The sequence below is a fragment of the Elephas maximus genome, chromosome 7 (genome assembly GCF_024166365.1).
Source record: "Elephas maximus indicus isolate mEleMax1 chromosome 7, mEleMax1 primary haplotype, whole genome shotgun sequence".
Lineage (NCBI taxonomy): Eukaryota > Metazoa > Chordata > Mammalia > Proboscidea > Elephantidae > Elephas > Elephas maximus.
This window is the reverse complement of record NC_064825.1, coordinates 55,597,571-55,667,887: the sequence shown is the minus strand read 5'-3', so window position 1 is coordinate 55,667,887 and position 70,317 is coordinate 55,597,571. Positions and strand designations below refer to the sequence as shown.

The window sequence follows — 70,317 nt, the reverse complement described above, 5'->3', positions numbered from 1 at the left end:
CTTTTTCCTATGTCACTGATATCTTTGAAGGCAGAGCAAATTTTATATTTATCTAGTTATTCCTTGATACTTTAGCACATTTGTCACTCAATAAATATTGGTTAGACCTAGACTATCTTTGTTAACTAGAGGCTAAAGGGACTCAGGACAAGAGTGAAAAAAATAAGAGTTACTGCTGGCACATGGATGATGGCCTCATTACTGGCACTGATGCTGTACTCCAAACCTCGGCTTGTTATGAAGTCGGTATTAGTGAGTGAATTATCGATCCTGGAGGGTTGATGTTTACAACTGGAAAAATACAAGAAATAAATGGGAGCAATTAAATTAAGATGCTTACATTTTAATATAACCAGTTCCTGGCTGCTGTTTTGTGTTAGCACAAAAGCATTTTTTTGGAGAAATTTTAATCATGTGATTTAAACAAACAATTAATATCCCAGTGTTAAATGATACTCTACAAATAAATATAAATTTAATATTTTGCTTTCACATCAAACTCTGATCACTTTGTTGTTGTTGTTAGTTATCCTCAAGTTGACCCCCAGCCCATGGGGACCCACATAAACTGAAAGAACCACAACTAAAGATTGGCCAATGTTATGTTGTGATCCGTAGGGTTTTCATTGACTGATATTCAGACATAGAATGCCAGGTTTACTTTATTTATTTATTTTTGCCAGTCCATCTTAGAACTGAAAGGTCCGCTGAAACCTGTTTAGTATCATAGCACCAGGCATGCTGCTACTAACAGACGGATGGTGGCTTTGCCTGAGTTGCATTGAATGGGAATCATACCCTGATCTCCCCCATGAGAGACAAGAATTCTACCACTGAATCACTAGGTAATTGTTATTCTTGCAGGAGGTTGCATCTAAGTAAATTTTTTCTGTACTACCTGGTTGTCTTTTCTTGCTCTCTCTTGTCCTCTAATATGTTACAAGCATCTTATAGAATCCATTTGTGTATAATTAGCACAAAGATTTTCTCTTATTGATGCTCTCTCTGTTCTAAGCATTCTTACACTCTCAAAATGCCTTTCTCTTTCTTCCTTTTTCCTGCACATATTTTTGTCTACATTCTCTCTCCCCTGTAACATTTACTCATTAAATGTGGCATAAGCCTGCTATGTTTCTGAGCTGCTGCTCCTTTAGTCATTTTTCTTGTTCTTTTGAGCTGCTTTCTCTGGGTTGAACTCCATCTCCATGAGTTGAATTCCTTGCTTAATGTGATTTCTGTTTTTAGGTTGCCTACAGTTTAGTGATAATCATATCCACAGCAAATAAATATTTGAAATAGATGGACAGGAAATAAGAATATAACTAGTGAAGAACACAGGGGATTTTCTGGATGCATTTAACAAACAAAAATAAAATCCTTACAAGCAATTGACTGAGTGGCTATTACATTACAGTTTGGATGGCACTAACCACAATATCAAAAGAGTTCATATGTGGGTACAGTTTTTAGGAAAAGCAATTATGCCAGGGGACAGATTTGTCTCTCCGTAATGTTTGTTTTATTATTTTGCCTTCTTTAAGAATTCTCAGAAAACTCCTCCACTGTCAAACAGGTGGACTGACATGCAAACCCCTGTCCTTCTTGTGTCAGGCTATATGTACCTCTAGCCTCTCAAATAGACTTACTGGCTTACTTAAGTCCTCTGTTTCTGCCAATAGTCTATTAGCCCATAAACAAACACCATAAAGCTTTCTGCTTCTACGCTATTGCTTCAGAGGGTAACAGAAAATGAATGGTTTCAGGATTAATGGAAAGTATTAATAGTATTTTTAACCAGTAACCCATTGCTGTCAAGTCAATTCCAACTCATAGTGACCCTAGAGGATAGAGTAGAACTCCCCCATAGGGCTTCCAAGGAACAGTGGGTGTATTCAAACTGCCAACCTTTTTGTTAGCTGCCGAGCTCTTAATTACATTTTAAGAATATATAATGCATAATGCTATAATATTGTACATAATATTATAAATTATTATCCTTTAAAATAGTGGAAGCTAGCACAGGAAATGACATTTCTAATACTATAAAACTTGAGCAACATATGTTGTTCCTGCTACTCGGGATTTATTTTTTGTTTTGTTTGTTTCCCCCACCAATCTCATGAACACAAATGAATCCTCAAATTCTTGTGCAAGGATTAACAATTCAGTGCATAGTGCATTCCCATTGATAATTTACCATGTTGCTTCCTCTGTCTAGCTTCATAATTTCCCATATATGCAAACATTATTTCAAAATACATTGACATACATTTGAAGGGTTGAAAAGTCATACCACCAACTTGGGGGCCACCATATTTACATTTAATGAAATACGTACAAATCCAACTCCTGCAAGATTTCTTAAAAACTACAAACTTAGACATGACTTTTTCTTATTTATCAAGAGAGGGAAGATGCAAAGCAACAATTTACATCTAAGCAGTGACATGCTGAGTTAGGACAGATCATATTGAGAGAACTATCTATCTACTGGGCACCACTTGTTTTGTCACAAATGCCCACTGGAAGCTTAGTGGTCTTCCATATGATCATCTCAAAATAACTTATACTATTACATAAGGCAATAACTCTACAACTCAGAAGACATTCCACCCATTATCCTGGTCTAACCTCCTGGCTTTGGAATTCTTTCTGTGATTGGCCTGTGATTCTAGCACCTAGTTGATTTTTATGGGTTGGAAGACCATGGGCTTCCACCCTTGCATTTACAGATATTATTGAACATTTTATTGGGTTGAGTAATGGGTCTACTTCCTAATTGCTGTGCACCCACAGTCAAAAGAAATTATTTCTTGTATGAGTTGATAAAAAGGCAAGGTTCATCTGTGAACATCAGGAAACTTACCAGTAAGTGGATGGGTCTTTAGGCTCACACCTCAGAGGAAGGAGGTCATGGAGGTGGTATACAGTCACCAGAGTTTTGCTGATATGTAGCCCACCAATATATCCTGACATAGAGTCTACTCCTATCTCCCTGATGCTTTCCCAGTGGCCCAGAAAACTCTGGGGATTTTGGTTCATCAGACTGCAATCAGGGGAAATTAAAAATTCTGCAGGTAAACCCTCAAAGGAAAATGGAGTCAAAGAGAGTCATCCAATATCCTATAAAGGGTAGGAATTAACCATTTCTGGAGAACACGCCTTAAGCCTCCCTTGTTCTCTCGGCAGAATTGTGATTGTCACCTGCAAGGTCCCAGAAGAGCATGTGAATAATCTCAGAGCACTCTGATAGTGAATGACAACTTTGCCATTAACTGTCTGTCTCTGCCAGAGGTTAGGGTGCTGAAGCTCCCCAGGTTCTTGCAGCATTTATTTCACATCTGTAAGCCATTATAATATCCTACCTATAAATGTTATATTTAATTAAATTAATATGTTTAGTTTTATGTCACTAAAATGCAGGGTCTATCTTATTGATACAGTATTTTTTCCCCCCAGAGGTGAGAGTGAATTAAAGATATTACTACTCATTATTGTTGCTAGGTGCCATGGAGTTGGTTTCGAATCATAGCAATCTTATGTACAATGGAATGAAACAGTACCAGGTCCTGCCTCACACTCCAATCATTGCTATGTTTGAGCCCGTTGTTGCAGCCACTATGTCAGTCCATCTCATTGAGGATCATCCTTTTTTTTTCTCCCGAGTGATTAGTTTATAGAACAAGTGAGCTTTCTATGAATGGGTCTTCCAGACATCATCTAATGAGTGCTTTTACTTTCTTACATAGGTTTTATTTAGATACTCAGTATTTCTTAACATCACAATGTTTTAAACTAACATACGATAAAAAACTGTTATGTTCAAGGCACTTTGCTAGGCACTGACAATGATAGAAATTAAAAACAACATCTTAAATCATATACATGTTGGCACAGGAGGGAGACAACAAAGAAATAATACTGTCCTTTAGGGTTCTAACAGTTGCAAAAAGAGACTGTAGTAAAGACTTAGATAAGTAGCAGCTAACCCATTATCTACACCAAAGAAGGCAATTACTGAAGTGTATTGCGGATGATAGAAAAGATAAATAGATAACATACTTGCTTGTCTATGGGTTTTCAATTCAATTTTCATTGTTTTATGTATGTGAGCCTCATATTTCCAAACATGTTTCACAGTACTTGAGGACAGAGGTCTTTTTAATGCCTTATTGGAAATATTGACATCCATGCACACACACACAAACATACACACAGAAGCTGTTTAAGAGATGCTGACTCTGTGTGCATGTGTATGTTTAATATTGCATCACACCCCAGTCACCGCATCATGGCTAAGTTCATTAGAGCCATTATGGCTTTTTCCTGATTAAAAAGATACTGTTTCTTTTATTTCTTCCCTCTTGTTTTCAGAATGATGCATTAGAAATTTCTCTAATGATAATTAGAATTGTGCTGCTGTGGCTGATTTTGATGTATTTATAGAACTGGCTGTGTAGAGAGGTAAAACTAAGAAAGGAAGTGGGAAACGAGTATATTAGCCACCAGTCTACTTCCCAAGGTATCTAATATATCATGGTAGTTCTGCTTAGTTAAATCAATAACTCAAAATTTGATAGGCATTCTATCATATGCAATATATTTTGGTGTTCAACCTCTATTCGTTCACTGTCCATCTTAGATCTCTATATTTGTTCAGAAATTGCCAAGTGAATCTGGCTGTCATTGCTGCTGAAATTTCTCATCATACCTGTTTCTTGCATAGTTTACCCAGGATCACATTTCTAAACTGCTGGCTCTTCACAGCATATACAATGGGATTCATTAGAGGTGGAACCAGAAGGAAGACATCAGCTATAATGATTCTAATAACTGGGGAATTTTTTTTGCCAAACCGATGAAGAACAGCTAAGGTGATGATAGGCACATAGAAGAAAAGCACAGCACAGACATGGGAAATGCAAGTGTTAAGAACCTTGAGGCGACCCTTGTGCGAGGCAGTGCCCAGAACAATTTTCAGGATCAGCATGTAAGACACAGAAATGCATGTCAACTCTAACATAGCCATAAGAGCCATGAAAAAAACATAAATGATATTGACCTTGTTGTCAGAACAGGCCAGCTTCATGACATCCTGGTGGAGGCAGTAAGAGTGGGAAAGAACACTTTTCTTACAGAACATCAGCCACTTTAAAGGGGAAAGGAAGAATAAGGACAATACATAATACAGCAATCACAAGGCCAATTTTAATGACCCTGGCACCTGTAAGTATAGAGGTGTATCTCAAAGGGTTATCTATAGCTATAAAGCGGTCAACAGACATGACGAAAAGTACAGGTGACTCCGTAGCTGAGAATCCATGAATGAAAAACTCTTGGGCAATGCAAGAATTTATGGAAATCCCTGTGGCATTGAACAAGAATATTCTCAGCATAGTTGGGTTGGAGGAGATGGACAGTCCTAGGTCAGAAAATGCCAGCATGGAAAGGAAATAATACATAGGTTCATGCAGAGAGGTCTCTGTCTTTATGTAAAAGAGGATGATGCAGTTCCCCAGGATGGCAAAGAGGTAAATGAGGCAAATGGGGAAAGCGACCCAAATGTGGGCTTGTTCCATTCCTGGGATCCCAATCAGGAAGAATGTAGAGATTTCTACTTCAGAGGTGTTGAAGACTGACATGTCAGAAATGTGAGGGAATCAGGGTGGAGACCTCTGAAGACACTTCCTGCAATGGCAAAAATGCATTGTCTTAAATAAGTATGTTTTAGCGATTTGGTTTTTGGAAATATTGAGATTCCAGCTATAATCCTTAATAATTCTTAAGAGTAAAATAAAATGCTTTATAAATTTTGGTCAGGAGTAATATCATGACCTATATAAATAGGAAAACAGGATACAAAGAAAAACATGAGAATATATTAATTTCCACATGTAAAAAACAACACACAGATATAAACACTGCAGATCCTTTACTTGCTCACAGCATATAGAAAGGAAGGAGCAAATTTCTCAGCTTCTATTTTTGATAGCATTTCTTTTTAAAGATAGAAATGGTACATAAATTTGTAAATTGTATGGATTAGTATGAAATCAAATTAAGATCATCACTTATTACAATACTGTTGTAGTTATTGAAGAATTTTAAACTTTACAAAACTGCATTCTTTTCAAAAACTGGTGCTGGCTTAACTGAATATTCACATGCAAAAGAATGAAGTTGGACCTCTTCCTCATACCGTATACAAAAATCACCTCAAAATACACCGTCGGGCTAATGTAAGAGCTAAACAGTAGAGCTTTGAGAAGAAAATGTGATTAAATATTCATGATATAGAATTAAACAATGTATTTTTAGATATGGCACCAAATACTCAAGCAAGAGAAGAAAAAATATATAAACTGTTCTTCATCAAAATTAAAAACTTGTATTTCAAAAGAACACCATCAAGAAAGTAAAAGGTCAACATATTGAATGAGAGAAAAATATTCACAAATCAGATATCTGAATTTGCATTCAAAATATATAAAGAGCTTTAAAAGTCAACAATGCACATAAAGAGATTTTGAACATCGTTAGTCATTACGGAAATGCAGGTAATGAAAAGTCATTTCACAATATAAACCTGTTGACCTTCAGTTGATTCCAACTCATAGCAACCTTATAGGACAGAGTAGAAATGCCCATAGGATTCGAACAGCTGACCGTTTGGTTAGCAGGCAAGTTCTTAACCACTGTGCCATTAGGGTCCCATTTCACAGTATAGGATAGGCTGAAATTAAAGCAAAAAAACGGGGAAATTAACAATAAAGACAGACAAAAACAAATATTGGTAAACATGGGTAGAAATTTGAAGACTCCTTCATCGGTGGTGGAACTGTAAAATGGTGCAGCCAATTTGGAAAACAGCTTGGCACTTCCTGTATATGTTAAATGTAGAGTTAACATGTTGTTGTTAGGTGATGCCAAGTCGGTTTTAACCCATAGCAACCTCACGTACAAAAAAACAAAATACTGCCCAGTCCGGCACCACTCTCACAATCTTTGCTGTGCTTGATCCCATTGTAGCAGCCATTGTGTCAATCCATCTCATTAAGGGCCTTCCTCTTTTTCACTGACCCCCTATATTACCAAGCATGATGTCCTTCTCCAGGGACTGGTCTCTCCTGATAACCTGCCCAAAGTATGTGAGATGAAGTCACACCATTCTCACTTTGAAGGCATATTCTGGCTGTACTTCTTCCAAGACCGATTTGATCATTCTACTGACACTTCATGGTATATTCAACATTATTCACCAACACCATAATCCAAAGGCATCAGTTCCTCTTCGGTCTTCCTTATTCATTGAATAGCCTTCAAATGCACACGAGGTGATTGAAAATAAAATTACTTGGGTTAGGGACATGTTAGTCCTCAAAGTTACACCTTTGCTTTTTAACACATTAAAGAGGTCTGTTGCAGCAGATTTGCCCATACAACATGTCATTTAATTTCTTGACTGCTTCGTCCATAGGCATTGATTGTGGATCAAAACCAAAAAAAAAAAAAAAACCAAACCCAGTGCCCTCAAGTCCATTCCGACTCATAGTGACCCTGTAGGACAGAGTAGAACTGCCCCATAGAGTTTCCAAGGAGCGCCTGGCGGATTCGAACTGCCGATCCTTTGGCTAGCAGCCGTAGCACTTAACGACTACGCCACCAGGGCTTCTGATTGTGGATCAAAGTAAAATGAAATTCTTGACAATTTCAGTATTTTCTCCACTTATCACGATGTTTGTTACTTATTGGTCCATTTGTGAGGATTTTTTGTTTTCTGCATGTTGAGGTGTAATCCATACTGAAGGCTGTAGTCCTTGATTTTCAGCAGTAAGTTCTTCAAGTCATCTTCACTATCAGCAAGTAAGGTTATGTCATCTGTATCACAGATTTTTAATGAGTCTTCCTACAATCCTGATGCTGCTTTCTTCTTCATGTTGCACAGCTTCTCAGGTTATTTGATCAGGATACAGATTGAATAAGTGTGGTGAAAGGGTACAGTTCCGATGCCTACCTTTCCCGATTTTAAACCACCCAATATCCGCTTGTTCTGTTAGAAAAACTGCATCTTGCTTTACGTACAGGTTCCTCAGGAACGCAATTAACTGTTCTGGAATTCCCATTCTTAGCAATGTTATCCATAATTTATTATGATCCACAGAGTCAGTCTTTGCATTGTTGATAAAACACAAGTAAACACCTTTCTGGTATTCTGTGCTTTTAGCCAAGATCCATCTGACAGCAGTAATGACGTCCCCTGTTCCATGTCCTCTTCTGAATCTGGCTTAAATTTTCTGGCAGTTCCCTCTCTATTGTACCGTTACAACTGTTTTTAATTAGCTTCAGCAAAACTTCGCTTGCATGTGATATTAATGATATTGTTAATGTCCACATTCTGTTGGATCATCTTAGTTGGGAATGGGCACAAATATGGATTTCTTCCAGTCAATTGGCCAGGTAGCTGTCTCTAAATTTCTTGGCGTAGATGAGCGAGCACTTCCACCTTTGCACCTGTTTGTTGAAACATCTCCACTGGTATTCTGTCAATTCCTGGAGCCTCGTTTTTTGCCAATGACTTCAGTGCAGCTTGGACTTTTTCCTTCAATACCATTGGTTCTTGATCTTTTTCTACCTCCTAAAATGGTTTAACATCAACCAATTCTTTTTGGTACAGTATATCTGTATATTGCTTCTATATTTCTTTTATGCTTCCTGCACCGTTCAATATCTTACCCATACAATCCTTCAAAATTGCAACTCAAAGTTTGATTTTTTTCTTTCAGCTGGAGAAATTCTGAACATGTTCTTCTCTTTTGGTTTTCTAACTCTAGGTTGTTGGGCATTTCATTATAATACTATACTTCATCTACTTGAGCTGCCCTTTGAAGTCTTCTGTTCAGCTCTTTTACTTCATCATTTTTCCATTCACTACAGATACTCAAAGTTTAAGAGCAAGTTTCAGAGTCTCTTCTGACATCCATTTTGGTATTTTCTTTCTTTCTTGTCTTTTTAATGGCATTTTGCTTTCTTCATGGATGATGTCCTTGATGTCATTCCACAATTTGTCTGGTCTTTGGTCATTAGTGTTCAGTACATCAGATCTATTCTTGAGATAGTCTCTTAATTCAGGCAGTGTATACTCAAGGCCATCCTTTGGATAACATGGACTTGTTTTAATTTTCTTCAGTTTCAGCTTAAATTTGCATATGAGCAATTGATGGTATGTTTCACAGTCAGCCACTGACCTTTTTGTGATGGATGATATTGAACTTCTCCATTGTCTCTTTCCACAGATGTAGTCGATTTTATTCCTGTATATTCCATAGGCAAGGTCCATGTGTATAATCATCATTTATATTGTTGAAAAAAGGTATTTGCAATGAATAAGTCATTGGTCTTTCAAAATTCTCTCATGGTATCTCCTGTGTCATTTCCATTATCAAGGTCACGTTTTGCAACTACACATCCTTCTTTGTTTCAAATTTTCACATCCCAATCAGTAGTAATTATCAATGCATTTTGATTCATGTTTGATCAATTTCAGACTGTAGAATTCGGTAAAAATCTTCAGTTTCATCTTTGGCATTTGTGGTTGGTGCATGAGTTTGATTAATAGCCATATTAACTGGTCTTCCTTGTAAGCATATGGATATTATCCTATCACAGGTAGTGCTGTGCTTCAGGATAGATTTTGAGATGTTATTTTTGATGATGAATGCAACCTTTTTCCTCCTCAATTTTCATTCCCAGTGTAGTAGACTGTATGGTTGTCTAATTCAAAATGATCAGTATCATTTTCAAACAATATCATTAATATTACATACAAGTAAAATTTTGTAGAAGTTCATTCAAAAGTGATTGCAGCATTACATTGACAGGGAACTGTCAGAAATTCAAGCCAGACTCAGAAGAAGATGTGGAACAAGGGATATCATTGCTGAGAGCAACGAGAGCAGAGACTACCAGAAAGGTGTTTACCTGTGCATTATGGACTATGTAAAGGCATTGCACAGTGTGGATCATAACAAATTATGGACAATATTATGAAGAATGGAGATTCCAAAACACTTAATTGTGCTAATGCTGAGCCTGTACATAGACCAAGAGGCAATCTTTTGAACAGAGCAAGGAGATACTGCGTGATTTAAAATCCAGAAAGGCAGAAGTCAGAATTTCGTCCTTTCACCATACTTATTCAATCTGTATGCTGAGCAAATAATCTGAGAAGCTGGACTGTATGAAGAAGAACCCAACATCAGGATTGAAAGGAAACTTTCTAACAACCTGTGATATGCAGATAACACAACCTGACTTGCTGAAAGTGAAGAGGATTTGAAGCACTTATGGAAGAAGATCAAGGACTACATCCTTCAGGTAGGCAGGGCCAAGATGGAGGAGTAGTCAGATGCTTCCTGTGGTCCTTCTCACAATGAAGACCCCCCAAAAAACAAGTGAATGTATTATATATGACAATCTAGGAGTCCTGAACATCAAAGACAAAGTTGAAGAGTGGGACCAAGCAGCAGGGAGAGGAAGAGACAGTTCAGAAGCAGCAAGTATTTGCCAGACCAAACCTGGCCAGCAACCTGCATACAGGGTCAGACGACACTCACCAGTTGAGGCAAGCACTAGCACTTGGCACACATTTTCAACACCAGGAGAAACCAAGTGGTGGAGAGTCTGCACAAGCCTGTGGAACCATGAGAAAGTGGTGCTAGATTTGCAAAACTCAAGTACAAGGGTCTAACCTACCGCTCAGGATCAAAAAAACCCTTTCCTCTCTGGGAAGTACCTCTCTCCCATTCACCCACTCCCTCCCTGCTTTGCTCCTGTCCCAGGCTGGCTTAAGGGATTCCTGTGCTATGGAGCCAAAAGTGGGTTTGGCTACTGAGCCAAAAGTGTACTCCCAAGCTGTTCTCCAAGGTTTGGGAAGGGAACAAATTAACAAACAACAAACAGGAAAAAATAATCTGAATGATCTCCTAAGCCTATAACTTGGGGCAGGTGCAGCCCCTTTGCCTAGGCACAGGAATAAGGGATCTATGGATTTTGAAATTATATCACTCCTGCCTAGAAGTATATGGGGCCATTTCAACAGTGTAAGCCCTCATTAGCACAGAACAACAGGGTATATATCTGAAGCTTATATACCCTGTAAGGGGGAGTGACAGATTCCTGACATTTGACACTGCCCAGCCAATTAAGCAGGATCCTCACCTACCCTCATTAGGGACCTTAAGACTGGTGGCTCCAACCACTCCATCTAGCCACCCATGACAAGGGTCAGAGAATAAGTAGTGCCTCCCAGTCCTTATAACCAACAGCACTGGTGGCATAGTGGTTAAGTGCTATGGCTGCTATCCTAAAGGTCAGCAGTTCAAATCTATCCGGTGCTCCTTGGAAACCCTGTGGGGCAGTTCTACTCTGCCCTATAGGGTTGCTATGAGTTGGAGTTAACTTGACTCCAGCTGGTTTGGCTTTTTTTTTTTTTTCCCCCAAGAGGAATAATCTATGAATGATTGGAGTACCAGAATGGGGTTGGGGGGGGATAAGAGAAAATTGTTGAAGCTTTATTGGCAGAAAACGTCCCTGATATCATGAAAGACAAGAAGATATCTATACAAGAAGCTCATTGAACCCCACACAGGGTAGGTACCAAAAGGAAATCACCAAGACATATTATAATCACACTTGTCAAAACCAAAGATAAAGAGAGAATTTTAAGAGTGGCTAGAGATAAACGAAAAGTCAGCTACAAAGGAGAGTCAACAAGACTAAGCTCTGACTACTCAGGATAAACCATGCAGGCAAGAAAACAATGAGATGACATTGATGCCCTGAAGGAAAATAAATTGCCAACCAGGAATTATATATCCAGCAAAACTGCCTCTCCAATATGAAGGTGAAATCGGGACATTTCCAGATAAACGTAAGTTAAGGGAATTTGTAAAAACCAAACCAAAATTACAAGAAATACTGAAGGGAGTCTTCCAATTGGAAAATCAATAACATCAGATAACAACCCAACACTAGAACACAGGACAGAACAACCAGATATCAACCCAGATAGGGAAGTCGCAAAAATAAATCAAAGCTGAAAAACTGAAAATAGGGAAACAGACACCAATATATAAGAGAAAACAACACTAGAACAAAAAAGAGGGACTAAAAAAGGTAGTCATAGATCTTGTATATGGAGAGGAAACCAAGGCGATATCAAGAAATAAAAGATTGGTTTAAACTTAGAAAAATAGAACTAAATATTAAGGTAACCACAAGGAAACTAACAATAGTACACACCAAAATATATATATACACACACACACACATATATATATCAAGAAAAACATGAAGACTCAGAAAATACAAAATTAACAACAGTGAAAAAGATGAAAAGAAAATACATAAAGAAAACTCAGCACAGAACATTAAGTGGTGCAAAGAAACTGTCAACAACACACACTCAAAAATAAAATACATCAAATGACAGCACTAAAGTCATAAAAAAAGTCATACCTTTCAATAATTACACTCAATGTAAATGGACTAAATGCACCAATAAACAGAAAGTGGCAGAATAGATAAAAAAAAAAATGCTCCACCTATATGCTGCCTATGAGGGACACACCTTAGACTCAAAGACACAAACAAACTAAAACTCAAAGGATAGAAATAAATATATCAAACAAACAACAATCAAAAAAGAGCAGGAGTGGCAATATTAATCTCTGACAAAATAGACTTTAAAGCAAAATCCATCACAAAGGATAAGGAAGGACACTATATAATGATTAAAGTGTCAATACACCAGGAGGACGTAACCATAATGCATGTTTATGTACCCAATGATAGGGCTTCAAAATACATAAACTCTAACAGCATGGAAAAGAGCTCCACAATTATAGTAGGAGACTTCAACACACCACTTTCGGTGAAGGACAGAACATCCAGAAAGAAGCTCAGTAAAGACAGGAAAGATCTAAAAGCTACAATCAACAAACTCGATCTTATAGATATATTCAGAACACTCTAACCAATGGCAGCCAAGTATACTTTCTTTTCCAATGCACATGGAACATTCTCCAGAACAGACCACATGTTATGTCACTAAGCAAGTCTTAAAAGAATCCAAAACATCAAGATATTACAAAGCATCTTCTCTGACTGTAAAGCCATAAAAGCAGAAATCAATAACAGAAAAAGCAAAGAAAAAAAATCAAACCAATGGAAACTGACCAACACCTTGCTCAAAAACTACTGGGTTATAGAAGAAATTGAGGATGGGATAAAGAAATTCACAGAATCAAATGAGAATGAAAACACATCCTACCAGAATTTTGGGGACAAAGCAGAAGCAGTGCTCAGAGGTCAATTTATAAAATTAAATGCACATATCCAAAAAGAAGAAAGGGCCAAAAGCAAAACATTAAACCCACAACTCGAACAAATGGAAATAGAGCAGCAAAAGAAGCCCTCGGAAACCAGAAGAAAGCAGATAATAAAAATTAGAGTAGAATTAAATTAAACGGAGAATATAAAAATGATTGAAAGTGTTAACAAGACCAAAAGCATTCTTTGAAAAGATCAACAAAATTGATAAACCATTGACCAAACTGACAAAAGAAAAACAGGAGAGGAAGCAAATAACCTGAATAAGAAAGGGGATGGGCAATATCACACAGACCCAACTGAAATTAAAAGAATAATAACAGAATACTATGAAAAATTATACTCTAACAACTTTGAAAATCTAAAGGAAATGGACAAATTTCTAGAAACACACTACGTACCTAAACTAACACAAACCAAAATAGAAAAACTAAATAATCCTGTAACAAAAGAAGAGATTGAAGAGGTAATTAAAAAACTCCCAGCAACAACAACAACAACAAAAGCCCTGGACCTGACAGCTTCACTGGAGGATTCTACCAAACTTTCAGAGAAGAGTTAACACCACCACTACTAAAGGTATTTCAGGGCATAGAAAAGGATGAAATATTCCTGAACTCATTCTATGAACACAGCATAACCCTGATACCAAAACCAGGTAAAGACACGACAAAAAAAAGAAAAAGAAAAAATTATAGAACAATATCCCTCATGAACATAGACATGAAAATCCTCCACAAAATTCTAGCCAATAGAATCCAACAACATACCAAAAAAATAAATCACCATGACCAAGTGGAATTCATACCACATATACAGGCATGGTTCAACATTAGAAAAACAATCAATGTAATAAACATCACATAAAACAAAAGACAAGAACTACATGAACTTATCAATTGATGCAGAAAAGGCATTTGACAAAATTCAACACCAATTCATGATAAAAACTCTCAGCAAAATAATAAAAGAAGGGAAATTCCTCAACAAGATAAAGGACATTTGTACAAAGCCAACAGCCATCCTCAGCCTAAACAGAAAGAGTCTGAAAGCATTCCCCTTGATAACAGGAACCAAACAAGGATGCCTTTTATCACCATGCTTGTTCAACATTGTGCTGGAGGTCCTAGCCAGAACAATTTGGCTAGAAAAATAAATAAAGGGCAACCAAGTTGGTAAGGATGAAGTAAAAGTATCTCTATTTGCAGATAATACAATCTCATACACAGAAAACCCCAAAGAAATCCACAAAACTATTTGAATTAATAGAAGAGTTCAGCAAAGTATCAGGATACGAGATAAACATACAAAAATCAGTAGGATTCCTCTACACCAATGAAGAGAACTTCAAAGAGGAAATCACCAAATCAATATCATATACAATAGTCCCCAAGAAGATAAAATACTTAGGAAAAAATCTAACCAGAGACATAAAAGACCTATCTATACAAAGAAAACTATAAGACACTATTGCAAGAAACCAAAAGAGTCAACATTGTGAAAATGTCTATTCTACCCAAAGCAATCTATAGATACAACACAATTCCAATCCAAATTCCAACAACATTTTTTAAGGAGATGGAGAAACAAATCACTAACTTCATATGGAAAGGGAAGAGGTCCAGGATAAGTAAAGCATTACCGAAAAAGAACAAACTGGGAGGCCTCTCACTGCCTGATTTTAGAACCTGTTATACCACCACAGTAGTCAAACAGCTTGGTAGTGATACAACAGCAGGTACATAGGCCAAGGGAACAGACTTGAGAATCCAGATGTAAATTCATCCACCTGTGAGCAGCTCATATTTGACAAAGGCCCAAAGTCAATTATATGGGGAAAAGAAAGTCTCTTTAATAAATGGTGCTGGCGTAAATGGGTATCCATTTGCAAAAAAAAGAAACAAGGCACATACCTCATACCATGCACAAAAACTAATACAAATGGATCAAATATTTAAATATAAAACCTAAAATGATACAGATCTGGAAGAAAAAAATAGGGACAACGCTAGGAGACCTAATACATGGCATAAACACTACACAAAACCTTACTAACAATGTACAAACACCAGGAGAGAAACTAGATAACTGGGAGCTTCTAAAAATCAAACACGAATGCTCAGCAAAAGACTTCACCAGAAGAGTGAAAAGACAATACAGACTCGGAAAAAAAATTTGGCTATGACATATCCAATCAGGGTTTAACCTCAATCACAAGAAGACAAATAAGCCAATTAAAAAATGGCGAAGTGTATGAACAGGCACTTCACCAAAGAAGACATTCAGGTGCTAACAGATACATGAGAAATGCTCAAGATCATCAGCCATTAGAGAAATGCAAATGAAAACTACAATGAGATGCCATCTCACCCCAACAAGGCTAGAATTAATCCAAAAAATACAAAATAATAAATGCTGGAGAGGTTGTGGGGAGATGGGAACACTTATACACTGCTGGTGGGAACATAAAACGGTACAACCACTTTGGAAATTGATTTGGCATTTCCTCAAAGAGCTAGAAATAGAAGTACCATATGATTCAGTGATCCCAGTCTTTGGAATATATCCTAGAGAAATAAGAGCCATCACACGAATAGACGTACGCACACCCATGTTCATTGCAGTACTATTCATATGAGCAAAAAGATGGTAACAACCTAGGTGCCCTTCAACAGACAAATGGATAAACAAACTATGGTATATAACAAACCAAAAACCAAACCCACTGTCGTCGAGTTGATTCCGACTCATAGAGATCCTATAGGACAGAGTAGAACTACTCTGTAGAGTTTCTAAGGTGCGCCTGGCTGACTCAACTGCTGACCTTTTGCTTAGCAGCCGCAGCACTTAACCACTACGCCACCAGGGTTTCCATGGTATATACACACAATGAAACACTATGCAACAATAAAGAATAATAAGGAATCTGAGAAACATCTCACAGCGTGGGTAAATCTGGAAGGCTTTATGATGAGTGAAATTAGTCAGTCACAAAAGGATAAATATTGTGTAAGACCACTATTAAAAGAACTCACAAAAAAGCTTAAACGGAAGAAAACATTCTTTGATGCTTACAAGGGCGGGGAGGGAGAGAGATGGGAACTCACCAACTAGATAGTAGACAAGAATTATCTTAGGTGAAGGGAAGAACAACACACAATACAGGGGAAGTCAGCACAAATGGACTAAACCAAAAGCTAGGAAGTTTTCTGAACACAACAAAACACTTGAAGAGACAGAGTGGGAGGGGGTATCCAGGGACCATGGTTTCAGGGGACATCTAGGTCAATTGGGATGAAAAAATTTTTTAAGAAAATGTTCTGCATCCCATTTTGGTGAGTGGCATCTCGGGTCTTAAGAGCTTACGAGAGCCATCTAAGATGCATCAACTGGTCGCAACTCCTCTGGAGCAAAGGAGAATGAAGAACACCAAAGACACAAAGGAAGTATTAGCCCAAGAAACAAAAGGGCCACATAAACCAGAGACTTCATCAGCCTGAGACCAGAAGAACTAAATGGTGCTCAGCTACCTCCAATGACCATCCAGAGAGGGAACATGACAGAGAATCCCTGATGAGTAGGAAAAAATTGTGCAGAACTCAAATTCACGTAAAAGACCAGACTGAATGATCTGACTGAGGTTAGACGAATCCCAGAAGACATGGCTCCCGGACTTCTGTTAACCCAGAACTAAAACCATTCCCAAAGCCAACTCTTCAGGCAAAGATTAGACTGGACTATAAAACATAAAATAATACTCGTGAAGAGTGTGCGTCTTAGTTCAAGTAGATACACGAGACTAAACGGGCAGTTCCTGTCCAGAGCAGGCTGAAAATGCAGAAAGGGATAGGAGCTGGTTGAGTGGACAGGGAAAACCCAGAGCAGAAAGGAGGAGTATGCTGTCACGTTATGGGGATTGCAACTAGGGTCACACAACGATATGTGTATAAATGTTTGTGTGAGAAATTAACTTGAGCTGGAAACTTTCAAGTAAAATACAATTAAAAAAAAAGTGAGCCCTGTGAGAGCAGGAAAAAAAAAAAAGACTCCAGCCTTCAGTATGGATTACAGGGGCGGATTGCAGAAGAGACCCTCTTTAAAGGATACACATTTTTATATAATAGTATATATATATATCATTTTCTTTTAAAATGGGTAAACTTATCTTAAATAGTTTTAAATGACACAGTTAATATGACTGAATTTGACATTTGCAGGATTATATTACAAGCAGTTTCTGTTATTTCTGCTGCTTGCCTTTTTTGTTTGTTTAATCCCTGCCTACCGAATGAATGGTAATTAATACTCAAATCCTGGGTTCAGGAGTAGCTGGGTTGAAAGAGTAACAGTTGCTTAGTGTTTACTGTGCTCTCCTTGGTAATATTGCTAATTTGCCATCTCCCTTTAGCTCCCAAGTAAGCAAATACCATTTTGAAATACACTGGATGAACAAAAAGTTATACACCCATTTGATGGCCTCTATCTTTAAATTGGAAACCATGGTGGCGTAGTGGTTAAGTGCTACAGCTGCTAACCTAAAGGTCGGCAGTTCGAACCCACCAGGCGCCCCTTGGAAACTCTATGAGGCAGTTCTACCCTGTCCTGTAGGGTTGCTATGAGTAGGAATTGACTCGACGGCAATGGGTTTGGTTTTTTGGATCTTTAAATTAAGTGATTACATGGAATTAGTGCAAAACCACTACAAGATTTCTTAAAGGCTATGAACTAAAGGATATTTTTTTTTGTTTTTTTTTTTTAATCAAAAGGTTGCTTTCTTGTTTTTCAAAAGAGTTAAAATGTAAAGCAAAGATTGTAAACTTTATAAGAAATTTCTACTGGTCATCATTGTTTTCTCAGGTATGCCTATTGAAAGAAAGTTCAGTGGCCTTGCATATCAGTACCCAGAAACGTCTTATACTGACAAGCAAGGCAATAAGTTTACCACTGAGCAAGCCAAGTGGTCCACAATCCAGATCTGGGCTCCCGGCTTTGAGTTGCTTTCTGTGCTCAGCCTGTGATTATAGACTGGCACCTAGTTCTTTTCCAGGGGGTTTGCAGGACCATGAACTTTCATGAACTCTTTAGGGTAGGACTATTGATAACTATCGGAAGGGCTGTGCAACCACAGTCAAAAGAAACTATGTGAATTTCTTGTTTGAGATGATGAAACGATAAATAAGTGCCGTGAACATCAGGAAACTTACCAGGAAGTGGATAGGTCTTGGACCCATACGTCAGAGTAAGGTGGTAATGGAAGTGGCCTGCAATAAGCGGAGTTTCACTGGTGTATAGGTCCGCCTATTTATCCTGATCTGCTAAGTCTAGTGCTACCTCCCTAATGCTTTCTCAGTGGCTCAGAAATCTCTGGAGATTTCACCTCACTAGGCTGTAATCAGAGGGAAAAATATAGCCCTGCAGGTGAACCCTCAAATGGGATTGGAGACAGAGTCATCTAACTCACTATAAGGTTTAAGAATTAACTATTTATGGAGAACACACCCTGACCCCTCTTGCACAATTATGGTTATCACCTACATGATCCCAGAGCACCATGTCAATAATCCTAGAGCTCTTTGTCAGTTTGTAATAACTTTTTTAATAACTATCGCTATGAGTCGGAATCGACTGGATGGCAATGGGTTATACCTTAACGTAACTGTCTCTTCTGCTGGATTAAACTTCTTTAAAGTTACAGGTTTTTCCTTTTACAAACTGAGAAGGTTTTGAAAATTTAATCTAACATCTTCTAGGCCAGTGGTTTTCAACCAGGGAAGCACATCAGACTTTACTATGGGGTTTTATTAAAATACTGATGTCTAGGACCTACACCTGAAGCACTTAATTCCTTTATTTGATATTCTTGGTATACTCTTGGTATATTCCAGATATATTATGCATATTATTTATTAGTTTTATATGTTATATATGAAGATATTTCCTTTGTAAAGATTATGTTTATCCCTTTTTATATTTCAGAAGTAATATTCACTGTCCTTGAAAATAGACTTTATCATTATCCTTAGAGACACTGTTTTCTGAAACTTTTTTTAAACAGCTTTATCCATTTTTTGACTTAGAAAAATCCTTGTCAGTTACATTATTCCTGTTATGAATTTCCATTAGAACTTTAATATTTGAAAATATTAGTAATAAATTGTTGTAAGTTGCCATTGAGTCTGTCCCCAACTCATGATAACCTCATTCAAATTATGCACAATGGGATCAGACTGCTGTGATCTGTAGGGTGTTCACTGGCTGATTTTCAGAAGTAGGTTGCCAAACCTCTTTTCCTAGTCTTAGCCTGGGAACGCCACTGAAACCTGTTCAGCATCAGGTAACACGCAAACTACCACTGATACACAGATGGTGGCTATGCTTTGAGGTGCATTTGCTGGGAATCGAACCCTGGTCTTCTGCATGAAACTGAGAGTTCAACCACTGAACCAGTAATAAATTCATCATAACTACTTTAAGACAGGTTGAACTATCTTAGGATAGTTTAACTATCTTAAAACCATATGTGGTTTTTTATTTTACTCTGACGTTTGCCTGAAAGCTCCGAAATCAGTAATAGGACAGAGTTGCATGTTTTCAATGAAAAAGGACCCTTGCATGCACCAGGTACTTCAAAACTCAAAGCGTCAATTCTTGAGTAACTTCCAGACCTTTGCAGTGGCCTGAGCGAGAACTTTCAGGACATTTTTTAGTCAAGATGCAGATAGCTTCATGGACTGCTAGCACATGTCTGTTTTAACAACAATGAATCACACAGGGCTGAATGAATTCTGAGAGACATTTAATTCTGTGTGTTTGAATACTCTTGATGTCGTTTTAATGTTCTATTTCCTGTATCTATAAGCAGGCTCTTTCTCTTTCTTCTTCACCTACGAACAACCCATAATAATGCAGTAGACTGCTGTAAACTGAAATACAACATTTTGAAATGATATCTGATTTTCACTGACTCCTTAAACTTCAGAAACTCTTACTGAGTATCTTTGCTTTTTATGACATTGTAGTTATTTGCATAAGGAGCCCTGGTGGCACAGTGGCTAAGTGCTCAGATGCTCACCAAAATGTCCATGGTTCCAACCTACCATGCGCTCCACAGGGGAAAGATGGGGCTGTCTGATCCTGTAAAGATTTACAGCTTTAGAAGCCCTATGGGACAGTTTCACTCTGTCCTATGAGTCAGAGTCAACTTGACAGTAACAGGTTTGGTTCAGTTTTGGTATAGGGTTGCTGGAGCACTGATGATGCAGTGGTTAAGAGCTATGGTTGCTAACCAAAAGGTCGGCAGTTCAAATCCATCAGACACTTGTTGGAAACCCTTTGGTCAATTCTGCTCTGTCCTATAGGGTCACTACTGAAACGAATATGGTATGGTTTTGTTTTTTTACAGGGTTGCTATGAGTCGAATTGACTCTATGGCAGAGGTTTTTTTGGCTTAGTTATTTGCAAAGGGGAAACCATGGTGGCATAGTGGTTAAGTGCTATGGCTGCTAACCAAGAGGTCAGCAGTTCAAATCTGCCAAGCACCCCTTGGAAACTTTGTAGGGCAGTTCTACACTGTCATATAGGGTCACTATGAGTTGGAAATAGACTCGATGGCAGTGGGTTGGTTTTTCCTTTCTTTTTTTTTTTTTTGGTTATTTGCAAAGGTGCCGTAAGAATCTATCCTTCTTTTACCAGAATATAATTGGAAGAATGGATTATGCTCCAAGAGCTCAGAATGTCATATTTAAGAATGGTACTCATTGTATGTTCAATGTTGCTCATATGTATGCCACTTTTAAGAAATTAAAGTTGACTTTGTAGAGCCAATGCTGGCAAAGACCTCCCAGGAAAACCAAACCAGTACCTAACTTATACAGTCCAGCCTTGCAGTTAGTAAAGAAGGTCACTTCTATTGCTGCCCAGGGGCCTTGGAATATTTGGAGATCTCAAAGAAAAAAAAAATTCCAAATGTATATGTATGACAGAAGAAATCTAATGAAGAGGGTTTCTTGGGCTGGGCTTCCGAGCCTTCATGTAGGTAATACCAGTTGTCTAAAGTTGATTCAGGCTCATGAAGACTCTATGGGTGGCAGAACAGAACTGCTCCTTATAGTTTTTCATGACTGTGACATTTTGGAAGCAGATTGCAGTCCTCTCTTCCGAGGCACTTCTAGTAGTGGAACACTGAACTCTTTGCACCACACACTGGCCTCATACAAATAATAGAAGCTTTTTAAAAGTTTAACCTGAGATTTTCTTATGAAAACATTCAGTTTCACAAACTTAGGAATGTTTCTACATTAAATTAGCATTCTTGCTGTACTTACGTAAATAATCAGGCCAAATCTAACAAGGCCAGGCATATTTTATGATAACCTAGTGCCGTCCAGCCGATTCCAACTCATAGTGACCCTATAGGACAGAGTAGAACTGCCCCATAGAGTTTCCGATAGAGTTTTGTGGCAAAGAATAATATTCCTTTGAGACTATTTTTTATTAAAAGTTGGAAGACTAGTGAAAAATGCTTATTTCAATGCAAAGCTATGCCTCGTTTACAGCACAACCTTCTGTGTCTTTGTGACTGTATGGGGACTTTTTTGCATGTCGTTGACTTTGAGCTGTTTTATAACTCTGTAAATTGAACATACTAAGAGCAGTAAATATAATTCAGTTAGTAGAAGTGCAAATAAATTCTGTGTGATAGTTTCAATTGCCTTCCTTTTCCCCACTGGAGAAGACATACCTATACTCATTCACAAATTTATTTCAATATTTTCGATCTACAAATGTCTGTTCTCTGAACTCTCCTTTGAATCAGTTGTAACATTTGCCTTGTTCCTGCATTAAAAATTAATAAACAAACTTTTAAATTTATGTTTATCTTGTGAGAGCCATGGTTTAATTTTTTTTTTTTGAAAATTTGTGAGAGCCACGGTTTTATTTTTTTTTAATTATTCTTTAACATGACTTACATTCTTCTATGAGAGAGAGACAAATAAACTAAGTACAGTATGATGAAGTATGTCAGTATATCCTAAAGAAACCTGGAAGACAGGAAGCTGGCTTACCCTACATAGCTTAGTAGATTGTATTTGAACGTTCCAGAATAAAACATTGAAACAAAGGAATGAATAACATGCTTCTTAATTTTTGTAGCCTCTTCATGTTTTATTTCATTTTTATTGCTACTTGTGTGTTTATGACATTTCCCCAACTCTTTTTCAGCCTCTCAGCATGGAGGCATATCTTGTATAGGTCAAAACTATGTGCTGAAGATGGATATTTTAAACTAAGAGGCAATCTTCAGTTACTTCCGATCACTACTACATTTTTCAGATAAATGCATATTGTTAAGTTTCAAATGAACACAGAGAATTTTCCTTTAAACGTGATGAAAATGGTAAGCATATCTTGTGTTTCTGAGGCTAGTAAAGAAAACTGGGTAAAAGTGGAAACTGGGAATGTATTTTATGTTTACATCAGTCCTTATGCCTAAATCCTAACCAACAAATTAGCAAGGCTGATTCTCCCATTGTCATAAGCCTACTGAGAGAAAATATTATGAAGCAGTTCATACAACTTATGGTTCTTTACCTCTTAATTCTCTCCTTGTTCTGCTGTCATTTACTAACTGGGTTTTGATTGTGGTTAAGCATGCCTGTCAACTTTGCTTCTGACACAGTTTCCCTAAGACCAGATTTCTTATCTGCTGGCTCTTCACACAGTATACAATGGGGTTCATCAATGGAGGCATGAGGAGGAAAACATCAGCCATAAGGATCCTAATGATTGGGGAACTACGTTTGGCAAAGCGATAGATAACAGCTAGAGAAAGAATGGGCACGTAGAAGATGAGCACAGCACAGATGTGGGAAACACAGGTATTGAGGACCTTGACCCTTTCCCTTTGTGATGCTATGCTCAGCACTGTTTTCAGTATCAGCATGTAGGACGTGAAAATAAATATTAAGTCTAGGATTCCTGTGAAGGCCACAAATAAGCCATAAATGACATTGACCTTGTTGTCAGAGCAGGCCAGCTTCATGACATCCTGATGGAGGCAGTAGGAATGGGACAGGAGATTCTTCTTACAGTATCTTAGATGTTTTAGAGTGAAAGGGAAAGGGAGGACCAATAGCACATTTTTGAGAGAGAAAGCAAACCCAATTTTGGTGACTCTGGTACTGGTAAGGATAGTGGTATATCTGAGAGGGTTGTAGATGGCAAGAAAACGGTCAAAAGACATGATGAGAAGTACCGATGACTCCATAGCAGAGAAGCCGTGGATGAAGAATTCTTGGGCAATACAGGCATCAGGGGAAATGCCTGGGGCATTGAACAAGAAAATCCTTAGCATGGTAGGAAGAGAGGAAACAGATAGTCCGAGGTCAGAAATTGCCAGCATGGAGAGAAAATAGTACATGGGTTCATGTAGAGAAGGCTCTGTTTTCATGAAAAAGAGGATGATGCAGTTCCCCACGATGGCAACAAAGTACATAAGGCATATGGGGATGGAGATCAAAATGTGGACAGTCTCCATCCCTGGGAAGCCAACCAAGAAGAAGGTAGCGATTTCAATTTCAGAGGTGTTGACGATGGACATGTCAGGTATGCGAGGACATCAAGAAGAGTAGCTCAATAGAGGCTCCGTGAAATGATTGAAATAGGTTGGCTTGAATGCCTGATTCAATCCCATTAAATTCATTGAGATCTTATGAATCCAAGTATTTTAGACGTACTTTATAGAAACTAAGCTAAATAGGGGAAAATAGATAAATAGACATCAATATCCAACTAAAACAAGTATGGAAAGATAAGGAAAACGATTGATATCCAAATCTTAGATACAAGTTACATACCACAGATAAAAGACTGATAGGTCAACTAAGATCAATATACAGGTGCCTATTTTCTAATTTAAAAAAACATATATTTTTGCTTTTTATGTAAATATTAGAAGATAAGCCTTAAGAATTTGCTTAAAATCTCTATGAGTTTACATAAAATCTGAAGAAATACGACTTATTTTTATGCTGATTCTTTTAATTTAAATATGGATTTTATTTACTTTTATGTCTGGTTGGTGCAACCAGTGTGTGCTGGACTGGTGAAACCCACCCAACGGTGTTATGGAAGAAAACCCTAGCAACATGCTTCTGTTAAAATTGTAGCCAAGAAAACCAGTCTAGGCAGTTTTACTCTGTATCACAGAGTCACCGTGAGTTGTAATCGACTCAAAGGCAATGTTGGTTTTTCGTTTCCTTTTGTTTTTAATTTATCTGTCTTTCTTCAGATCTTTTGTATGCCTCGCAAAAATGTTTTATTATTTTCTTCATAGAAAATTTTACATCTTTTTTTGTAAGATTTGTTTTTACAACCCTTTTTTGGTAGAATTGTTTATTCTCAATTATATTTTTAAATGATTACTAATTATGTAGAGAAGCACTATAGATTTTTGTTGTCAAAATCTGCTATCACTCTTCTGTGCTGACCATTCTCTGCAACTCTGTCTGTTTAACCTTGTCTACACCTCTATATAAGGAGGCTTGATGGCACAATGGTTAAAGCACTCTGCTGCTAATCAGAAGATCAGCTATTTGAACCCATCAGCTACTCCATGGGAGAAACATGTGGCACTCTGCTTGCAGAAAGATTCCCGTTGTCATGGAATAGATTCTGACTCATCACGATGATATAGGACAGAGTAGAACTGCCTCCATAGAGTTTCCAGGGAGCAGCTGGTGGATTCCTTGGTTAGCAGTCGAGTTCTTAACCACTGTGCCACCAGGGCTTCTCCATACAGATTACAGCCTTGGAAACCCTATAGGGCAGTTCTACTCTGCTTTATAGGGTCACTGTGAATTACAGTAGATTCGATAGCAATAGGTTTTTTGTTTTGTTTTGTTTTTTTGACACTTCTGTATAGAGATCCTTCAATAAACACTCCACAATTGACTTTTATTGTGCATTTTCTTGCTTGTACCCTGATTGATATATGGTCTATCATTCCTTTTAGTTAAGGCTTTCTTTTACTCTGTTAGCCTTTAAGATGTTCTCTTTATCACTGATGTTCTGCATTTCAAAATGTAGCATTCAGTGGGGATTTATTATTGATTTATTTTGTTTGGCACTGTGAGCATTTCCAGTCTGACCAGTCATTTCTTCAAATTTGGATATTATCAGTCATTATTGTGTTTAATATTGACTATCTGTGTGAAAAAGTTGAAGCTTCTCAACTTAATTTTCTAGTTAGATTGCTTATGTTCAAACTCTTCATTTCTTTGTGTTGTGTTTCAGGTGCATCCCTTAGTACTATCTTCTAATTTACTAACTCTGTATGCAGTTGTGTCTGGTCTCAAATTTATTTTAATTATTGAGTTTTATTTCAATTGTATTTTTCTTTTTTAATGAAGTATATTTTAAATGGTTATGAATTTCAGTTTATATACCAATTCCATCATGTCTCTACATTCCTTTTATTATTATGTTTTCTTTAATAGTTGAGGATCTTATGCATGGCTATTTCAAAATTCATTTTTGGTTGCTTTATTTTTTTTACCTTTTACTCATGAGTAAATACTGTTATTATTGAAATTGTAGCCTCTTTATTGGTGTTAGTGTCTGTTTTGAATTGTATTTTTAATATCTTGATTGGAAATGTCCTTGTTTATTTGATGGTTTTGTTCACACCCCCATGATTACACGTGGTGATTGGCTCTTTCTCATTTCTTGAAGTTGACCATCAGCACTAGGTCTTTCATAATGGTTTAAGGACCTTGTTTCAAAAGGAAGCTGAGTACAGTTCCGCCAAATTTTTCTTTCAGCTACTCCAATTCCTAGCTTTGTACAGGAGGTAAACTAGAGCTTTGACAATAGTTATTTTCAATGGAGTGGAATGTCTACATGTCCCAAGCAGGGTATCGTAGACTTGTTCCATGTCAAACATGGAGCATTATCAAGTCCAGTCCCATGCCAGTGTAGACCTTCAAATTACCAAAGTGTTTCTAGACTCAGAGGCAAGTGGGTCTGTGAATTCAAAGCCAACATATGGTTATGTATTCTTACATTACATCTCATCATATCTACTGATCATCTCTACTTCTATTTATTTGTCTAAATAGTATGACAATGTCTTTTGTCACATTTTATGTTTTATCTATTACTGCTACATATTTGGCGTGGAGTATTGATAGATATATCTGACTTGGCTCACTACAACATATTGAATAAATCCTTCACCTAAAATTTAGATATACCTTTAGAAATGCAACCAGTTAGATCTTATGTTCAGGAAATCAATTTTGTTGAGAATTATTTGATCATGTTCTCTTTCTAAAGTATTGAAATAATTTATTAATTTACACTAGAGCTAATTACAGGTTTCATCAGGAACCTTTGTCATGATGGATTTGATACTATTTCTCAGACCTGAAGTAATGAGGACAGTTTCTTAGTACTTCTATTCTTGACTTATTAAATTATTCTGTTACTACGGTTTGTTACCATAACTTCAGAATTCTTAAAAAGCTCGTTTCCCTTTTTTCTGATGTGTCTTAAGTATTTCCTTTCTCTAGCTTTATTTTCCTGCAATCTCAAACTCCAATGACTGCATTCCTGCCTCAGTTGTGTTCTCAAATGCTGCTGCTGCTTCCTGAACTTTCATTGCCTTCTGAATTGATTAGTCTGAGATAAAACTAGTAAACAAAGTGAAATGTTTGGGAAGAATATGCAGCTTTTCTGCCCTGAGGCTCTCTTTTGCTTGACTTACCTGTTGAATTCACAAGTTCAGGTTTCTCTTCTTCAGCCTTCTTGAACCTGTGTCTACCCTGCTCAGTGCCAGTCACTTCTCTTCAAGCATTGCCTCCCTTGAATTTACAGAGACTCTGATGCATCTTTTGATTTCCTCCCAGATAGTCTCTAGGAAATATTCTTCCAAGAAGTTGATATTGTTTTTGATATATAGCAAACTGTTCAACAGGTCAGAATCTTTTACATCGATGTACAGTCTGAGATCTGAGTTCTAAATTCCTCCCTACAGACTATTAGTAATAACAAGGAGTTCATTCCAGGTCTCTTAATAGAATAAAACTTCACTTGTGTACTGACCAGTTAAGAAGTGTGGGATAATTGGAACATTTTGAACGTGCACATTACGTACTTATTGTTGTCAACCACTACTTCTCCTGAACTACAGAAAACATGCAAAATTTTTCTTTAGAAAATGCTATATGTCTGGAGACATCTAATTTATTTTGAATTAAAGGACAGCATTTTTAGACAGTTTAGAGGAAAGCAAAATAATGCACAGAAGGTTTTCCAGTAACCTGTTCGTCTGTTTCCAGCTTACAAGGGCATTCCCAAGTAAATTCTCAAAATTTAAAAAGAAAAAAATTCAGTTTAACCAACAGATACAGAGTGTATGGGTTATTGGAAGATGGTGCCAGGATAAAATACACTACTTATACGGAAGTTGTTAAATGAGGTAGTTTATCATCTTTAATTTATGTTAATGAAGCTATGCTGCTTTGTTGTCAGGGCAGTATGGTCAAGATTATTTCATGTCCTGATCATATCCGGAGAATGAGTCAGGTATTAAACAGTAAAATCATAACTACTTATTGAGGACAGCAATACTCATTTAATGTTCTTGATTAATGGAATCCATAATTGGAACATCAGGATTCAGGTACTTACCAAGGTTAGGGACACTGGGTTTACACTTCAGACTCAAAAGGAGATGAACCCAGGATGAAGTCACCCCAACCCCTGCTGTTACACATATGGTTGATCATAACATTTTGATTCTAGTCCTTCCACTCTGATGACTTTTTAGTGAAAAAAAAAAAGTCCTCTAGGAATGACAATGCAGGAGTTTGTACCCAGAAGAAATAAAAGGCCCGCAGGTAAATTCTTAAATGTGATTGGATTCGAGGAGAGTCAACTAAATTCCCATAATGCATATGAATTAGCCATTTGTGGAGAAAGCCCTCTGAGGCCTCCTCTGTTTCAATAAGTTGAATTAATTGCTCTCTCACCTGTGATTTCACAGTACCTTGTATTTCACTCTTCTTCAACAGTTGCCAAACGTTTTCTATGTCATTGTATTTGTGGTCGTACAATTGCATTTTCAAATTCTTGAAGGAACTGTTTATTTCTTTTAATAATGAGGAGATAGTATTTATTTGAAAGATTAATAAAAACTGCTCATTTAAAATAAATAAATAATAATGACATGTTTAACTTAAAAAGTGAATGTCCATTCCTTTTTTATTTGTATAGTCATGACCAAGCATAATCGCTACTGACCATTTGCAGTGACTCATCCCATAGTCAGCTCTCTCTGTCTCTCTCTCTCTATTGCCCTCAACTCTATTCCAGCTCACAGTGAACCTATAGGACAGAGTAAAACTGCCTCATAGGGTTTCCAAGGCTATAAAATCTTTACAGAAGCAGACTGACATATCTTTCTCCCTTGGAGCCACTGGGTGCGTTCGAAATGCTGATCATTTGTTTAGCAGCTGAAAGCTTAACCACTGTGCCACCAGGGTTCCTTTTTAAAATTTTATCTTCTGAATGTTAAAAAGCAAAGATGTCACTTTGATGACTAATATGCGCCTGATCCAAGCCATGGTTTTTTCCATCACCTCACATGTGTGCAAAAGTTGAACAGTGAAAAAGGAAGACAGAAAAAGAATTGGTGCATTTGAATTATGGTGTTGATGAAGAATATCAAATAAACCATGGACTGCCAGAAGAATAAACAAATCTGTCTTTGAAGAAGTACAGCCAGAATGCTCCTTAGGAGCAAGGACAGAGAGACTTTGTCTTACTTAATTTGGACACATTATCAGGAGGGACCAATCTCTGGAGAAGGACATCATTCTTGGTAAAGTAGAGGGTAAGTGAAAAAGAGGAAGACCCTCAATTTGGTAGATTGTGAGGGTGGCACAGAACTGGGCAATGTTTTCTTCTGTTATATATGAGGCTGCTATGAGTCAGAACTGAGTCGACAGCACCTAATAACAATATATATACATACATACACCACACACATATATATGTATGTACATATATATACACACACTATGTATGTATATGTGTATATGCACACATTTTTGCAGAAAATAAATTATTCTATATGTACTGCTCTCAATGAATATAGAGTATTTTTACTATATATGCATATACATTATTCTCTTCAATTTTATGATATGTATTCCATAATATATTTAACTTTTAAGTGTTGATCTCATACACTGACAAACACAGAACTGATGTTTCCAATCACTTATCAATCTATCCTGACCTTTATTCATCCATTCATTCTTCTGATATTGTTTCATTAAAACTTACTGATTGAGTGCCCATCTCCTGTCAAACCACAGAGAACACTTTTGCTACTTGCTGATAAATGTAATTTATAATTTCTGAAATGAGTGATGTTAATTCGAGGACATTTGTTTTTTTTTTTGTTTTTTTGAGATTAGTCTAGGAACACCCTTTGTCCATTTTTCTTTTATTTATTAGCTTATGGAAAGGCTTTCTATATTAAAGAAATTAGCCCTTTTCATGATGTGGCTTGCAAATAATTTTCCTTCTTGTGTTGTTTCTATTTGTCCTTGTTAATGGTGGTGTCCAAGTTGGATTCCCTTTGAATCAAACTGTGAGTTGGAAATTCGTGTGTAGGAAGTTGATTGGAACAGTACTTTCAAGTTCAATACTTGGGGGAAGGAAAGAATTAGAACTAGTGAAAGAAGATAAATTCGATGCAGTTGTAACAAAGGCTACATTCAATCCTGCAGAGATCTCTGGGGCTAGGATAATGCTTCAGAATTGTCCCAAATTGAAGGAAAAGCCTAGTCTTTCAACCACCAATGAGTGTTCATTGGATGTCGTCTGCCCATAAGGAGGGGAAATGACATTGGGGGACTTGGTTCCCTTCAGCTGAGGGCAATTCCCAAGAAGGACTCAAAGAATCTGTCAGATGCTGAAATTCTGAATGGGTACTTCAAGCATGGCAGAAGCAGGTATCTGGGGACACACCATAACTTCCACAACCGTTCACCCCTTGCACAGTAATAAACACTGAAGATGTTTTCTCAAGGATTAGGTGATCCTCTTTTCATTAGTAAATACAAGAGAAAAGTTAGTGAGATGATCCACAGCCCCTTACACTGGAACTGGTCTCAAGGATGCAACTGCTATGTTGTTAGGTGTCATTGAGTCAGTTCCAACTCATAGGGACTCCATGTACTACAAAACAAAACACTGGCCAGTCCTGTACCATCTTTGCAACCTTGCTATGCTTGAGCCCATTGTTTCAGCCACTGTGCCGATCCATCTCATTCAGGGTTTTCCTCTTTTTCACTGACCCTCTATTTTACCAAGCATGATGTTCTCCTCCAGGGACTGGTCCCTCCTGATAAAAAGTCCACAGTAAGTGAGACAAAGTTTCACCATCCTTGCTTCCAAGGATCATTCTGGCTGTATTTCTTCCAGGACAGATTTATTCTTTCTTCTGTCAGTCCATGATGTATTCAGTATTCTTTGCCAAAGCCATAATTCAAAGGTTTCAATTCTTCTTTGGTCTTTCTTATTCATCACCCAAATTTCACAATCCTATGAGGTGATTGAAAATAGCATGACTTGGGTAAGGCACACCTTAGTCCTCGAAGTGACATATTTGTGTTTTTTTTTTTAACACTTTAAAGAGGTCTTTTGCACAAGATTTGCCCAGTGCAATATGTCATGTGATTTTTTGACTGCTGCTTTCATGGACTTTGACTGTGGATCTAACTAAAATGAAATCCTTGGCAACCTCAGTATTTTCTCCATTTATCATGATGTTGCTTATTGGTCCAGTTGTGAGGATTTTTGCTTTCGTTATGTTGAGGTGTAATCCACACTGAAGGCTGTAGTCTTTGATCATCTGTAAGTGCTTCAAGTCCTCTTAGCTTTCAACAAGGAAGATTGTGTCATTTGAATATCACAGGTTGTTAATGAGTCTTCCTCCAATCCTGATGCTGCATTCATTTTCATGTGGTCCAGCTTCTCAGATTATTTTGCAGAATCACCTTGTTATGTTTGAACAAGTGCCTCTTGGTCTACGTACAGCTTCCTCATGAGTACAATTAACTGTTCCAGAATTCCCATTCTTCTCAATGTTGTCCATAATTTCTTATGATCCACACAGTCAAATGCCTTTGCATAGTGAATAAAACACATCTTTCTGGTATCCTTTGCTTTCAGCTAAGATCTGTCTGATATCAGCAATGATATCCCTCATTCTACATCCTCTCCTGAATCCAGTTTAAATTTCCGACAGTTCCTTAACAGTGTACTGCTGTAATCACTTTTGAATGATCTTCTACAAAATTTTACGTGTGTGTGATATTAATGATATTGTTCAATAATGTCCACTTCCATTGGATCACCTTTCTTTGGAATGAGCACAAATATGGATCTCTTCCTGTTGCTTGACCAGACAGCTGTTCTCCAAATTTCTTGACATAGGCAAGTGAGCACCTCCAATGCTGCATCCTTTTTTTGAAACATCTCAATTGTTATTCAGTCAATTCCTGGAGTCTTGTTTTTTGCCAATGCTTTCATTCCAGCTTGGTCTTCTTCCTTCATAAGCATCAGTTCTTGATCATATGCTGTCACCTGAAATGATTATACACCAACTTATTTTATATTTCTGTCACCCTGGGCTAACACTTATCCTTGATCAGTATTAACTTCTCAGACAGATTTTTCATTTGTCTATGTGCCATCAAAACTTGGCAGGAGTGCCCATCAATGGATGAATGAATAAACAAATTTTGCTATATACGTAAAATGGAATAGCATGCAACCATAAAGAAAAATGAGTTCTCAAATTATCTTGCAACGTGGATCAACCTGGAGGGCTTTATGGTCTCACAGGGGGAAAAAAAAAGTTAAATATGTATCTCTAGGACATTTTAGATTATAAATGAAATAAAACTTGATTTAACTGATTTAAACATTAAAGGAAATTATGTTTCAAATTAAAATAAGATAATCATTGGTCTGAGTTTCTTGTCTTCAAGAAGTTGGTCTGATTCTTCGTCACCAAGGAAGTTCAGTATTTCAGAGTTGACATTCTGTGACTCGTCTTGATCCTAAGGCTGGCTCCTATCATGATTCCAAGATTTATCTCAGCAGCTCTCAGGTATAGATTGTTCATAATTCCCAACCAGCTGAAAAAGGGATAAAGTTTACCTAATATTTCTTCACACTCATAATATTTCTTAGCCCATATCCTAAAATTAACTGACTGAACTTCTCATTTATATGTCCAAAATCTCTAAGAAAATGGCATCTACAGATAGAGATGTGTATGAAAGTATGATTTTTTTTTCTACATCCCAGTTTAAGATTTGTGTGATATAACTGGAAAGACAGAGGAATCAGAACAAGGATTTAACTTCATGATTTATATTTCATGCTTTATATATTAAGCCTGATGATGACTTTACTTCAGTGTTGTCTAAGATGTCTGCTCAAGTGTGTAGTAAAAAGATTTCATTATTTCACTCAAAATGATTTTATTCTAGGAAGAGTCAGAAATATGTGTGACTATGACTCAAGCATGAGGACATAATGTTTAAGATAAATGAAGGTCTGGGCCAAATGTTATTGAATTGGTAATATGAGACATTTTTCAATCTGGTTTTATAGGTCCAAGGTACATGAAGATGGTGTTGTCAGATGAAGTCTATGATAATAAAAAGTAATAAATACTAATTATAATTGGCCATTTAAAATGTGCCAGGTGTTGTACTAAATGCCTTGTATTTGATAGGTAATGGGTGCCTCACAACAACCCTATTCTGGTTGTACTATTGTTATACCTAGCTTTCTAGTTGAGGAGATTTAGGCATAGAGGTGATTAGTAAACCACTTAAAGTGACATAGGTAGAAATCCAATATTTGAAATGAGGCTTCAGTAACATAAATCTATGAAAAAAGGTGAGTAATGAGATGTAAGAGTAAATATGGAGCTTCTTATACCTGGTTAATATGTGTGAACTTTGATATTTAAACTGGTTCCAGTAATGTTTTATCTAGAAAACAACAACCCATAGAATTTGACTGCAACATTTTACTGAGATGGAGAAGAAATTTATCGGTCTTTTTTTTATATGTGCTATATTTAAATGGTGAGATGTGTGTTTTAGTCCCCACATTTTTACTTTTCTATAAATTTTTATCCATGTCACTTTTCCCTGGGCTCTGTTTCCCTAGAGTCTAAATTTTTCTCCACAGTCTCAGGAGAATTAATCTCAGGTCTCCGTTTAGGGCAAAAAATGAAATTGACACAATTTTTTTCAGCTGGTTCTAAACATCTAGAACCTTAATATAAAACTCCTCTCCTTAGACTCTATTAAAAAAAAGGACACAAAGCTGTGTTGCTTGGTATTTCCCTTGTGTCTCCATTCCTGTGGAAAAATGAACATCACAGGTGAATTTTCTCTCGATTCAGGTATGTATTAAAGTCAAATGAAAGAGAGAGAAGCAGAGGTGGCTGAGGACTGCTGGACTTGATACACATCGTAGTACAATTTTTTAATCTAACAAAATTTTTAAAACCTGCATCTATCAAATGGAGATGGGACATTCTTAAAAACATACAAAAGATTCAAATCTTTTGAAATACATCTGCAAAATGATTATATGATTGGCTAGCTGATAAAGTATTATATCTGCTTCTGCTATGGAATATAGGAAATGAAAGCGGAAGGTTAGCAGGGACATAATATTGATAGTACCCTTTCAACTGGTGACCCCAAAGTTGATATCACGGTGTGTAAGGCCTTATTCTTGGCCAACATCCTGCCACTGGGCTAGGGGCCCTTACCTGGATATTTCCATTATTAAAAAACATAAATAAGTGAGTCATTGTGCAGAATAGCATTCTCTCTTTCTTCTCTCTCTGGCCTAATGTCAGAAGGAAAATAATATTTAATTTCCTCACCTTGATGTGCTTCCTGTCTGGACATATTGTCAGATACACAGAACTATGTTAAATACAAAAGTCTATGCTTACTTCTTCTTGGTCTTGAACCACTCTTCCCCAAGTTGGCAATTCAGAAAACATCTCTTTATTTCATTGCTTGAGCTTATGAGCGCCTTGGTTTCCTCTGCATCATTTTGAAGACATTGTAAAAGTCCCGTCTCTATTTTCTTTAGACAGTTAAAGAAGTCAGTTGCCCCTCCAGTTAGACTGCTATTCCAGACAGCTTTGTGCCACTCAAAAATGTCATTCCTAAGTCTAGAACCTCCAGAAACTGTCTATGTTGTCTTCTACCCACATTTCCAGCGACTTAATCAAGAATGAAGAGAGCCCAGTAAGTTTTAGATTTCCAGTAGTGAGAAAATGAGCAGGTGTTTGCAGAGAAATTGATGTTGTGAAGAGTGAATGAAATGCTCAAATTCCATTAGAAACTACCACCACCATATCATTATTGTTGTTCTTAGGTGCCATCGAGTAGATTCCAACTCTTAGGAATTCTATGTACAACAGAATGGAACACTTCCTGGTCCTGCACTATCTTCACAATAATTGCTATGTTTGAACCCATTGTTGCAGCCACTGTGTCAATCCATTTGGTTGAGGGTCTTCCTCTTTTTCACCCAGCCTCTATTTTACCATGTGTGAGATCTTTCTCCAGGGACTGGTCCATCCTGATAAAATGCCCAAAATATGTAAGACGAAGTCTTTACCACCCTCACTGATAAGGAGCATCCTTGCTAACTTCCAAGACACATTTTCCATACTTCTGTAAAATAAGCCCCCATGAAGTGGTCATAGGACAATAGAACATTTGGTGAAAATGGGCTAGAAGGTTTATTATTGTATTTATTTTTGGCCTCTTGCAAGTATAAATATACATGTTATATACAAGTATAAATAAATATGTCATACACATAAAAGTATATGACTTATCTTGTCTACTCCAAGTATCTCAGCTTGGCTTTTGTTTGTGACAATCTGTGTATTTGATATTCTGTTTCTATCCTTGTGACAGTATTTTAGGCTTGGTCTTCTGTTTCGATAGTGTATCTTTGTCAATAACGACAAAAGAATCAGAAAAAATGCTTCAGTTTCTAATTATGAAAGAGTCTTAAACATCTGGTCATGTGAATTAACTTTCTTCATTATGAACCTCCTTTTTTTATATTTCTGCACATCCCTCTGTTTGTATCCTTGATTTTTCATGTGTCGCTACCAGTCACAGAATTCACAGAGGGTACGGAACATACAATGTTCTTTTACTACAGTATTAAAAAGTTAATATCAACTTCTATTCCTTAGAATTGTAGTGGGGCTTGTTGATCAGTCATATATGTTTAAAATTACAATTAAATCAATGTAAGGAGTTTATATTGAACAAGCTCTTTGATTTTGGCCTATTCAAATGACTATGGCTCAGGCTTAGTGTAAGTATAAATTGGCAGGTCTCTCCACATCGGTAACATTTTCATTTTCATTCTGTGTTGAATACCAATCCCTTATTCAAGCTTTTTTCTTCATTTATTTTTCCTTCTTTTAAGAGTTGCAATTTCTCCTATTCCACCATTTGGAGAGGTGTTTTCTTACAACAGCAGCATTTTCCACCCAACCACATTTTTCCTCATTGGGATTCCAGGTCTGGAAAAGGCCCATGTCTGGATTTCCCTGTCATTTTTCACTGTTTACCTTGTGGCTTTGTTGGGCAATGCCACCATTCTCCTAGTAATCAAGACGGAGCAGACACTCCAGGAGCCCATGTTCTACTTTCTGGCCATTCTTTCAGCAATTGATTTGGCACTTTCTACAGCCTCTGTGCCCCGTATCCTGGGTATCTTCTGGTTTGATGCTCATGAGATTAACTTTGGAGTGTGTGTGGCCCAGATGTTTTTGATCCACGGCTTCACTGGCATGGTAGCTGAGGTCCTGATGGCCATGGCCTTTGACTGTTATGTAGCCATCTGTGCTCCACTCCACTACACCACCATCTTGACAGCCCGTGTGCTGGTGGGCATCACTATATGGGTTGTATTTCTTTCAGTTTTATTTACACTTCCTGTTGTCTATCTTATCTACTGCCTACCCTTTTGTCAGGCTAATACAGTAGCCCATTCCTACTGTGAGCACATGGGCATTGCAAAATTGTCTTGTGGAAACATACATGTCAATGGTATCTATGGGCTTTTTATGGTCTCCCTCTTTCTTCTGAACCTAGTTCTTATTGGCATCTCCTATGTTTACATTCTCTGTGTCGTCTTCTGCCTCCCATCTCATGATGCACGAATAAAAGCCCTAAGTACCTGTGGCTCCCACATTGGGGTCCTCTGTGTTTTCTATATCCCTTCAGTCTTCTCTTTTCTTACTCACCGATTTGGACAAAACATACCACACTATGTTCATATTCTTATTGCCAACATCTATGTGGTTATCTCACCCTCACTTGATCCCATCATTTATGGTGTGAGGACCAAACAGATACGAGAGCGAGTGCTCCGTGTCTTTATTACAAAATAAGAAACTCCTACCTCCTTCGTTTACTGGTCGTTTGGATCCAACAAGGAAAACTGTTGTGTTCTTGCCAGAAAAACTGTTTTCTTTGTCTAAATATTATGCGCCAAGTTATATACCAGGGGATTTTATTCTGATGCTTATTTAATCTATGATTTGAATAACCTTTATAATATTTCAGGTTCTAAGACTAGTTACTATCATGGAAGAGATATATGTGGACTCTGTTTACATCAATTCCCTAGGAGTAACTGGGAATAATTCAAGCAATAACCTTTGTTATTATTATATTTGTTAACACTTTTTTCCCCAAAATTATGATTCTATACTTTCCCTCATAAAAGAAAGGTGAGATAAGGAAACATATAACAAATACCTTTGTTCTCACAACATGGAATTAACATCTATTATTACTATGATAACCCAGTGCCATCGAGTTGATTCTGGCTCATAGCAACCCTATAGGACAGAGTAGAACTGCCCTGTAGAGTTTCCAAGCAGTGCCTGGCGGATTTGAACCTACTTTTAGTTAGCAGTTAAATGTAATTAAGGCTCCCAATCATAGTAATGATATCACAGTAACTGCTAACTAAAAGTCAGTTTGTTCGAACCCACCAGTTGCTCTATGGGAGGAAGATGAGGCAGTTTGCTTCTGTAAAGATTTACAGCCTTGGAAATGCTCTGGGGAAGTTCTACCCTCTCCTATAGGGTCTCTGTGATTGGGAATCAACTGGACAGCAGTGGGTAACAGTAACGGGTGTTACTATGATATCTTTATATTAAATGTTATTTTTAATCAAACACAGAGATTTAAGTTGAAATGACATATGGTCACTACCCTAATCCTAGTTTCCGTTATTTTCCTGTTTTCAAAGATAGTGATTATGAACACATGATTTTTTTTTTTATTTCTTAGAGTCTAATTTTATAGTTTTAAGTTAATCTTGAGGGGGGTGAAGTAGAAAATTTTAATTTATGTAAGTGGTAGCTGAGGTCCTGATGTCCATGGCCTTTGGCTGTTATGTAGCAATCTGTGCTCCACTCCACTACAGGACCATCTTGACAGTCTGTGTGCTGGTGGGCGTCACTATATGGGTTGTATTTCGTCCAATTTTACTTACACTTCCCACTGTCTATCTCATCTACCACCTACCCTTTTGTCAGGCTCGTATAATAAATAGCCCATTCCTACTGTGAGTACATGGCCATTGCAAAATTGTCTTGTGGAAACATCTGTGTCAATGATATCTATGGGTTCTTTGTGGTCTCCTTCTTTCTTCTGAAAAAAAAAAAAAAAAAACTAGTCCTTATTGGCATCTCCTATGTTTACATTCTCTGTGCTGTCTTCCACCTCCCATCCCATGATGCATAGAAAAAAGCCCTAAGTACTTGTGGCTCCAACGTTGGGGTCCTCTGTGTTTTCTATATCCCTTCAGTCTTCTCTTTTCTTACTCACCGGTTTGGACAAAACATACCAAGCTATATTCACATTCTTATTGCCAACCTCTATTTCATTATCCCATCCTCACTTAACCCCATCATTTGTGGTGTGAGGACGAAACAGACAGGATAGCAAGTGCTCTGTGTCTTCATTAAAAAATAAGAAACTACTACCACCTTCCTTTACTGGTCATTTGGATCCAGCAAGGAAAACTGTTGTGTTCTTGCCAGAAAACCTGTTTCTGTGTCTAAAGTTTTTGCTGCCAAGTTACATAATGTCAGATTTATCCTGTCTGCTTTTTTATTCTTCTATTTGAAAAACCTTTACAATATTTCAAGTTCAAAGACTAGTTACTATTGTAGAAGGGAAATGTGTGGCCTCTGTTTGCATCAATTCCCTAGGAGTGAGAGTGAATTATCCAAGCAATACCATTGCTATTATTATTTTTGTTAACATTTATTTTTCCAAAATTTTGATTCTATACTTTGCCTCATGAAACAAAAGTGAGACAAAGAAACATATAACAAAGACCTTTGCTGTCACAACATGGAATTAACATCTATTATTACTATGATGGGAGACCTGGGGACGCAATGGTTAAGAGCTCGGCCGCTAACTGAAAAGTTGGTGGTTCAAACCCACCAGTTGCTCCATGAGAGAAAGATGTGGCAGTCAGTTTCTGTAAAGATTTACAGGCTTGGAAACCCTATAGAGCAGTTCTACCCTCTCCTATAGGGTCACCATGAATGGAAATCAACTGGACCACAGTGGGTAACGGTAACGGATATCACTATATCTTTATATTAAATGTTATTTTCAATCAAACATAGATATTTAAGTTGAAATGACCTATGGTTACTACCCTAATCCAGTTTTAGCTCTTTTCCTATCTTCAGAGAGAGTGATTACGATCATGTGATTTTTTTTTCCTTTCTTTAAGTCTAAATTTATAGTTTTAAATTAAATAATCTTGAAAGGGTTGAAGTTGAAAATTTTAATTTATGTAAAATCATGCTGTGTATGATTTTACAGCCAGTTTTTGTACTTAATATTAAAATTGGAGACCTACAATGATGGGGTATAGTTATTTCTTTTTTAAAATGCAGTAAAATCTTCCTTCTTTTTTATTTTATTAACCCATCTTCTTGTTGTTATTGTTGGTGCTGCTGTCGAATCGAGTCTAATTCATGGTAACCCCATGTGTGCAAAATATTCTATAGGGTCACCATGAGTCAGAACTGACTCGATGGTAACAAGTTTGGGTTTTTTGGTATAGGGTTTTCAAGACTGTGACCTTTCAGACGCATATTGCCAAGCCTGTCTTCCAAAGATCCTCTGGTTCAAAGCACCAACCTTTAAGCCGGTATTTGACTGCTTAATCATTTGCATCACCCAGGGACTCTTACCCTTTAATCTATTGAGGATATTTACGTTTTTTCTCTTCTCCTAATTCAGAAACAGTGTTTAACATCCTGTGAATATTTTTGGTGCGTATTTGAAAAATGTATCAAGGTTCAGCACTTACAGATAGAATTGTTAAGTAGTGGGTTGCCAATTGATTAGCTTACATTCATGCTTTTTTGTGCTGTTTCTTATTTACTAAAATTCTGCCCCATCCACGAATTTCCTGTCTAAATTCTTAAAAATCACTTTGCATGAGTTATTTCAGTATACCTGAAATACTAATACTCTCCTATAAACCCTTTATATTTAAACATGTATTTTCAGATGGAAGATTAATGTTTTAAATATATTAAATACTGATTATATTATCTATGGTAAAGCTTTCTGTCACATTTATACTTAACACTTCTGTGTAGCTTTATTGTACACTAACATTTATTTTATTATTGGTGTGTATGTGTTTATTTTTACATTTAACTGATTTTGGTATACAATGTGAAATAACAAAATTACACACTTTTTTGTTTTTATTTCTAACCTATTTTTCTAACATAATAGATGCAATAACTTATCTATTCAAAACTAATTTTTTAATTCTTTTTTTACATATTAAAATTCAGTATGTACAAGATTCTGTTTTTTCATTTATATGCTCTGCTTTTCTGTTTATTCTTGCACCAGTATCACAATGCTTTAATAATTACAAGTGTGTAATATATTTAATTGTAATTTTAATGTATTACAATTATACTTTACAGAATTATACTACATAATTAGATATACATATATGAATATATAAATACATGCATATATATACTTGTATTTGTATATATGTATATAAAAAAATTTTTTTTATATTTACACCTATATATAGATAAATTTAAGTGAAAGAAGCTATATGCTACATGCTTCCAATTATATGATAATCGGAAAAGGCAAAACTATAGAGACACCTAAAGATTAGTGGCTACCTGGAGCTCAAACAGAGGCAGAGGTGGTTGACTACGTGAAGTAAAGGAGAACTTTAGGGTCATGAAACGTTTGCTTACGGGACTGTAATTTTGAATACATGACACTACGCATTTATCAAACCCATTGAAATTTACAGCACAAAATGTGAATCCTAACGGACTGCCAAAAGAACAAACAAATCTGCCTTGGAAGAAGTACAACCAGAACGCTCCTTAGAAGCAAGGATGGTGAGACTGTGTCTTACATACTTTGGATATGTTGTCATGAGGGATCAGTCCCTGGAGAAGGATATCATGCTTGGCAAAGTACAGGGTCAGCGGAGAAGTGGAAGACCCTCAATGAGGTGGATTGACACAGTGGCTATAACAATGGGGTCAAGCATAACAATGGTTGTGAACATGGCGCCAGACTGGGCAGTGTTTCATTCTGTGGTACCTAGGGTCACTATGAGTCAGAACCAACTTGACGGCCCTAAGGACAACAACAACAATGCATGCAAATTTAAAAATTCATTTAGGAAACTGGAGGAATTTCAGGATAGAATGTGGAATGTGATAAAAAACAATGTAAATGCATTTAAAAATGTATGAAACAACATCGCTGAATGGAGTGAGTAAAAGAGATGCTGACTTAAAAAAACTTTGAAAGCGAGTGGAGTCTGTAAAACTAAAGGCAAAAGAAACTGTATAAAAGACTATACACTAGTTGATAAAGTTTTCCAGAGGGCTATGAGTTAACAATCTGATATTGCTATATGTATCTATATAGATATACACTGGGATTGGCCAATTAAGCAAATGGGTGATGACTGGTGGAAACAGGTTTCTCACTTTTGAATGAGAGTTTACAGATAAACAAGGGGAGGAGGTTAGAATGATCCATGTGGTGATAGGTTAGAATTGGAGACATCATATGAACTCATGTTTAGCTTCAGACAGATGTAGATGGTTACATATAGAAAGTTATAGGTATGTATATATACATATATATATATATGTATATATACACTGACTTATTTACACACATATATTCTCTTTCTCTGTCATATGAGAGGGCCTAGTGCCAAGGATACCCCATAAGCAAGGAGAACACAAACCACCCAGATCTTGATTTCCGATAGCATTTCTCATTAAAAGGAAAAAAGACTCCCTGTAGAAATGGATAAGTCCAGGACTGAGGTAGCAAATATACAAGATAAGCCTGGATAATACTATAGAGCCATGTATTATCTATGACATGGATCATTCTAGCCTCCTCCCCTTGCTTATTGGTAAAGAAGCATCCCCCTTCCAAACCACACATACACATACAATGTTGGGGGTATGTCAAAGAGACATAGGAGTCAACTGAAAAAGCTCCCAATAGCCAAAGATGGAACAATTTGAACATCAAAATAAATAAAATGGATTGGATTATAATCAAAAGTATAAAATAAATCCATACTGATATAAATACAGTAAATAAATGACGGAGGACAGACAAATCTCCCGTGCAGAACAATTAGAATTGTTTATATAGAAACCACCCTTAGTGAGGGGAAGTGTGATTTCCCACTCTTTCATGTGGGCTGCACATACTGATTTCCTTCCAAAAAGTACAGTATGGAAAGAGGGATTAAAAAAAGATTAACTTGAACTGTGGACAAATATTACCTCTGGAAAGTGATCAAGGTCAACATAAACAGTGATAAGTCATGTTGTTAGTATGTATTCTTAATATGGTATAATGAAAATAAGACTCTGTGGTCTTTCTCCCCAAAACACACGACCCTAGTTTTATCACCAGACAGATCCCAATAAAGGCACATTATAGAGAATACCTAACTGGTATTCTTCAAAATTGTCATGGTTATCAAAAATGACAGAGGTCAGAAACTTTCACAGTTAAGAAAAACCTAAAACACATGATGACTACTATAAAGTAGTATTCTGGAGCAGAAAGAAGACATTAAGTGAAAATTAAAGAAATCTGAATAACGTATAACTTCAGTTAACATTTTTTTTTTAGTTAACAATAATGTATCAGTATTGGTGTATTAATTGTAATAAATGTGCTATACTAATGTAAGATGTAATCAATACAGGACATTTTGTGCAGGGTATATGGGAACTCTTTGTACTATAATTTTTTTTTCTGTAAATCTAAAACAATTAAATATAAAGTGTATTTTTAAATAATGAAATTTATTTCTAAAATAATTCAAATAAAATACATCAGTGTACATTAAAGCACTTTTTTAAAAAATGAGCTTGCTTTTGATGTTAATTATCTGAACATTAAAAAATAATATGTGCACCCTAGCAGTGCTTGCTCACACACATCTTGCTGGAGTTTCTGGCCACAGCCACCTCCATCTGTCACTAGCATTAAGTACAGTGTATTTTTAAATATTGTCTTACAATTATTTTAAGAGACTTTATATTTTAGAGTGGTTTTTAGGCTTAAGAAAATTTGTGCAGAAATTAAGTGTATTTTCAAAAGAAGTGGTTCATAATGTTAAACGATGTACAGGGTTAAAGCGAGAAGTGAATGTGAAATTTCATAAAAAGTAGGTCACTAGAAATATTTGGAAGACAGCCACCTGGCCAACTGACTGGAAGAGGTCCATATTTGTGCCCATTCCAAAAGTGACCCAACAGAGTGTGGAAGTTATTGAACAATATGATTAATATCACACAGAAGTAAAATTTTACTGAAGATCTTTCAAAAGTGGTTGTAGCAGTACATAGACAGGGAACTGCCAGAAATTCAAGCTGGATTCAGAAGAGGCCGTGGAACTAGAGATATCATTGCTGATGTCAGATGGATCTTGGCTGAAAGCAGAGAATGCCAGAAAGATGTTTACCTGTGTTTTATTGACTAGGCAAAGGCATTCAACTGTGTAGATCTTAACAAATTATGAATAATATTGCAAAGAAGGGGAATTTCAGAGCATTTAATTGTGCTTATGGAAACCATACATAGACCAAAGGGCAGTCTTTCAAATAGAGCAGGGGGATACTGCATGATTTAAAATCAGTAGAGGTGTGTGTCATGGTTTAATCTTTTCACTATACTTATTCAATCTGTATGCTGAGCAAATAATCCAAGAATCAGGACTATATGAAAAAGAATGCAGCATCAGGCTTGGTGGAAGGCTAGTTAACAACCTGTGATATGCAGATGACACAACCTTGCTTGGTGAAAACTAAGAGACTTGAAGCACTTACTGATGAAGATCAAAACTACAACCTTCAGTATGGATTACACCTCAACATAAAGGAAAAAAATCCAGGAGTTGGGGCCAAGACAGCAGAGTAGTCAGATGCTTCTGGTGGTCCCTCTTACAACAAAGCCCTGAAAAAACAAGTGAATCAATTACACACGACAATCTAGGAGCCCTGAACACCAAAGCAAATTTGAGGAATCAGACTGAATGGCAGAGGGAGGTAGAGATGGTTCAGAAGCAGTAAAGAGTTGCCAGACCTGACTTGACAGGAACCAGCACAACACAGGCTGGATCCACTGGCATGGCACAAGTGCAGTGAGACAAGTAGTAGCATTTGGGCCATGTTTCTCACACTGGGAGAGACTGAGCAGTGGAGAGTTCACTCATTCCTCCAGGATCAGTGAAGAGTGGTGCATTCAGCATAAGTACTTGAGTCTAATCTACTGCGTGAGCCAAAAAACACCACTTTGGAAACAAAATCTCTCCCTGTTTAACTAACCCCTGCCTGTTCTGCACCAGGTCCCAAGCCAGCTTCAATGATAGTCACTTTCCCTGGGCTAGAAGTAAGACCTCTCATGCATCCCGAGTAATTCTCCCAGCCATGCAGAAGGAATGAATTAACAAATGTGGAAAAAAAAAAATAATCTGTGGGTTCCCCTAAACTGGGAACTCGGCAGAAACAGCTCTTTTGCCTAGGCATGGGCATAAGTGGTCCATGGACTTTGAATACCTTTCACCCTTGCACAGGCATGAGTGGCCCATTTCAACAGTGTAGGCCCTCATTAGCATAGAACAACAGAGTATGTAGCTGAAGTATAACTTCAACTGTTTCAGCTATATAGTGGAGAGCCAGGTTCGTGATGTTTGACACCACCCTGTCTATAAAGCAGGGTACTCACCTACCAACATCAGGGGCCTGAGGACTGTTGGTTTCACCCAGGCCACCTAGCCACCCTTGACAGGAGTCCAAAGATAAGTGACGCCTCCCAGTTCTTACACTCAACAGCACTAGGTGCTCACATTCAGGATGCAAAACCCAACCACCTAGGCACTCTAGAGAACAGGGACTTTCCTCACAGACACTCAGTCCCCTGCCTTGCTCAGCTCATGACCACCTACTGCAGCCAAACACCTGTGCCTACACCAATCACCCCTGCTCGTGTAAGACTGTAGGTGAGAACCTGCACCACACACTTGGTGACCAACTACCTGGACAGCTCAGCTGAATCCGTACAAGAAAAGTAAATGGATTCCTGGGCTCATATACCTAGTAACAGATCTAACCACCTGGCAACAGGAGGTTAGAGATTCAAAGGCACCAGTAATCAGACTAGCTCACTGAAGCACCCTATTCTGGCATACTCAAACAAAACAAATCAACAAGCTAGGACACAGTAAGCAAATATAAAATAAATAAATACAATAACTTATTGATGGCTTGGAGACAATAGTCAAAATCAAATCACATAGAGAAAGAATATGATGTCTTCAGCAAGCTCCCAAAAGAATCAAGAAATCTTCCAGATGAAGATAACTTCATGGACCTACCAGAGGTAGAACACAAAAGATTGATATACAGAACTCTTCAAGAGATCAGGCAAAATGCAGAACAAGCCAAGGAACAGGCAGACTTAACATTACAGGAACTTAGAAAGATTAAAGAAAAGCTTAATGACAAATTTAATAGGCAACAAGAATCCACAGAGAGACAGCAATCAGAAATTCAGAAGATTAACAGCAAAATTTCAGAATTAGCTCAGTAGAAAGTCATAGGAGAAAAATTAAGGAAATGGAGTCAGAATTAGTGAGACTGAAGATAAAGCACTTGACATCAATATATTTGAGGTGAAATCAGATAAAAGAATTTTAAAAAATGAAGAAATCCTAAGAATTATGTGGGACTGTATCTACAGAAATAACCTATGAGTGTCTGAAGTACCAGAACAGGGGGGTTAACAGAAAATACAGAAAGAATTGTTGAAGGCATGTTGGCAGAAAACTTTCCTGATATAATGAAAGATGAGAAGATATCCATCCGAGATGCTCATTGAACCCCACACAAGGTAGATCTCAAAAGAAAGTCACCAAGGCACATTATAATCAAACTTGCTAAAATCAAAGATAAAAAGAGAATTTTAACTGCTGCTACGGATAAACAAAAAGTCACCTACAAAGGATAGTCAATAAGAATAAGCTCAGACTACTCAGAAGAAACCATGCAGGCAAAAAGGCAATGGAATGACATACATAAAATGTTGAAGGAAAAAATTGCCAGCCAAGAATCATATACCCAGCAAAACTGTCTCTCAAATATGAAGGCAAAATTAGGACATTTCTAGATGAAGAGAAGTTTAGGAAATTTGCAAAAAAAAAAAAAAAGCCAAAATTACAAGACATACTAAAGGGAGTCCTCCAATTAGAAAATCAGTAACAATCCAAGACTAGAACACAGGACAGAGCAACCAAATATCAACTCAAATAGGGAAATCAAAGCTAAAACACTCAAAACAGGGAAAAAGAGATGCCACTATGTAAAAGGTGATATTATGAAATAAAAAAAAAAAAAGAAGGAACAAAAATGTCATACATCTTTCATATGGAGAGTAAGTTAAGGTGATATAAGGAAATAAAATTTTGGTTTAAACTTAGAAAAATAGGGATAAATATTAAGGTAACCACAAAGGAAACTAACAATCCTACACATCAAAATAAAAACAAGAAAAACATAAGGACTCAAGAAAAGAAATGCTACAACAATGAAAAAGAAGAAAAGAAAAACTACTTGGTACAGAAAATTGAGTGGAAAAAAGAAACTGTTAACAATGCACACACAAAAAAGACATCTAAATGACAAAACTAAAGTCATACCTATCAATTAAACTGAATGTAAATGGACTAAATGCACCAATAGAGAGACAGAGAGCTGCAGAGCGGATCAAAAAACATGATCCATCTGTATTCTGCCTACAAGAGAAACACTTTAGACTGAAAGACACATAAAAACTAAAACTCAAAGGATGGAAATAAATATATTAAGCAAACAACAATCAAAAAAGAGCTGGAGTGGCAATATTAATTTCTCACAGAATGGGTTTTACAGTTAAATCCACCACAAAGGGTAAGGAAGGACACTATATAATGATTAAAGGGTCAATATACCAGGAAGATATAACAATAATAAATATTTACACACCCAAAGACAGGGCTTCAAGATACATAAAACAAACTCTAAAAGCATTGAAAAAAGACGAAGACAGCCCCACAATAATAGTAGGACACTTCAACACACCACTTTCGGTGAAAAACAGAACATCCAGAAAGAAACTCAACAAAGACACAGATGATTTAAATGCCACAATCAGCCAACTTGACCTCACAGACATATACAGAACATTGCACCCAACAGCAGCGAAATATATTTTCTCATCCAACATACATGGACCATTCTCCAGAATAAACCACATATTAGGTCACAAAGCAAGCCTAACAGAATTCAAAACATTGAACTATTACAAAGCATCTTTTCTGATAATAAAGCCATAAAAGTAGAAATCAATAACAGAAAAAGTGAGGGAAAAAAAATCAAACACATGGAAGCTGAACGGCACCTTGTTCAAAAACTACTGGATTTAGAACAAATTAAAGACAGAAAAAAAAATTTTTATAGAATCAAATGAAAATGAAAACACTTCCTACCAGAACCTTTGGGACACAGTAAAAGTAGTGCTCAGAGATCAATTTGTATCAATAAAAACACACATATCCAAAATGAAGGAAGGGTCAAAAGCAAAGAATTATCCCTACAACTCGAATAAATAGAAAGAGAGCAGCAAAAGAAGCTCTTGGGCACCAGAAGAAAGCAAATAATAAAAATTAGAGCAAAATGAAATAGAGAACAGAAAAACAATTGAAAGTGTTAATAAGACCAAAAACTGGTTCTTTGAAAAGATCAACAAAATTGATAAACCACTGGCCAAACTGACCAAAGAAAAACAGGAGAGGAAGGAGAAAACCTGAATAAGAAATGACATGGGCGATATCACAAGACACTGAGCTGAAACTGACAGAATCATAACAGAATACCGTGAAAAATTGTACTCTAATAAATTTGAAAATGAAGAGGAAATGAACAAATTTCTAGAAACACACTACCTACCTAAACTAACACAAAGATAGAACAACTAAATAAACCTATAACAAAAGAAGAGATTGAAAAGATAATTTTAAAAATTCCCAACAACAACAAAAGCCCTGGCCCAGATGGCTTCACTGGAGAACTCTACCAAACTTTCAGAGAAAACACCACTACTACTAAAGGTATTTCAGAGTATAGAAAAGGATAGAATACTCCCAGACTCATTCTATGAAGCCAGCAAATCCCTGATATCAAAACCAGGTAGACACCACAAAGAAAGAAAACAACAGAACAATATCCCTAATGAATATAGACTCAAAAACCCTCAACAAAATTCTAGCCAATAGAATTCAACAACAGATCAAAAAAATAATTCACCATGACCAAGTGGGATTCATACCAGGTATGCAGGGATGGTTCAACATTAGAAAAACAATTAATGTAATCCATCATATAAATAAAAGACAAGAATCACATGATTTTATCAATTGATGCAGAAAAGGCATTTGACAAAATTCAACAACGATTCATGATAAAAACTCTCAGCAAAATAGGGATAGAAGGAAAATTCCTCAACATAAAAAGCATTTATACAAAGCTGATAGCCAATATCATTCTAAATGGAGAGAGTCTTAAAGCATTCCCCTTGAGATCAGGAACCAGAAAAGGATGCCCTTTATCACCACTCTTATTCAACATTGTGCTGGAGGTCCTAGCCAGAGCAATTAGGCTACATAAAAAAAGAAAGGGCAAACAGATTGGTAAAGAAGAAGTCAAAATATCTCTGTTTGCAGATGATATAACCTTATACACAGAAAACCCTAAGGAATCCTCAAGAAAACTACTGGAACTAATAGAAGAGTTTGTCATGATACAAGATAAACATAAAAAAATCAGTTGGATTCCTCTACACCAACAAAGGGAACGATGAAGAGGAAATCACCAAATCAATACCATTTATAGTAACCCCCAGAAAGATAAAATACATAGGAATAAATCTAACCAGAGATGTAAAAGACCTATTCAAAGAAAACTATAAGACACTACTGCAAGAAACCAAAGGAGACCTACATAAGTGGAAAAACATACTTTGCTTATGGATAGGATGACTCAACATTCTGAAAATGTCTATTCCACCAAAAGCTGTCTACAGATACAATGTAATCCAAATCCAAATTCCAATGGCATTTTTTAGGAGATGAAGAAACAAATTGTCAACTTCATATGGAAAGGGAAGATGCCCCAGATAAGTAAAAAAAAAAAAAAAAGCATTAGTGAAAAAGAAGAACAAAGTGGGAGGCCTTGCGCTACCTGATTTTAGAAACTGTTATACCGCCACAGTGGTCAAAACAGCCTGGTACTGGTACAAAAATAGATACATAGACCAATGGAACAGACTTGAGAATTCAGGCATAAATCCATCCACCTATGAGCAGTTGATATTTGAGAAAGGCCCAAAGTCAGTTAAATGGGGAAAAGACGGCCTTTTTAACAAATGGTGCTGGCATAACTGTATATCCAGCTGCAAAAAAATGAAACAAGACCATACCTCACATCATGCACAAAAACTAACTCAAAATGGATCTAAGACCTAAATATAAAATCTAATAATGCACAAACACAAGAAGAGAAACTAAAAATCAAACACTTATGCTTGACCAAAGACTTCACCAAAAGAGTAGGTTTACAGACTGGGAAAAAAAAAATTTTGGCTATGACAAATCAGATCAGTGTCTAATTTCTAAAATCTACCAGATACTGCAAAATTTCAACAGCAAAAAGACAAATAACCCAATTAAAAAACAAGCAAAGGATATGAACAGGCATTTCACCAAAGAAGATATTCATGTGGCTAACAGATACATGAGGAAATGTTTACTATCTTTAGCTATTAGAGAGATGCAAATCAAAACTGCAATGCCAACAAGGCTGGCATTAATCCAAAAAACACAAAATAATGCATGTTAGAGAGATTGTGGAGAGACTGGAACACTTATACACTGCTGGTGAGAATGTAAAATGGTGTAATCACTTTGGAAATAAATTTGGCTCTTCCTTAAAAAGCTAAAAATAAAACTACCATAGGATCCAGAAATCCACTCCTTGGTGTATATCCTAGTGAAATAGGAGCCCTTACACAAATAGATATATGTACACCTGTGTTCATTGCAGCACTGTTTACAATAGCAAAAAAGATGGATATAACCAAGGTACCCATGAACAGATGAATGGATAAACAAATTATGGTACACTCACACAATGGAATACTATGCAACAATAAAGAACAATGATGAATCCGTGAAACATCGCAGAACATGGAGGAATCTAGAAGGCGTTGTGCTGAATGAAATTAGTCAGTTCCAAAAGGACAAATATTGTATGAGACCACTATTGTAAGAACTGAAGAAAGGTTCAAACACAGAAGAAAACATTTCTTTGAGGGTTACAAGGGTGGGGAGGGAGGGAGAGGGGTACTTACTGATTAGAATGATTTTAGGTGAAGAGAAGGACAACACAAAATTGAGGGAAGTCAGCACAATTGGCTAATACAAAAGCTAAGAAGTTTCCTGCACACATCCAAACACTTTGAGGGATAGAGTAGCTGGAGCAGGGATCTGGGACCATGGTTTCAGGGGACATCTAGGTCAATTGGCATAACAAAGTGTATTAACAGAACATTCTACATCCCACATTGGTGAGCGGCATCTGGGGTCTTAAATGCTAGCAATCAGCCATCTAATATGCATCAATTGATCTCAACCCACCTGGAGCAAAGGAGAATGAAGAACACCAAAGACATCAGGAAATTGAGCCCCAGAGACAGAAAGGGCCACATAAGTCAAAGACTCCATCAGCCTGAGACCAGAAGAACTAGATGGTACCCAGCTACAACAAATGACAGCCCTGACAGGGAACACAGCAAAGAATCCCTGATGGGGCAGGAGAAAAGTTGAATGCAGACCTCAAATTTTAGTAAATAGATCAGACTTAATTGTCTCAATGGCCCCCAGACTCTCTGTTAGCCCAAAACTAAAACCATTCCAGAACACCAACTCTTCAGAAAAAAATTAGACTGGACTATAACATATAAAATGATACTGGTGAGGGAGGCAAAGCCAAGATGGAAGAACATACAGATGCCTCTGGCAAGCTCCCTTACAACAAAGACCCAAAAAAACAAGTGAAATGAATTTATTTATTATGAGCTAGGAGATCTGAACATCAAAGGCAAGGTTAGAAAATGAACTGAGGAACAGGGGGAGAAAGAGACGGTTCAGAAGAGGAGAGAAGTTACCGGACCTAAATCACAAGGAGCCCTCAGGCACCACTCCCAGGAGTGGCTGCACTGGGCTGGTACTAGTGTTCTGACGCAGTTTCCTCAAGGAGAAGCGCCCAGCCACACAGCCTATTCACACCTCCGGAACCAGAGAAGAAAAGCGCTCTCCGCAAAAGCTAAGTACTTGGTGTATATTTTACCGTGCCCCCTGCCCCCCAAGCTGGCTTCAGCAGCTGTTGATTTCCCTGGGCTGAGATAGGCCCTGCTGAGGTGTTAAAGATATCCTCCAGGCCCTGAAGAAGGAATAAAATTTGAAATTGGGGGAAAAGATAATTTGCCAGCTACACTAACGGCGGAGCTCAGGACAGAAGTGGCTCCTGCCCAGGCATAAATGGTCTGTGGACTTTGAGTACTTTTCCACTCTGCATGGCCCTGTGTGGGCCTGTTCCAGGAGAATAGGCCCCTGATAGCAGACAACAACTGTTTCAGCTGTGCAGTAGAGAGGTGATGTTTAAAGTTTGGCACCGCTTTGCCTATTAAACAGGATCCTCACCTACTGACATCAGGGGCCTAAGGACTAGTGGTTCCACTCAGGTCACTCAGCCACTCATGATAGGGGTCCAAGGATAACTGGTACCTCCCAGTCCTTACAACTTAAAACATTGGGTGTCCATGGTCTGTGGGCAGAATCCACCCATCTGTATGCTCTAGGGAACAGGAACACACTTTTCTCAGAGACACTTGGGGGTCAATTCTCAGCACCCTGCTTGTGCAGAGCACGAGTCCCGCTGTAATTAGATACCGGTACCTACACCAATCGCCCCTGCCACTCTAAAAATGTAGGACAGAGCCTGTACCACACCCTTGATGATCAATGACCTGGACACCTGAGCTGAATTCATACAAGAAAAGTGAATGGACTCCTAAATTGATATACCTGGTGACAGCTCTAGCCATCTAGGGACAGGACATCAGAGCTCCAAATGTGAAAATAATCAAGCTAGCTCACTCAAGCAACCCATTTGGATATATCAAAATGAAGCAAAGCAAGAAGCTACAATACAAACCGCTATCTGCAGATAACTTGAGCTTATACACAGAAACCCCCCCCCAAAAATCCAGAAGAAAACTATTTGAACTAATAGAAGGGTTCAGCAGAGTATCAGGATAAAAGATAAACATACAAAAATCAGTTGGATTCCTCTACAGCAACAAAAAGAACATTGAAGAAGAAATCACCAAATCAATACCATTCACGGTAGCCCCCAAGAAGACAAAATACTTAGGAATAAATCTTACCAGAGGTGTAAAAGACTTATACAAAGAAAACTGCAAAACACTTCTGCAAGAAACCAAAAGAGACCTATGTAAGTGGAAAAACATATCTTGCTCATGGATAGGAAGATTTAACATTGTAAAAATGTCTGTTCTACCAAAAGCTATCTATAGATTTAATGCAATTCTTTTTTTAATGAGATGGAGAAACAAAGTACCAACTTCATATGAAAGTGAAAGAGGGTCCGAATAAGTAAAGCATTAGTATAAAGGAAGAACAAAGTGGGAGGCCTTGCTTTACCTGATTTTAGAACCTTTTATACCTCTGCAGTAGTTGAAACAGCCTGGTACTGGCACAACAGATACGTAGACCAATGGAACAGAATTGAGAATCCAGTCATAAATCCATCCACATATGAACAGCTAATATTTGACAAAGGCCCAAAGTCTGTTAAATGGGGAAAAGACAGTCTTTTTAAAAAATGGTGCTGGCATAACTGGATAACCTTCTGCAAAAAAATGAAACAAGACCCACACCTCACACCATGCACAAAATAGAACTCAAAATGGATTGAAGACCTAAATATAAAATCTTAAACGATAAAGATCATGGAAGAAAAAATAGGGACAACGTTAGGAGCCCTAATACATGGAATAAACAGTATACAAAACATTACTAGCAATGCAGAAGAAAAAGTAGATAGCGATGAGCTCCTAAAAATCAAACACTTATGCTCATCCAAAGACTTCACCAAAAGAGTAAAAAGATTACTTACAGATTGGGAAAAAGTTTTTATCTATGACATTGGAATCAGCACCTGACCTCTAAAATCTACATGATACTGCCAAAACTCAGCTACAAAAAGACAACCCAATTAAAAAATGGACAAAAGATAAGAACAGGCACTTCACTAAAGATATTCGGGTAGCTAACAGATATATGAGGAAATGTGCACAATCATTAGCCCTTAGAGAAATGCAAATCAAAACTACGATCAGATTCCATCTCACTCCAACAATGCTGGCATTAATCCAAAAACACAAAATAATAAATGTTAGAGAGGTTGTGGAGAGACTGGGACACTTACACACTATTGGTGGGAATGTAAAATGGTACAACCACTTTGGAAATCGATTTGGTGCTTCCTTAAAAAGCTAGAAATAGGCTACCATACGATCCAGCAATCCCACTCCTTGGAATATATCCTAGAGAAATAAGAGCCTTTAGACAAGCAGATATATGTACACCCATTTTCATTGAAGCACTGTTTATAATAGCAAAAAGATGGAAGCAACCAACGTACCCCTCAGTGGATGAATGGATAAAAAAATTATGGTATATTCATTTATATTCACACAATGGAATACTATGCATCGATAAAGAACAGTGATGAATCTGTGAAACATTTCATAACATGGAGGAATCTGGAAGGCATTATGCTGAGTGAAATTAGTCAGTTGCAAAAGGACAAATATTGTATAAGACCACTATTATGAGAACTCAAGAAATAGTTTAAACAGAGAAGAAAATATTCTTCGATGGTTATGGGGGGGGGAGGGAGGGAGGGAGGGACAGGGGTATTCTCTAATTAGATAGTAGATAAGAACTACTTCAGGTGAAGGGAAAGACAACATACATATAGGCAAGGTCAGCACAACTGGACTAAACCAAAAGCAAAGAAGTTTCCCGAAGAAACTGAATGCTTCGAAGGCCAGCGTAGCAAGGGCAGGAGTTTGGGGACCATGGTTTCAGGGAACATCTAAGTCAATTGGTATAATAAAATCTATTAAGAAAACATCCTGCATCTCACTTTGGAGAGGAGCATCTGGGGTTTTAAACGCTAGCAAGCAGCCATCTAAGATACATCAATTGGTCTCAACTCACCTGGACCAAAGAAGAATGAAGAACACCAAGGACTCAAGGTAATTATGAGCCCAAGAGACAAAAAGGGCCACATAAACCAGAGACTACATCAGCCTGAGACCAGAAGAACTAGATGGTGCCTGGCTACAATCGATAACTGCCCTGACAGGCAACACAACAGAGAACCCCTGAGGGAGCAGAAGAGCAGTGGGATGCAGACCCCAAATTCTCATATGAAGACCAGACTTAATGGTCTGACTGAGACTAGAAGGACCTCGGTGGTCAGGGCCCCCAGAATTTCTGTCAGCCCAGGACAGGAACCATTCCCGAAGCCAACTCTTCAGACAGGGATTGGACTGGACAATGGGATAGAAAAAGATGCTGGTGAAGAATGAGCTTCTTGGATCATGTAGACACTTGAGACTATGTTGGCATCTCCTATCTGGAGGGGAGATGAGAGGGTAGAGGAGGTTAAAAGCTGGTGGAATGGACACAAAAAGAGAGAGTGGAGGGAAGGAGTGGGCTGTCTCATTAAGGGGAGGGCAACTAGGAGTATATAGCAAGATGTATATAAATTTTTGTATGAGAGACTGACTTGTAAACTTTCACTTAAAGTACAAAAAAAATTTTTTTTTAAATGATACTGGTGAGGAATGTGTTTCTTAGCTTGAGTAGACACATGAGACTAAGGGAGCAGCTCCTATCCGGAGGTGAGATGAGTAGGCAGAGGGGGCTAGGACCTGGTTAAATGGACATGGGAAATACAGAGTGAAGAGGAGGACTGTGCTGTCACATTATAGGGAGAGCAACTAGGGTCACATAACAATGTGTATGTAAGTTTTTGTATGAGAAACTGGCTTGAATTGTAAACTTTCACTTAAAGAACAATTAAAGGAAAGAAAAGAAGAATGCTCACAACAGGAACAATAAGCAACATTATGATAAATGGAGAAAAGTTTGACATTGTCAAGGATTTTATTTTTCTTTGATCCACAATCAACGCCCATGGAAGCAACAATAAGGAAATAAAAGGACATATTACATTGGGCAAATCTTCTGAAAAAGACCCCTTTAAAGTGTTCAGAAACAAAGATGTCACTTTAAGGTGCAACTGACCCAAGCCATGATATTGTCAATCACCTCATAGGCATGCGAAAGCTGGATGGGCAATGCATAAGGGCAATGCAGAAGAAAGGCAAGTCTGTCTTAGAATACAGTCAGAGTGCTCCTTGGAAGAGAGGATGAAGAGACTTCATCTTGCACACTTTGGACATGTTATCAGAAGGGGCCAATCCCTGGAGAGAACGTCATGCTTGGTAAAGTAGAGGATCAGCAAACAAGAGGAAGGCTTTCCATGAAATGGAATGACAAAATGGCTGCAGCAACGGACTCAAGCATTGCAATGATTTAAGGATGTCGCAGGACCAGACAATGTTTTGTTCTGTTGTACTTAGGGCCACTATGAGTCAGGACTGACTCAAGGGCACCTAACAACAACAAAAACCGAAATATTGTCGAGTATAATTTCACTGGAATCATGGAGATGGAAATCAGACTTAAGTGGCCTAAAGTTTGAGTGGGAGGAAAAGTTGAGCCTGTGAATATAAGCAACTCCTTAAAGATGTTTTATGTGATATATAACTAAAAGAGATATTTCAATAAAAAAATGGATCATGTTAATTGGAAACAAAGCCTTCTCAGGATCAAACTATTGAAGTCTTTAATGTTTAAGATCTCTACCTTTATCAACACCATGAGTAAAGATGATGGATATGGTCCCTGAAAAATATCTTGATGGTTCCCGTGCAGGATGATACTGGGAACACAGGAGAAGATGACCAGAACAAGGCATGCACAAGACCACAAGAATTGGAGAACTATATTTCTCCCTACTCAGACCATAGAGAATTAAAGTTAATCCATGGAATGATTGGTGACTGTATTCAACAGTGATAAATGTACTGAGAGAGCCGATAGAGAAAATGGACAGGCAACTGGGCTTCAGAAGTGTTCCTAGATACAGACACAGAAAAATCACTGCTTCTGGATTCTTTAAGAGTCACTCAGAACATTTCAATTAATTGGGCCCAAGTGGTCTTTCTTTTATACTTCTGAAACAGTACTAAAATTTACTCATTCATCATTCTCTCTTGATACTTTTCTGCTGTTTTTTGTTTTGTTTTTTCTTTCTCTCAAACAGAAGGTCAAAAAGTGTACTCAATAATATTTTCATATTAAGGTCAATAATGTGGGGAAATATTGGTTCAGACACAGAATATATATTAGATCTAAAGTAATCTTGAACTCTAAATCTTCTTAAACACTGAAGACCTTCACAAGGTATAACCAATAGCTTCACTAGGTTGTTGACCTGATGACTCTTTTGGTTTCACATTTACTGCTGATGGTTAAAAGAAAAATCCAGAGATCTGATAGGAATCGTCTGACCTGAATTTAGTTACCACATTCTGCAGCATGTCAACATAAATATAAAACAAAATCATACTTGTTTTTCCTCTGTACTGAAAAGATAGGATTTGCTACTTTGTATTGTAGTGAAAATATTTATAACAAAACATTTGCCATTTCAACCTATTTTTTTTTTTTCAGGTACAACTCAGTAACATCGATTACATTTCATCAGGCTGTGCAACCATCACCAATATCTGTTTCCAAATTTTTCATCATCCTTAACAGAAACTAAATGTCCCTATATTTACTATTATTGATGTTTGGACCCAGTATCTTAAAGACAAAATATTGCTAGCAACATTTAAGTTTAAAATTCTACGTTAATATGAGATTATTATAAATATCACATAACATAAAGGGAAGGGAAAGAAAGTTGCTTCTTAGGGTTCCTTTTAACTACACTTTCTGTTTCTTGAATTTCTTAAGGATTCTGTCACGAATCTGTTTGGTCTTGACACTGTAGACAATGGGGTTCATGAGGGGTGGGACCAGCAAGTAGACATTGGCCATGAGCACATGGACAATTGGGGAAGCATTTTGTCCATAGCGGCGGATCATAGATAACCCAATCATAGGTGTGTAAAAGGTGAGTACAGCACAGATGTGGGATATGCAGGTATTGAGGGCTTTGATCCTTTCTGACTTGGAAGCTATACTCAACACTGTGACAAGGATGAGGAGGTAGGAGAGAAGGAGGAGCACTGAATCAAGTCCCATGGAGCAGATGACCACCAAGAGGCCATAGATGCTGCTGACCTGGTGGCTGGATACAGTTGTCTTTATGAGGTCCTGGTGTAGACAGAAGGGATAGGAGAGAATATTGACAGCACGATATTGAAGCCTCTTCAGAAGGAAGGAAGCTGGAAAGACCAGAGCCAGGGCCCTTCCAGTAACTGTCAACCCAATGCCAATAATTACACCATTGGTTAGAATGACTGCATAACGCAGGGGTTCTCTGATTGCTACAAAGCGATCAAAGGCCATGGCCAACAGTACAGCTGATTCAATAATGGAGAAAACATGAATGAAATACATCTGGACCAGACAGGCATTGAGGGGAATTTCCCGGGCATGGAACCAGAAGACTTTGAACATGGTGGGCAAGGTAGTAGTGGATAGACCGAGGTCAGTGAATGCTAGCATTGACAGAAAGTAGAACACTGGTTGGTGGAGGGAAGGCTCAGTTCTGATGATAAAGAGGATGGCAATATTTCCTGCAATTGATGTGGCATAAACCAAGAAGATAGGAAGGGAAATCAAGCTATATATGCTTTCAAGTCCTGAGAAGCCTGTCAGGAGGAAGCGGGGGTATAGGCCAGAGCTGTTAAAAACAGACATTCTGCTGATAGAGGCAACCTCAGTCTAGACAGGGAGACAAGAACATGGAACAGTTAAGATAAAAGTCATCACTGTATCAAGAAACAATGCTTTTATGCGTGCTGTTCTGTGTTCATTTTTAACTATTCATCTGCTTATTGTATGTAATCACCACCTATATTTATTATTTTGCCAATTAATTTATTATTTTTATTGCACAAGAATTTACTGAGAACATACTTTGTAAAAGGAAATCTGGTAGTGCTAGAAAATATAGAAATATATAAGAAATGCCTTCAAAAGCTTAATTGAAAATAAAGTGTTAGTTTAATACAAGATGTTATAAAAATACCTTAGATTAGAGGAAACTAATATGACCCATGGAAGTCAGGGAAGATTTATTGTAGGCAATTCATGAGATAGGTCTCAAAAGACAAACTTATGAGCTAGATAGGAACAAAGGGCTCTGTTGGGCATTATGATGATTGACATCCAAGAAATGCATAAAGGTATTAGAGAATATCAAGTGTAAGCAAATATAATTTAGCAAAGTTATAGGGTAGGGTGGCTCTTTAGGTTTTTGATAGAGCTAAGACTGAATAGAAGGGGACCCAAATTTCTGAAGGAACTTGTGTCCAAATGTAAGATCTTGAGCTAAATCTTAGAGGACAAAGGTAATCATTGTAACAAAAAGTAAATGATTTGACCAGGTTTATATTATTAATATCAAACTAGAACCAGTGTTAAGAATGGTCTGAAGGCTGATAATAGAGAAAGCAGGGAATCCCTTTAGTAGGCTATTACAATAATAAAAAAGTGTATGAAAGCCAAATTTTAAAAGTGGGGCTGAAGAAAGATAAATAGGTATAAATACTACATAGGGAGAAGAAAGTACCACAAACATTGGTCAGTGATCATGTGATTAAAATGAGAAAAAAGAAAGGAAAGTAGGACAATTTAAGCTATCTGGCAATTTTTGCTGTCATTTATTTAAACAAATGAACAAACAAAACTCTACAGGAGGCCTGCATGGAAAATTATTTAAACCAGGGGATAAGATTAATTCACCTTGGCCGTGTTAAATTTGAGGTATTTATGTCAAGAGAATAGTGGTGTATTGGGAGTCATTAAAAAAAAAAAAAAAACCCAAATTTTTTTTTTTTTAATGACTCCCAATACACCACTATCCTCTTGACATAAATACCTCAAAAGGAATCCTAAAAAGGAAATTAATCCTAGTTAAAGAGATTTTTGACCAATGTCTAACAGAGCAAAGAGAAAAAATACATACATATGTATATAATTTGCACAGAAAAAGAAAGAAACAGAAATAAAACAATGCCAGCTTATATGAAAAAATAATAGGAGAACTTTGTTTGGGACCCAGTCACCTCAACAGATGGAATTATGTTGTAGGGAACATAAGAAGCAGAGTTTATCATGAACTTGGGAAGATGCATCATTATTGTAGGAGACCTCAGTTGTTAACAAGATGAATGCCACCCAATTCCAGTTACTCTGGGCACCAAGTGGCACTAAAAAGTTTTCACTTAACATATTTTCTTTTGAAGTTTTGTCAAAATTCATGTAACCTATTTTCTCAACTTATCTAGCTCCATCAACTCACAATTTGTAGTTCTCTCTGACAGACTTTAACATACAGTAACCCTTTTCCTAACACACTTCAGGGATCATAAAGACATTTATACTCTGACACCACTTTTCTTCCTTTTTAGGAGAAGATACAATAAAGAGAAAAATCAACTTACATTCTCTCATCCTGTGACTGATACATTAATCATAGCATATTAGACAATACTGGTCTTTATATTTCCCTCACTTTTCTAGCTTTTCATGTCATGACCTCCTCCTGGTCTCCTTTAACATTACTTAATAATTATTCTGTGTATTTTCTTCCAGACTGAGCTCTTACTTTGAACATTACAAAATATCTAGACACAACCCTCTGTGCCCAGGTATGCAAGTATGCTAGGTTTTTCCTCTAGATCACTCTCTAGTCTTCCTTAGAAAAGCCTATTACTTAGGTTGTTCTTAATCCATCTTTCAAAAGTGGTTCTGTTGACAAGGTTCCTATTCTCAGTGGCAACTTTTGAGCCAGAGAGAGTGTGATGATGACTGCCATTCACTCCTCTACAGCTTTAGACAGATTACTAAACATTATTAAGCATTAAAAACTGGGAATTATAATATGTTATATAATACTTAAAGAGATTCAAGAAAACATTTAAAGTGATTGACACATTGACTGAGACACAGAAAATACTTTGAACTTATGTGAAGTAAAACTGAGAAAATGAAGCAACCACAATCTTAAACATATCAGCCATATACTGCAGTGATCCTAATGCAGGTGTGATCTGGTATGCCCAAGCTATCACTTAAAAAAATGTCATCCCAAGGGGGCTCCACTTGAGAATTATCTTGCCTAATTGGAAACTCTGTGGGGCAGTTCTACTCTGTCCTATAAGGTCGCTATGAGTCGGAATTGACTCAACGGCACTGGGTTTGGGTTTTAATTTCCTTTTTGGATCATAATGTTGCTAAATGTATATGATACATAAAGATAATGTTGATGATGGTTTGAGTGCCTTGAGGCACTCAAACCATCATCAACATTATCTTTATCATTGTAAACATTATAAATTTTAATTAATATCAGAGAGCAAAATTTTGGGAGACTAGAAATTTTGGACATGGATTTCCGTTGTGAGTACTGTCTGTACAATGGCATGCCAGAAATCTTCGGAGCAGCCTTTGAGGATGCAAGTTTAGTTCATTTGGAGGAATAGCAATCGGTACCTCTCTGACCTGTCCCAGAGCAGTAATTTCACTTGAGCAGTTGTCGCTCCTATCTCTTGATTTTCCCTTCCAGAATTCTTCAAGTACGTACTGCTCTCAAATGCATTTCCCTACCCATTTGTCTCACCTCAAAGCCTTCTTTCTGGGGCACCTGTGTCCGCAAGTACAGACAAATCATTGTCCTGCTTCAGGTGCCTGAGTTTCCAGTCCACCAGGCCTAGGGATTTCTTGTAAGTAGAGGAAGCCACTGAAGGTGGACGTAAGAGGAAAGGAAAATAAAACATACAGTGTTCCTAAAGAAAATAGTTCTTCAAAGACATAGGTGTCTTGAGTGAGGCATCAGTCTCTCCTTCAGTGACTCCAGAGCCAAGCTAGCTTTTTTTGCCTCCAGCATCCTTGACTCTATACTTCTGTGCTTTAACTGCTCTACCCTGTGTGATCCCTCTTGACTAGTCCATTCCCTCAGGACCAGGCTTTGTCTCAACACAGCCTCCTGTGAGGATAAATTATGCCACTGCAATTGAAGCCATCTCTCCTGATCAGGGACAGGAGATAGTCATCCCCACTCTAAAACCTGAGAGTCCAGATTAGGCAACAACAGGGAAGTGTTCCTTGGAATATCTGATGGAGAATATCACAGGTTCAGCCTGTCAGAGTACTGCAAAAGAAAAATTCTGTGCTCTGAATAAACAGATATGTTGGCTATGGAAGCCTATAAAATTTAATCAGAGTCTTATTTTTGCAACTGCACGACAAGAATAATGAAACCCACTTTGTTGAGCTGCAGTAAGAAACACAAAAATATGGATGTAAAGTACATATTTATTGCTTAAAAGTAGTATTTATGATAAAAATCATAAAAAAATCAAGAGTTTTTTTTTATTATTATTATTATACAATTAGACCATAATACTTAATATGTTCAGTCACTCAACAGAAAGGTGGACATTCCATTATCTTCATCCAGCAACAAGTCCTAGTCAAACTGGTCTACAAATATGACTCTTTGAGGCATTATTTCCACAGTAAAAGTGCCACCTTGCAATTATGAGCTGATCTATTGAATGGAAAGAGACCCTAGTGGCACAGTGGTTAAGCGCTTGGCTGCTAACCACAAGGTTGGCGGTTCAAACCCACCAGATGCTCAGTAGGAGAAAGATGTGGCAGTGTGCTCACGTAAAGATTACAGCCTTGGAAACCCTGGAGCATTCTAATTTGTCCTATAGGGTCGCTATGAGTCAGAATCAACTCAATGGCAATGTTTTTGTTTTGTTCTGTGTTGTTTTTTTGTTATATGGAAAAGACAAAAGTGTAATGGAATACAAAAAAGAGGTATACCCCCATATTATCAGTATCTAGCAAAGAAATAAATTTCCCAAATGGTGCAATTGTAAAGGGCATTTTATGTATTCACTCCCAAATTACACAAGTATTAGATATGAGAGTTGGAATGGGATTGGCAAATCTCCTTTGACTGAGATAAAATCCACCTCTCTGCTTATACTCTGTCTCCACTGCTCTTCACATTTCACCTGTAGGAAATTCATCTCATCTCTTATTGGTGCTATTCCCCAAGACCAATTCTTTTTTTTCCCCTCATAACTCATAATTGATCAACATCTCTATATCTGCAATTTAAAATACCTCTCAGATCCATCATTTTGGTTTTCACTCTTCAATGCCAGATAAAGTCAAGTAATTTCCAATGAAGTATCAACTCAGGGAATTTTTTAAACCCAAATAATAAAGACTAGTAAGAAATTTTGTGCTGATTATTTATACAATTTGAATTTGAATTAGGTAACTGACTTAATGCATTTTAAAATTTTAACACAAATAGCATAAGTAGCAAGAATTTGATCCTAGATGTATATGAAATGTGCTACTCTCACCTGAGCCAGGTGAGAGCCTCCAAGATCCCTTCTGTCTGTCCTTATGCTAAAGGCCTATAGCAGAGGAACCAAAGTAGCTAATTCACTTCCTTTCCAGACCAAACAGTTAAGCACTCAATTTCTAGCCAAGAGGTTGATGGTTCGAACTCCCTTAGAAGAACTTCAGAAGACAGGCCAAACAATCTACTTCTGAAAAGTCACAGCCTTGAAAACCCTATGGAGTAGTTCTACTCTGCACAAATGGGGTTGCCATAAGTCAGAACTGACTCAACGGCAGCTAACAACAAACAACAACAGGCTCATACACGGGTCTGGCCTTCCTATTAAGATTTACTGAGTCAAAAAACATGGCTCCCCTTGTATTCTTAACTTGTTCCATTCACCTGAGAAAGGGTGTTCTTGAGAATTTTATTTTGCTCTTCACTCATATCAAAGGTTTTTTGGAGAACCAGTTTTTTCTGAAGCAGAACTTGAGGTGAAATTTAGTGTCATATGTTTATTATGGAGAGCCCTGGGAATCAGCAGCTTATGAAAAAAGAGGAAAGAAGCTGAATACAGTAGGAAAAAAAAAAGTGAGCCGTGACATAGCCCTGATGACAGCCTCAGACAACACCACAGGCAGTTCTGGAGATAAAATTATTCAACTGAATTGTTCTGCATTGGACCAAAAGGCCTTTATGCATTTATAGCTCAGCCATTGGATGGGAACTACCAGGTTGGGCATGATCTTGGTCATGACAGATTTCTGCAGCTGAGGTAATCATTGAAGGGATTGACAGCTGAAGGACCTCTGCTGACAGTGCTCCCAACAGCTGAGACAGCAATTCCATTATTAAAGGGGGAGCTGGGTAGTGTACCTCCGTGTCCATCATGACACATGTCAGAGCCCATTATCTTTTTTAGGTAACATGAGATGGATTGGCAAGCCTTAAGTTTCTCCTAGAGACTGGAGTATGTTACTAAAATATGCTCTTTTTCAACTTTTTCCTTTTACTTATATGCCCTAATCTTCCAGAATACCTTTCCCGAGAGGTATGCTAGCAAAAGTTTAGCAACCAGCTCTCTAGGAAATTTTTAAAAGCCTTAGTTTGTAGTGTTTGCTAATTTCTGTGGTGTAAATGCTTCCATCAAGACCAATTTCACAACACCAACGTGAACGTGGAGCTGGAACAAAATATGTACGGTCAGCTTTCATGAGTCAGTAAAGCCAGTTTCTGGGCACTACTTTCTTTCCCACTGTGCTCAGCTTGTAAGAATGAATTTGACCCACAAGGTACAACTAAAGCGTCAATTATTTTAATCCTTGATTCCTAAATCCTCAAGTAAAATTGACCACCCTTAGTTTTGTACCATGTACCTATATCAATTTAACATCTGTTTGTGCTAAATTGTACTAATTTTACATATGTATCTCCACCTCTAAACATTAGTTCTTTAACACAAAGACTGTGCATTTTATCTTTTATATATCCATTGAAAGCAACAACTGTCACAATAGATGTTTCATATTTCTCAATATATTATTTTGATGAAACAATAGACAATAGCATTTCACTTGCAACTATTTTCTGAGTGCTCATAATTGTTTGGGGAGAGGAGCCCTGTAATGATATGCTAGTGCAGCTGTCATGCCCTCTCCTTAAGAAGTTTGCAGTTCAGCTAAGAAGAAAGTACATAAAACCCACATATACATGAAATAATAAAACATCAACAGTGAAACCATGGGGGTATATCACCCTAGTGAAGAAGAACAAAGTGATAGGTTGGCAACAATGAAGAAACTGAGAAAGACACAATGGCACATGAGATCCACACAGTCATGTAGGATAGGAGGAGAAGATATACCAAAAGATGAGGACAGAGTTTGTATATATCTCCCAATCCACTCATAGAATAAGAGATGAAATACTGTCCTCTAACCTACACAATTGCCCATATGTTTGCAGATGTACTACTAGGTTTACTTGGGCAGCAGCCATGTGTCCATCTTCAGTAAACTGTGGGAGCTTATAGATATACAGCAGTAATAGGATAAAGGACACATCTTTGCCCAGTGATGAGGTGAGGACTTAGTCCATAGCCAACGGCCACAGTAATAATTCAAAATCCTGCCAAAAACTCAAATTTCAAACTTGCCTCAAGAAGTCAGAAATCTGGGCAGTAAAAGTTATGATATCATGGCATGAAAAGTCAAACATGGATAAATTTATTTAAAAGAGAAGAAAGAAAGCGATTGAGATTGATCTCTGGGTTTTACATTACTAAAAAGAGAAATTATTATGTAAATGTAGTTACATTTCACAAGTAACATTATTATTAGCTTTAATAATAACAATAATTCAATAATGTTAACAAATTTGCAATTTTTTTAACTCAATCTCTTTTACTTGTATTTCTTCTTGTAAGCCTTATAATACTCTTGGAGACAGAGAGGGTTATAATTATTATCAAAAAATGACCAAGAGTAACCTGAATCTCATAAAGGTTAAGGAAATTAAAGTTGCAAATCTAGGTGCAGTGGTTAAGAACTCAGCTGCTAACCAAGAGGTCAGCATTTCGAATCCACCAGCTGCTCATTGGAAACCTTATGGGGCAGTTCTACTCTGTCCTATAGGATTGTGATGACTCAGAATCAATTCAATGACAATGGGTTTGATTTTCTTTTTTTTATATAGGAAGTAGGAGAATTATGAATTGTAACGAAATAATCTATCTCCAGATATTTAAGTCCTGACTTTACTAAAATAGCTGCCTCAAGTTTTTCAGTAGCAAAACTGGATGATCGAGGTTAACTAAAGCCTCCTCCCTATTCCAAACTTGCGGAGAATTCCTAGACGAATCTGCTTTGTCCTGACACTGTAGACAACAGGGTTAAGCACTGGGGGAAGAAGCAGATAGATGTCAGCCATGAGGACATGAACTATGGGAGACAGATGCTTCCCAAAGCGATGGACCATTGATACTCCAATGACTGGCACAAAGAAGATGAGCACCACACAGATATGAGATACACATGTGTTGAGTGCTTTTAGCTTCTCTTCACGAGATGCAATGCCCAGAGCAGCATTCAGAATCAGACATAAGAAAGAAGTATGAAGACTGAATCCACACCCAGTGTGATGAGAACTACACATAACCCATAATTGCTATTGATCCTGGCATCTGAACAGGATAATTTCAGAACATCCTGGTGCAAGCAGAAGGCATGGGAGAGAACATTTATATGGCAGTAGTGATAGTGTCTCAGTAGCAAAGGTGTAGGCAGTACAACTCCCATGCTTCGCAGCAAGCAGACCAAACCAGTCTTGCCAATTACACTGTTGGTGAGGATGGTGGAATAGTGCAGTGGATGGCAGATGGCAACAAAACGGTCAAAGGCCATGACCAGCAGCACTGAGGACTCCAGGAATGTGAAAGTGTGGATGAGGAAGAGCTGAGCATAGCAAACACTTGCCTGGATCTCCCGAGCATCCAACCATAACACAGCAAGCATGGTGGGAAGTGTGGACAGGGACATGCCCAGGTCAGTTAGCGCCAGGATGGAAAGAAAGTAATACATGGGTTGATGAAGTGAAGACTCTACCCAAATGACAGAGAGGATGGTAACATTACCAATAAATGCAACTAAGTATGCAAGACAGAATGGAATTGAGAGCCAAGAATGAACATGCTCCAGTCCAGGAAAGCCCTTCAGGATAAATATGGGCTCCATAGCATCACTGCTATTCCAGACTACCATAGTGACCTTGAGGTGCCTTACAAATAGTGGCCTTGGGCAAACTGAGAAGTGTGTTCTCTGTTATCTTTTTTCATCCCACGAAGCTATCCCTTTTGAATGCAGGCAGTGCAATCAGGGTAAGACACATCTTTCCTCATTCTCACAGAGGGAGGTAAGTAGGAGGTGCTTCCTATAAATCTAATGTAAATAATGATTCCTAGTCGCAGAGAGCACCAAATTTTGGAACAAACATGTAGACCACAAAAATCTGATCATCTCCGACAAGAATATTGCTGGATTTGTATCAAAGACACTGGAGAATTTCAAAAAAAAGTAGAGAAAGAAAATATTTACTATATATTGTAAAGATGAAAACAGAAGAGTCATAGTAAATACCCAGTGATTTACACAAGCTTCCTGTAAGTAATGTTCTTGAGTTAATCATTTATTACCCCTAGGCTGTCTTCTCATGCATGTCAATTGGATTCGTCCCAAGGACATAATATAGTTTCCCTTTGTATTTATTTTAAAATTTTTAAGTTAATAATTTACAAAATTTAACAATTTAAAATATTTAGTTATAAAAGGTGAACACCCCATTATATGAAAAGAGGAAACGAAAAAGAGAGAGAGAAAGTCCATAAAATCCCAGCACATTTTCACATTTTTTAGCTGTTTAACAGAGCAACTCAGCAACTTTTCTTAACTTAAAATTCTCATCATGGGGGTGGGGTATATATGTATGTGTGTGTGTGTATATATAAATATGTATGTATATATGTATGTGTGTGTATATATATACAATATACATATATATAAACTAGGGTTTAAGCTCTTTTAAAATAAATCTTTAGGGAAAAGGTCACCAAGTAACTATAAAAACCCCTCTAAGGATGGTTTACTATCCTAACTGTCACAACATAAAATACAAACAGCACATTTAGCCCAAGTATCTATCACATACTATGTGTCTTAAAATTAGTAATAATTCTTGATTTCTATTCATCATTTCTCGTTTGAATTTTTCTTTCAGGATAATGCTTATAATCATGTTTTTAAAAGAATAAGACCCATTGCCATTAAGTCGATTCCAACTCATATCAACCCTATAGGACAGAGTAGGATTGCCCCGTAGGGCTTCCAAGGAGCGCCTGGTGGATTTAAACTGCTGACATTTTGGTTAGCAGCCTAAGCTCTTAACCACCGCACCACCAGGATTTCCCTCAGCGTTGTAGGCTTCAGAAATCTCTGTAGCAGTGTCAGCATTTCCCTGGTCCTACCTGCTAGATTCTTGGTCTCTGACCTCTTGAGAGTCTAATAAAGACATCACCCCAGTCTGAAGAGAAGATCTTTCCAAATGTGGCCTCAACAACTCTTATCACTGGACTCCAGATGTCTAGCACTAATCTTTAATTTTCTCTGTTGTATAGGAGGTTTGAAACTTCCCACTCTTGACTGATTCTTACCTCCATTTTATAGACTGAGGATTGAAATTTCTCAGGATGCACATCCTGTAATTCGAAATAGGGGCTTTGGCTTGGAACCTATACCTGATGAACAGAAGGAAACACTGAGCCACCCACTCCAGATAATAAGAAAGATGTCTCTTTCTTCCCTCTCAAGTCCAAGTATCCATAATACTCTGAGTAGACACCTCCCTGATGTTCTTGTTTTCTCCTGCCTCCAGCAGTCTAAACTGAACTTTAACTGGGGTTCTTACCTTGGAAAAAGCAGTCAGCTATTCACCATGTTCTATACCTGTCAGACTTAATACTTATTCAGAGCATTTGTTTATTTATTTGCCCTCAAGCAACATTTTTATCTCTAGTCTTCAGTGTCTACCAAAGTTTCTGATTTCCTTTTATCTTCTTCCTCACTCAGAAACTTTTGTTCTTCTTCTTTGTTCTAAAGCTCAACTCATCAAAACACTCTAGACATTAAATATGAACTGCATATAACACACACATACTATGATATTATTGTGCCCACAATGGAGTAGTCTCCTTTACCTTATGCTAGGCAATTGTTCCATGTTTTAAAAAAAAAAAAAAAAACTCCAACTATGATCTATATCAGATTTTCTCCAATCCTCAGAGAAGTCGAAGGAAATAAAGTGGATCACCATTCTTTAGAATTGTCTCTCTGTTCTGTGTCCTCTATGTGTGAATTAAAATTTTCAGAAAACTTTAATAGACCTGACTCTTGATTTGAAGTTAAGACAGGTAGGAATATCCCTAGTTTGTACTTTTCGCTTTCTTGTTTTTCTGTCTCACTGCCCCATTTGTCTTATCTTTCACTTTTTGTCAGTCACATATAGCTATCTCTGTTCATTTTCTTCTGACTCTATTTCTGTGTCATTAACAATGATCTTTGTGGTTCTTTGTTTATCTTAACACAATTTAGCCACAGTGATTTTTAAAGAGAAATGATACAGAGTAAGAGTGGTGAAAAGACTGTTCCCAAGGGCAGAGGCGTGAAGAAAATCTTGTCACACACTCACCTCTTTCAAGAAATTAAGGGAGAATCACTGAACATGAAACCGTATACTTTCAGCCTCTCTAGCTCCACGGGTGCAGTCTTCAAAAACTATCTTCCACTAACCAATCTGTGTTAACATTGGTTAAAAAAAGAAAAATTAAAACATGAAATTATGATGTGTCATAAATTTCAAAATTTTTCACAGAATGGATGGTACTGAGGATGGCACATATTTTTCTACTCTGTATAAATTATACCACTCATCTGTCACTTTGTTTTACTGTGGTGGCTTATGAGTTACTGTGTTGCTGGAAGCTGTGCCACCATGATTTCAAACACCAGCAGGGTCACCTATGGTGAACAGGTTTCAGCGGAGCTTCCAGACTAAGGCAGATTAGGAAGAAGGGACTGGTGATCTACTTCCAAAAAAATTGGCCAGCAAAAGCCTTACAAATAGCAGTGGAATGTTGTCTGACACAGTACTGGAAGATGAGCCCTTCAGGTCAGAAGGCACTCAAAATACGACTGGGGAAGAACTTCCTCCTCAAAGTAGAGTCGATTTTAATGACATGGATGGAACCAAGCTTTCAGGATTTTCGTTTTCTGAGGTGGTTCAATTCAAAATGAGAAGTAACAACTGAAAACATCCATTAATAATCAGAACATGGAATGTATAAGGTATGAATCTAGGAGAATTGGAAGTGGTCAAAATGAAATAGAAGCCCGTGAGGGAGCAGGAGAGTAGTGGGATGCAGATCCCAAATTCTTGTAAAAAGACCAGAATTAATAGTCCGACTGAGATTAGAAGGACCCCAGAGTTCATCGTCCCCAGACCTTCTGTTAGCCCAAGACAGGAACCATTCCCAAAGCCAAATCTTCAGGCAGGGATTGGACTGGACTATGGGATAGAAAATGATACTGGTGAAGAGCAAGCTCTTTGAATCAAGTAGACACATGAGACTACGTAGGCAGCTCCTGTCTGGAGAAGAGATAAGAAGGGAAGAGGGGGGCAGAAGCTGGGTGAATGGACACAACAAGAGAGAGTGGAGGGAAGGAGTATGCTGTCTCATTAAAGGGAGAGCAACTAGGAAGGTATATATAAATTTTTGTGTGAGA

The 70,317-nt window shown here is 37.4% G+C and overlaps 4 protein-coding genes and 2 pseudogenes across 4 annotated transcripts; 2 read left to right on the top strand and 4 right to left on the bottom strand.

Moving 5' to 3' along the window:
* Window positions 1–4,705: 4,705 nt before the first annotated feature.
* Window positions 4,706–5,642, bottom strand: LOC126079577 (olfactory receptor 51A7-like; annotated as a pseudogene).
* A 17,405-nt stretch (window positions 5,643–23,047) lies between these two features.
* Window positions 23,048–23,989, bottom strand: LOC126079432 (olfactory receptor 51A4-like). The gene has a single exon (XM_049890422.1). It carries the CDS (start codon window positions 23,987–23,989, stop codon window positions 23,048–23,050), a length of 942 nt encoding a protein of 313 aa, XP_049746379.1.
* Window positions 23,990–26,330: 2,341 nt separating this feature from the next.
* On the top strand, window positions 26,331–36,934 carry LOC126079948 (olfactory receptor 52J3-like). Its single transcript, XM_049891297.1, has 3 exons — window positions 26,331–26,406; window positions 33,088–33,139; window positions 35,965–36,934. The coding sequence occupies exons 1-3, from the start codon at window positions 26,331–26,333 to the stop codon at window positions 36,932–36,934; spliced, it is 1,098 nt and encodes a 365-aa protein (XP_049747254.1).
* Window positions 36,935–37,130: 196 nt separating this feature from the next.
* LOC126079947 (olfactory receptor 52J3-like) lies at window positions 37,131–38,531 on the top strand (annotated as a pseudogene).
* Window positions 38,532–57,372: 18,841 nt separating this feature from the next.
* On the bottom strand, window positions 57,373–58,314 carry LOC126079548 (olfactory receptor 51G2-like). Its single transcript, XM_049890643.1, has one exon. The coding sequence runs from the start codon at window positions 58,312–58,314 to the stop codon at window positions 57,373–57,375; it is 942 nt and encodes a 313-aa protein (XP_049746600.1).
* Window positions 58,315–65,797: 7,483 nt separating this feature from the next.
* Window positions 65,798–66,744, bottom strand: LOC126079946 (olfactory receptor 51L1). The gene is given in 2 exon segments (XM_049891296.1): window positions 65,798–66,084; window positions 66,087–66,744. Coding segments are annotated over 2 exon segments (945 nt in total).
* Between the last annotated feature and the right edge of the window lie 3,573 nt (window positions 66,745–70,317).

Excerpts from the sequence above, each read along its gene's own strand:
- LOC126079432 (XM_049890422.1), bottom strand. The coding sequence starts at position 23,989 with ATGTCCATCGTCAACACCTCTGAAATTGAAATCGCTACCTTCTTCTTG.
- LOC126079948 (XM_049891297.1), top strand. The coding sequence starts at position 26,331 with ATGGAGCATTATCAAGTCCAGTCCCATGCCAGTGTAGACCTTCAAATT. Across the intron at positions 26,407-33,087 it reads GTTTCTAGACTCAGAGGCAA|GTCCAAGGTACATGAAGATG; the intron begins GTGGGTCTGTGA and ends CTGGTTTTATAG. Across the intron at positions 33,140-35,964 it reads GAAGTCTATGATAATAAAAA|AGTTGCAATTTCTCCTATTC; the intron begins GTAATAAATACT and ends CCTTCTTTTAAG.
- LOC126079548 (XM_049890643.1), bottom strand. The coding sequence starts at position 58,314 with ATGTCTGTTTTTAACAGCTCTGGCCTATACCCCCGCTTCCTCCTGACA.